General features: G+C 43.3%; 6 protein-coding genes across 11 annotated transcripts in view; 4 read left to right on the forward strand and 2 right to left on the reverse strand.

Moving 5' to 3' along the window:
* The first annotated feature begins 3,356 nt into the window (after positions 1-3,356).
* On the forward strand, positions 3,357-5,398 carry hwa (huluwa). The gene is made up of 3 exons (XM_014140794.2): positions 3,357-3,995; positions 4,087-4,279; positions 4,869-5,398. Exons 1-3 carry the CDS (start codon positions 3,393-3,395, stop codon positions 5,033-5,035), a joined length of 963 nt encoding a protein of 320 aa, XP_013996269.2. The 5' UTR covers positions 3,357-3,392; the 3' UTR covers positions 5,036-5,398.
* A 96-nt stretch (positions 5,399-5,494) lies between these two features.
* LOC106569430 (transitional endoplasmic reticulum ATPase) lies at positions 5,495-24,618 on the reverse strand. Its single transcript, XM_014140785.2, has 18 exons — positions 24,319-24,618; positions 19,630-19,741; positions 19,271-19,443; positions 19,010-19,152; positions 18,345-18,475; positions 17,951-18,082; positions 17,665-17,767; positions 17,269-17,402; positions 10,703-10,838; positions 10,349-10,461; positions 10,031-10,195; positions 9,675-9,797; positions 7,966-8,178; positions 7,577-7,755; positions 7,217-7,346; positions 6,791-6,946; positions 6,273-6,427; positions 5,495-6,011 (listed from the first exon to the last, which is right to left on the reverse strand). Exons 1-18 carry the CDS (start codon positions 24,333-24,335, stop codon positions 5,906-5,908), a joined length of 2,421 nt encoding a protein of 806 aa, XP_013996260.1. The 5' UTR covers positions 24,336-24,618; the 3' UTR covers positions 5,495-5,905.
* An 866-nt stretch (positions 24,619-25,484) lies between these two features.
* Positions 25,485-31,783, reverse strand: LOC106569424 (ATP synthase subunit alpha, mitochondrial). The gene is made up of 11 exons (XM_014140773.2): positions 31,507-31,783; positions 30,230-30,308; positions 29,812-29,981; positions 29,330-29,503; positions 28,495-28,661; positions 27,452-27,752; positions 27,029-27,253; positions 26,701-26,808; positions 26,217-26,361; positions 25,849-25,999; positions 25,485-25,717 (listed from the first exon to the last, which is right to left on the reverse strand). Exons 1-11 carry the CDS (start codon positions 31,564-31,566, stop codon positions 25,639-25,641), a joined length of 1,659 nt encoding a protein of 552 aa, XP_013996248.1. The 5' UTR covers positions 31,567-31,783; the 3' UTR covers positions 25,485-25,638.
* On the forward strand, positions 31,405-34,094 carry haus1 (HAUS augmin-like complex, subunit 1). Of its 4 annotated transcripts, none has more exons than XM_014140068.2 (9): positions 31,405-31,641; positions 32,193-32,367; positions 32,584-32,719; positions 32,843-32,977; positions 33,082-33,205; positions 33,466-33,531; positions 33,617-33,688; positions 33,785-33,832; positions 33,928-34,094. In XM_014140068.2, the coding sequence occupies exons 1-9, from the start codon at positions 31,630-31,632 to the stop codon at positions 34,003-34,005; spliced, it is 846 nt and encodes a 281-aa protein (XP_013995543.1). In that variant the 5' UTR covers positions 31,405-31,629; the 3' UTR covers positions 34,006-34,094.
* A 10,445-nt stretch (positions 34,095-44,539) lies between these two features.
* ark2n (arkadia (rnf111) N-terminal like PKA signaling regulator 2n) lies at positions 44,540-59,920 on the forward strand. Of its 3 annotated transcripts, XM_045692735.1 has the most exons (5): positions 44,645-44,899; positions 47,361-48,237; positions 58,420-58,611; positions 59,190-59,301; positions 59,660-59,920. In XM_045692735.1, the coding sequence occupies exons 2-5, from the start codon at positions 47,427-47,429 to the stop codon at positions 59,856-59,858; spliced, it is 1,314 nt and encodes a 437-aa protein (XP_045548691.1). In that variant the 5' UTR covers positions 44,645-44,899; positions 47,361-47,426; the 3' UTR covers positions 59,859-59,920. The 3 variants fall into 3 exon arrangements, with proteins under 3 accessions (XP_045548692.1, XP_045548693.1, XP_045548691.1); XM_045692737.1 differs by lacking the exon at positions 58,420-58,611 and having other exon boundaries at positions 44,559-44,899; XM_045692736.1 differs by lacking the exons at positions 58,420-58,611; positions 59,190-59,301; positions 59,660-59,920 and adding an exon at positions 54,037-57,800 and having other exon boundaries at positions 44,540-44,899.
* A 4,660-nt stretch (positions 59,921-64,580) lies between these two features.
* LOC106569393 (E3 ubiquitin-protein ligase RNF165) overlaps positions 64,581-70,253 on the forward strand; it is a 16,967-nt gene continuing 11,294 nt past the window's right edge. Inside the window, 1 exon segment of the mRNA XM_014140726.2 lies at positions 64,581-64,771. Within this exon segment, the coding sequence (XP_013996201.2) occupies positions 64,711-64,771 (61 nt within the window). The 5' untranslated portion in view covers positions 64,581-64,710.

Here is a 70,253-nt window from a genome sequence, read left to right on the forward strand (position 1 = left end):
TGGGAAAAATAAGTATTGAAAGGCAGGACTCAAGAGCTCCACTCCTCCATGGTCAATGCAGGGTCTTACACAACAGAGACCAGAGGGTTTATCGCACGCAGCCATTATCGAGTCTCACCCTAGAACACACACACACCACAGGTTTGAGATGGGTAGGGTGGGGGGGGGGGCAAAACATCAATGTTTAATTAATCAAATTTAGTCAAATGTATTTTTTAGGAACTCAGTCACGGTGTCAACTTATTGAGAGTAAGAATAGTAAAATACAACCTGTTTTAGAAATGTGGATGTGCATCAGCAGTTCCTCTCTTGTTATGGCAGTCACTCAATAGCTAACAATTAACCATATCTTTTTTTAATGGTAGTTACTCTAGCTATCGTGGCTGAATACCGACCAGGCACGCAGGTCACATGCCCAGGGGCCCTGACCTCTACGGGGTCCCCCAATGACTTTGTTTGTCATTTGCAATCAAATATCATATTAAGAATAGGTCATGGAAAAATGTGAAGAATTGTAGGAATTTAGTTTTAAAAAAGGCCCCCACCAGAGGCCAATGCCACCCTTATTTCAACACAATTCCTTTCCTAGAGCAGAAATTCTCATTTTGGGTCCACATTCGAAGAATGACACAGTTAAAAGTTTGGACACAGGGGCCTCCCGAGTGGTGCAGTGGTCTAAGACACTGCATCGCTGTAATAGCTGTGCCACTAGAGATCCTGGTTCGAGTCCAGGCTCTGTCGCAGATAGCCGTGACCCGGAGACCCATGGGGCGGCTCACAATTGGCCCAGCATCGTCCGGGTTAGGCCGGCAGGGAGGTCCTTGTCCCATTAAAAAATAAAATAAACTATTGTACACACCACATTTTTACTATTTTCTAAATTGTAGAATAATGAAGACATGAAAACTAATAAATAACACATGGAATCATGTAATAAACAAAAGTGTTAAACAAATCAAATTATATTTTAGATTCTTCAAAGTAGCCACCCTTTGCCTTGATGGCAGCTTTGCACACCCTTGGCATTCTCTCAACCAGCTTCACCTGGAATCAATCAATTTATTTATAAAGCCCTTCTTACATCAGCCGATGTCACAAAGTGCTGTACAGAAACCGAGCCTAAAACCCCCAAACAGCACAGTGGCTAGGAAAAACTCCCTAGAAAGTCTGGAACCTAGGAAGAAACCTAGAGAGGAACCAGGCTCTGAGGGATGGCCAGTCCTCTTCTGGCTGTGCCAGGTGGAGATTATAACAGTACATGGCAAAGATGTTCAAACGTTCAAAGACAACCAGCAGGGTCAGATAATAATAACCACAGTGGTTGTAGAAGGTGCAACAGGTCAGCACCTCAGAAGTAAATGTCAGTTGGCTTTTCATAGCCAATCATTCAGAGTTAGAGACAGCAGGTGCGGTAGAGAGAGAGTCCAAAACAGCAGGTCCGGGACAGGTAGCACGTCCAGTGAACAGGTCAGGGTTCCATAGCCGCAGGCAGAACAGTTGAAACTGGAGCAGCAGCACGACCAGGTGGACTGAGGACAGCAAGGAGTCATCAGGCCAGGTAGTCTTGAGGCATGGTCCTAGGGCTTAGGTCCTCCAAGAGAAAGAGAAAAAAAAGAGAGAATTAGAGGGAGCATACTTAAAATTCACACAGGACACCGGATAAGACAGGATAAACACTCCATATATAACAGACTGACCCTAGCCCCCTGACACAAACTATTGCAGCATAAATACTGGAGGCTGAGACAGGAGGGGTTGGGAGACACTGTGGCCCCATCCGAAGATACCCCCGGACAGGGACAAACAGGCAGGATATAACCCCACCCACTTTGCCAAAGCACATCCCCCACACCACTAGAGGGATATCTTCAACCACCAACTTACTACCCTGACAAAAGGCCGAGTATAGCCCACAAAGATCTCCCCCATGGCATGAACCCGAGGGGGGTTCCAACCCGGACAGGAAGATCACATCAGTGACTCAACCCACTCAAGTGACGCACCCCTCCTAGGGACGGCATGGAAGAGCACCAGTAAGCCAGTGACTCAGCCCCCGTAATAGGGTTAGCGGCAATTCCAACAGTCTTGAAGGAGTTCCCACATATGCTGAGCACTTGTTGGCTGCTTTTCCTTCACTCTGCTGTCCAACTCATCCCAAATCATCTCAATTGGGTTGAGGTCGGGTGATTGTGGAGGCCAGGTCATCTGATGCAGCACCATCCCTCTCCTTGGTCAAATAGCCCTTAGACAGCCTGGAGGTGTGTTGGGTCATTGTCCTGTTCAAAAACAAATGATAGTCCCACTAAGCGCAAATGAGATGGGATGGCGTATTGCTGCGGAATGCTGTGGTAGTCATGCTGGTTAAGTGTGCCTTGAATTTTAAATAAAATCACTGGCAGTGTTACCACACCTCCTCCCCCATGCTTCACAGTGCAAACCACACATGCGAATATCATCCAGTAACCTACTCTGCGTCTCAGAAAGACACGGCGGTTGGAACCAAAAATCTCAAATTTGGACTCATCAGGCCAAAGGACAGATTTCCGCTGGTCTAATGTCCATTGTTCATATTTCTTGGCCCAAGCAAGTCCCTTCTTATTGGTGTCCTTTAGTAGTGGTTTCTTTGCAGCAATTCGACCATGAAGGCCTGATTCGCACAGTCTCCTCTGAACAGTTGATGGTGAGATGTGTCTGTTACTTGAACTCTGTGAAGCTTTTATTTGGGCTGCAATTTCTCAGGCTGGTAACTAATGAATTTAACCTCTGTAGCAGAGGTAACTCTGGGTCTTCTTTTCCTGTGGCGGTCCTCATGAGAGCCATAGTGCTTGGTTTCTGCAACTGCACTTGAAGAAACTTTAAAAGTTATTTCAATTTTCCAAATTGACTGACCTTCATGTCTTAAAGTAATGATGGACTGTCGTTTCTCTTTGCTTATTTGAGCTGTTCTTTCCATAATATGGACTTGGTCTTTTACCAAATGGGCTATCTTCTGTATACCACCTCTACCTTGTCACAACACAACTGATTGTCTCAAACATTTTCGAGTAGGCCTCAGTTCAGTTGTCTATATGTAAAAGTGAATTTTGACTGTGGGCAAATGGTTAATTTTGGGAGTAGTATATGCTCATTTAAATACAGATATGTATTGTGGTGACACAAACAAATTGGATAGATCTTGAAGCAGAAAATCTAAGATACCATGGACACAGGGTTCGCCAAGCACAAAATCCAAGCACTCACTGTGCAGAGTTCAATCACAAACGCAGGATAGTGAAATTGATTGGTGCCACAAAACACCTGCTCGCTCACATAAAATAACCAATTAGGATAAGCAATTGTGAACAAAATCACAAATCTTGTGTGTTCTGGAATTGGATCCTATTTGTGATGAAATGTCGCAAATAGGCCCATCAATACCACCCTCAAATCGGAGTGATGGTTTGCCAATTACCAGTTTAACGCTACTTATCATCCTACTCTTACCGTGTGTGGTTCTTCTGTTGCTGTTGAACTGTTTGTTTCTGGGTTACAAGTTACACATTTGTTCAAAGAAGAACAGAAAAATACAAGAGGACTACAAGAGTATGTTACAGTCTACTCTGTCGACGGGCCAGAGAATGACCAGAATATCCGAGACGCCATTGTTGCCAAATCAAGATGGGAAAAGGGCTTACATCTCGGTTTCAGAGACTATGCTGGCACAGCCCTCGAACTCTTCAAGAAATTCGTCAAAGGAGAGGGCAGCAGTGGACCAGAGAATCCGATTCATCCGGCCGGACGGGGCCTCGGGCGGTGGCTTGGACTCCCTGAGGACGCAGAGCACCATATTGGCCACCTCCAGGGTCGACCAGAAGCGTAGGTCACGAATGTACAGCAGGAACAAAATGATCTGGCGCAGAAGCGCCCCTGTCCTACCGCAGTCAAGTGATTCAGAGGCAGAACGGCCTAACCTTGTACCACCCAACTCGCCTGCGCTAAATAATCCACACTCAACGGTTAGTTCGTGGTTTCTAGCCTAAAATGAGTTTGTAACCCTTCAAGTCTGTCTTGGATACATGTGATGAATGACTGTTTTTACGCACGCAGGTAACATCTGACCAGAGGCCCATGCGTCGGTGTAGCACCATGGAGCTATTGAACAACATAGGAGAACACCAGTTTGGTATGGTTGAATGTGAATATTCCAGTAACATACCTCCAGAGATGTTATGCTTTGTTGTATCTGACAACTCTTCCACCATGGGCCCTGGATTGGACAGCGACTTTGGAGCAAGCGCAGGTGAGTTATCATAGCGGTTTTACATTAAGTATGAATATCACATTTTCTCCACCATTAGAAAGCGATGGCCTCGCACAGCCTACCTACAGTGGTGTAAAAATACTTTAAAGTAGTACTTAAGTCGTTTTTTGGGCTATTTGACTTTAACTAAACTACATTCCTAAACAAGTGTACTTTTTACTCCATACATTTTCCCTGACACCCAAAAGTAGGCTAGTCCTTACATTTTGAACGCTTAACACGACAGGAAGATGATCCAATTCACGCACTTAATGCATCAAGAGAACATCCCTGCCTCAGACGGACTCGCTAAACACGTTTCGTTTGTAAATTATGTCTGAGTGTTGGAATTGTCTGAGTGTTGGTGTGCCCCTTGCTATCCCCGTAATAAGGAAAAAGTGCCATTCGGTTTGCATAATTTAAAATGTATACTTTTACTTTTGACGCTTAAGTATATTTAAAACCAAATACTTTCACTCAAGTATTTTACTAGTAATTTTCTATTAAGGTGTCATTACTTTTTACTCAAGTATGACAATTGGATACTTTTTCCATCACTGCCAAGCTAATTACGCAAGCGCTTCTCCAGGTGTCTCGCTCCGGATTTTATCCGCGGACAGCGACGGTCTCAACAACGGTGTGTGGGACTCCGGAATGGAATGGGACTATTATGACCCGTGCTATGTGAGGGAGAAAAACATACCCAAACAGAAACATCACATGCCTGCATTGCATACCAAGCATTATTGGGTATAATGCCAGAGAACATGAAATATTTTAATATTTATTTATTATTAGGCTACATATTTTTCTCCAAATATTTAATTCTAAAAAGCACACTAACACAGATTATCACTTTTTCCATTTAGCCAAATGTAACGCCCCCCACACCAGTTTTGCAAAGAACTGCACTCACTTTTGTAAATCACATTTATTCTCATTAAACTATGTATATTCATTGTCCAAGACAGTTCTACTATTCACATTGTTGCACTTGAATAAGCACATTTATTATATGCACTTGAATAAGCACATTTATTATATGCACTAAAATTGCTTTAACATTTGATTTCATCCACTACTAAAGTTGTCAATAAAGATTGTATTGCAAGCAATACATATTTCCCAAAAAGAATTGATTGGTTTCATGGTTGAAGTTCATTCCCTTTTTCAAAGATCTATCCAAAAATGTACAAATTGCAAACTGACACCCACTATTCACCAGTTAATTTATTGTTTTAATTTCATACAATTTAAATGTTTTAAACCCTATATATTCATACATTACAAGTCATAAGCAATTCCCCTCCTAACAGGCTAGTTTTATATCCTTCATTAGTTGCGCAAATGAAGCCAGATGTACTCACAAGCTTCTGCCCCCCCTTAAATCCATACAAGGTTTGAAAAAGTCCTGCAATGCCAGAACACAGACAAGCTGCAACATGCTGTCTAACTATTAAAGGGGGATGAGAAATGTTTGTAAATAATGGGATTTTTTTTTTGTCTTAGGTAATGGAATTATTTGTGTATATTGTGCGGCATTGTACAGATTTGCCAGAATGTATATGAGGAAACTTTGGTCCACGGAGTGGTTGTGTTTTGGTCCACTGTGGGTCATGGTGTGGTTTAACCATAGAGGTCGTCATCGTTGTCCTCGTTGAAGACTGTACCACCGCTGCCACCAGCAGAGCTCTGGCTGGGCCCGGCCCCTGGCGCAGAGTTAGTGGGGAACCTGAGACGAGGACAGGAGAGGAATTGTTTAGCTCATTACAGTACATATCAGGGAGAGCCAGCTTGGTATTGCCAGTACATTCCTTATGTAAAACACATGGCTTGTTAGCTGTACATAGAATAGATCTATTTTGTAAGAAAAGGTGAATTAACATTCCCAATGTGGTGTATATAGACTATAAATGATCTAGGACATATGGGAGCGGAGGTAACAGTATTATTCAACACCATCATCCGCTATGTATTATGTGCGTGTTCTTACCGGAAACTGCCGAAGCCTCTACTCTGCTGTAACGTCTGGGCGAACATCTCGTATTTGCGGATGTCGTTGTCGCTGACGGAGCGGCGGGCGAAACGCATGGCCTCCTCAAAGTGGTCCTTACGGATCTCTGGGACAGGGTCGTCCTCCTCCACCTCCTGTGGGGGCAAGAGGGATAGAAAGAGGTGAAGGGGGGGTTAAAGAATTTATCTATAAAATACAATCACGCCTTCTCTTCCTCCGGTATGTGTGTAAATCAGTTTAAGGTTAAATGCATCATCCCTTCTCCCTTGCAAAATAAATACTTCCTGTGTATACATAATGAATAGAAATCAAAGAAGTGTCCCAGTTGATTTACTCAGTCATTTAATATTGAATACAGAAATGTTGTGTCTTCCTGAAATTAAATCTGCTGGCGATTTGCCCAGATCCTACATTATCCAGGCTTCACACACACAAAGTTAGCTATAGTCTAGACTGCGTCATTGAACAAATACAGATTCATTAGTGACTAAACTCACCATGGCTGAGGGGTTGGTCTGCCTCTCCCTCTCCCTCCTGATCTCGTTCTCGATGGACTCCCTGATGGCCATCTTACAAGCCCTCTGGCAGATCTCTGTCAGGTCAGCTCCAGAGAAACCATTGGTCATCTTGGCCAAGAAATCCAGGTCCACATCCTTTAATCATACAGGGGTAGAGGGAGTATTAAAACAACTTCCAGACAAAGATCAAACAGTAAATGGGATTATAAAATACATTTGTTTCACACACAGTAATTTCCATATCAACAACTTTTCCCATAAAAACCCATTTTCGAACCATTACATGTAGCCCAGCCTGGAATGAAGACCTTTAATGAGCCCCAACCCCCTCAAATCAGAACATGCTGACCGAGGTGGGAAAAACAGTTCTGCATGGCCAGATACACATATAAATAGATAGCTTGCCTTGGCGATGGGTGACTTCCTGAGGTTGGCTCCGAGGATGTTGATGCGGGACTTCTCATCTGGCAGGGGGATGTAGATGAGCTGGTCCAGTCTGCCGGGCCTCAGGATGGCCGGGTCGATGATATCAGGCCTAGTACGGCACACAGTTTAGTCATTTAGCTTAACCTACATTTCTACCTCATTTTACAGTACCTTATTGTCCACCTAAGAACAAAGTGCAATCAACTGAGGTCGGGAAGACAACCACATATCATTGCAAGTAAAACCATAAAATATTGCATAGAGCAGCAAGCCTAGTGCTAGAAATGTTTTTTTAAACTCATTAACAGTGAAGCAGAGTAAGGGACGAAGATGGCCAACCTGTTGGTGGCGCCGATGATGAAGACGTTCTTCTTGCTGGACATGCCGTCCATCTCCGTCAGGATCTGGTTGATTACGCGGTCGGCTGCTCCACCACCATCACCCGCGTTGCCACCACGCGCCTTGGCGATGGAGTCCAGCTCGTCAAAGAAGAGCACGCAGGGGGCGGCCTGGCGAGCCTGGAAGATCGAGGGTTTAGGAGGGTACGATATTGGTTCATTGGGGCACACAACAAAACGTTTTGCAATGGAAAAGGAGAATAAGCATTTCACATTTATTAACCATCTTTTGTGCATGTGTAACACACAAATTAAAAAAAATACAACTACAACACAAAATACAAGTAAATATGAGGTTAGAGGGATCTTGATAAATCGGTTTAGCCTTACCTTGTCGAAGATCTCTCGGACATTGGCCTCGGACTCGCCGAACCACATGGTGAGCAACTCGGGCCCTTTGATGGAGATGAAGTTGGCCTGGCACTCGTTGGCGATGGCCTTGGCCAGCAGGGTCTTACCGCAACCTGGGGGTCCGTAGAACAGCACGCCCTTGGACGGGGTCATGCCGAACTTCAAGAACTTGTCTGGGTGCTCCACTGGGTACTGAAAAGAAGAAAAGATGATCGTGAAGGTTAGACAAACCATTAATTAAGCTTTTCACATGTGAGTTCCAAATATCTCTAACGGTCACCCCAGCAGGAGTTGTTTTATGCACGTGATGTCAGAATGCACTCACTGTTCCAAAATGTGATTTTTAAGGCAACTGGACAGTTAACACGCGCTGCCTGCTAATTATCTATAGGCTATTTTTCCACTTCACAATTTGAAATTATTTTCTAACAAGTAGTATTTTTTTAAACAACTGTTTGAATTGAGGTCTGTTCCGCCTCATTAATTCACATAGAAGTAACCCATTTCAGTGTTGAGGACAATTTATGTCTGAGGCTTTACTGACCAAGACAAACTTCTCTCTTCGAGGAGAGCCCAAGCACTTCACCAATGTTTCCGCAGATCAAGTATGCAGACATTTGTGCAGTCCTGCACAAATTGGAAAATTCTGTTTGGTGCTTGCATTGCCTTGCTTGTTGTTTTACTTACAAATAATAACTTTGGACATGTGTGCGTTCCAATCAAAGTTAGTGCCTTATTTCCTGTATATCGTGTTGTCGTTTCTACTGTAGCATACAGTAGGTAGGTATGGAGCATAATGTATTTACAGTTTTATTCACATGTTTTCAAGTACTGGTGACATAATGCTTTCTGATTATTGCATAGATTGTAATGGACACCTATGATGTGTAAAATACTTTTTTGAATGTTCTACTGATTATAATGAGCTAATGCTAAGCTATTTACCAGCAATGTGTGGCGCCATGTTTGTTGACATCATACAATGCATTCTGGGTGTCACGTAAACGTCTCAGACAAAAGATGAGGTGAAGGGTAAACTTCCGGAAGTGAATGAAGGGAAGTGAATTATCGTAGACGACACACCCTCTTCAACATGCATACTTGCAAACAGACCAAACTCCTCGTATCTTTGGTTGACATGAAAAAACAAACATGGTCTGATTACTTACGATTTCTAGAAAGTGATTCACTCAATTATTTAGATCAATCGTGAGCTCACCCGTGATGTGATGAATAGTAATGGCTATTAGCTAATTCATATTGTGGTTTGACAGCTGAGAGTTATCTAAATACGCCAATCTTTCCTCAGTTAGCGCTTAGGATTAATTTAGGCTACATTTTCTAGTTTGGATGATTGTGTATGCTATCGCTACTTCTGTGAATGTCAAATTACAATAAACTGGTCACGTTCAGGACATCACTTTTTAAGGACTGTTTGTGCCAAATGTTTCTCTGAGGAATAAAAAGCATCTCAAATGCTGACTGTTGTGTCAATCAAAACAAGCGTTCTAATCACACCGGTTTGAACGTACGCTGCAGGGGACCATTGTAGAATGATAACACCTGTAAAGGGATTCATCATTCAGACTCATCACTCTTTCAATGAATGATACAAATGACATTAGTTTTCATGGTATATAAATCTGCATCTCATCAGTAACATACCCCACGACTAGAACATGGCCTACCTGTACAAGCTCCTGGAGTTCCCTCTTGACGTCCTCCAGACCACCGATGTCCTCCCAGCTGATGTTGGGCACCTCCACCACAGTCTCTCTCAGGGCAGATGGGTTGCTCTGGCTCAGAGCCCACTGAAACACAACCCACATACAACTGGTTAGTCCAGCTGGCTTAACGATTCTCTGCTACGACTGGTTCTAATGCTCAATAGTTACGGCTGTCCTCAGACCATTAGCAAAAAGACAAATACTGGATGCTGCAGATTTGCATAGTGATGAAAAACCGAAGGGTGAATAAAGTTCTCAGTGCAGTAGAAGCTACTTTGAGTGCTGTGTGTGTTGGAGAAAATAATCCAGTTCATTACTCTGAAGTCGTCCATGGTGACGGCAAGGGAGTTCATGACCTCTGCGTCGATGGTCTCGTCCTCAAGGTCGATGAGATCCATCTTCTTCCTGATGGCCTGCAGGGCGGCTTCAGAGCACAGAGCAGCCAGGTCAGCACCCACGTGGCCGTGAGTCTGATTGGCAACCTGGAGGACACAGACAGACATGGTCACACATACAGTATCAACATGGCAGGGACTTCACTTAAACCCACTCACAACTTTTCATTCTACCTTACATACACAATGTTTCATTGACAACTGCACTCTGTAAATTACAGTAATGTTATACACACAGACCTGCTCGAGGTCGACGTCGTCGGACAGTTTCATGTTCTTGGTATGGATCTGGAGGATCTCCAGTCTGCCTGTTGCATCAGGAATGCCAATGTCCACCTCCCTGTCAAAACGCCCTGAGGAGAAACATCACACAGTTAAGGTCAGCCTCACTAACCAGCATATAAATAGATTCATTTCCATTTTATTTCTATGTTACCATCAACCCTGCTGATTCACAAGCAGTAATGACAAAATAATTTTGAAAAAGGATATATATTAGTCAAAAAAAAAGGAGACCTCTGGCAAAACTAAGAACTTGATTTAAGAAGTGAAACTATTACATTCTAGGTCTACAAGTGCACTGAGGGATCTTACCAAATCGCCTGAGGGCGGCGTCAATGCTGTTGGGTCTGTTGGTGGCTGCCATGACAATGACGTGAGCACGCTGCTTAAGGCCGTCCATGAGCGTGAGGAGCTGGGACACAATGCGCCTCTCCACCTCACCGTGTGTCTACACAGGACAAAAGAGGGTTAATTACTTTTTCTGTTGACCCCAAGGAGGTCAAGTTTATGGTAGAGTGTATAAGAGTTTCATCTTATAGTGAATTTACTGTAGTGTCATTCAACCCTGGTCCTAGAGACCCAAGTTTTAAGTTGTATTAGTAGTATGTACAGGACACACACGATGTACACCATCCAACAAAATGCTTACTTGCAGGTAGGGCTGGGAATTGATAGGGACCTTATGATACAATATCACGATACTTATGTGCCGATACGATATGTACTGCGATTCCCGCGATTTCTATATGTATTACAATTCGATGTTACAAACCAGTGCATTCAGAAAGTATTCAGACCCCTTTTACGTTACAGCCTTATTCTAAAATAGATTAAACAGTTTTCCCCCTCAATCGAGACAATACCCCATAATGACAAAGCAAAAACAGGTTAATTTTAATTTACTAAAAAATGAAGTAAACTGATCACATTTACATAAGTATTCAGACCATTAACTCAGTACTTTGTTGAAGTACCTTTGGCAGCGATTACAACCTAAAGTCTTCTTAGGTATGACGCTACAAGCTTGGCACACCTGTATTTGGGGGAGTGTCTCTCATTCTTCTCTGCAGATCCTCTCAAGCTCTGTCAGGTTGGCTGGGGAGCTTCGCTGCACAGCTATTTTCAGGTCTCTTCAGAGATGTTTATGTCCGGGCTCTGGCTGGGCCACTAAAGGACATTCAGACTCCTGCGTTGTCTTGGCTGTGTGCTTAGGGTCGTTGTCCTGTTGGAAGGTGAATCTTTTGTCCCAGTCTGAGGACCTGAGCACCCTGGAGCAGGTTTTCATCAAGGATCTCTCTGTACTTTGCTCCGTTCATCTTTGCCACGATCTTGACTAGTCTCCCAATCCCTGCCGCTGAAAAACATCCTCACAACATGATGCTGCCACCACCATGCTTCACCGTAGGGATGGTGCCAGGTTTCCTCTAGACGTGACGTTTGGCATTCAGGCCAAAGAGTTCAATCTTGGTTTCATCAGACGAGAGAATCTTGTTTCTCATGTCCTTTTAGGTGCTTTTTGGCAAACTCAAAGCGGGCTGTCATGTGCCTTTGACTGAAGAGTGTCTTTCCATCTGGCCACTCTACCATAAAGGCCTGCTTGGTGGAGTGCAGCAGAGATGGTTGTCTTTCTGGAAGGTTCTCCCATCCCCACAGAGGAACTCTGGAGCTCTGTCAGTGTGACCGAGTTCCTGACCAAGGCCCTTGTCCCCTGATTTCTAAGTTTCGCCTGGCGGCCAGCTCTTGGAAATCTTGGTGGTTCCAAACTTCTTCCATGTAAGAATGATGGAGGCCACTGTGTTCTTGGGGACCTTCAATGCTGTAGACATTTTTTTGCTACCCTTCCCCAGATCTGTGCCTCGACACAATCCTGTCTCGGAGCACTACGAACAACTCTTTCGACCTCATGGCTTGGTTTTTGCTCTGACATTCACTGTCAACTGTGGGACCTTATTTAGACAGCCGTTCCAAATCATGTCCAATCAATTGAATTTACCACAGGTGGATTCCAATCCAGTTGTAGAAACATCAAGGATGACCAATGGAAACAGGATGCACCGGAGTTCAATTTCGAGTCTCGTAGCAAAGAGTCTCAATATTAGAATGTGTTGTCAACTTAAGCATCCTACGTTTAATATTTTTTGTGGTCCATCAGTAATTTTCCTATTTCATTTTCCGTTTTTTTCCCACGTAAATTTTATATCCTGAAATCTTAGAATATTCTGAGAATATTTTTAACAAGGAGGCATTGAGTTTAATATTATACAGGTCTATCAGAAGATTGTCGTCAAATAAGTTTAGTTTATACTCATGTTTACTAATACCTGTTCCGTTTAGGTCCTGTTTAATTATTTTTGCAAGCAGTTCCATTGCCAGTCCAAAACAGGAGGGTGGAGACTACTGTCTCATACCCCTTTCTAAAGCAATTTCATCAGATAATGTATCATTTGTATATATTTTTGCGAAATGTATTATCAGCTGGAAAGTTGAATGCTTCAAAAAGTTAATAGAAAAGGCCATTCAAGATGGTCGAAAGCCTTTTCGGCATCAATAGTCATTATTGATGAATCAACATCTTGTTTCTTAGCACATTGTATTATACTAAAACATGATTTTGTATTTGTTTAAAGTGTCTATTTTTAACAAACCCTGTTTGATTGTGTGTCAAGTCTGGTAATACTTCTGCCATACCGTTGTTTAAGAATTTTGTTATTTTACAGACAAGATTTTCCTGGTTTTAATATAACTGAAATAACAGTTTGATACATGGAACTCAGCACTGAATTTAGTGATGCGTGTTGTCATTTGAATAAATCGGGGTGCTACTTTGTCCCAGAATATCAAATAAAATGTTATGGGAAAGCCATCCATCCCTGGTACTTTTCTCCGTGAATGTTTTAATTGTCTAATATATTTATTGTTGGGTGATTTCCATTTTTAGTATTTTTTTCTGCTGATAGTTGCGTGAAGGTTGTTGAGTCTAAGGCGGCTAGGATCAGTCCAACGGTTATTTTAATAAAGCTTTTAAAATTATTAATAGCATTGTTTCTGATTTAAAGCGGTTGTATCCTTATCCTTTTGAAAATAACTGGTTTGGCGTATTCATTTTGCGAGTGCTGCGAGGTGTTTACCAGGTTTGTTTGCCATTAAATAGTATGCTACGGTCAAAAACCTGTAGTTTTTGGCTCTCTTCAAGGAGTCAATTCCTGCTTAAAATTCAGAAATTGTATTTCCTTCTTTACCTTGTAAATATATATATATTTTTTTAAATGGGCTTCTTCAAAGATTTATTTATTTAATTTACATTTCTAACTCTAGATTTTACTTTTGCAGAGTATGAGATTAGGAGATTGATAATGTACGCCTTAAACATCCCAAATGATGTTGGGGGTCTGCTTTTCTTTGTCCACATTTGTAAAGGTTTTCATTTTTTGTTTACATATTTAATAAAATGTAGGGTCTTGAAGATGCGCTGTTCATTCTCCATATTCTGTCACTAAGTGTATTTTCTGTTGGTGTAAAAGCATGATACAGGAGAATGATCCGATATCACTATATTATCGATTTTAGCTCCCAGTATAATGTTGAGTGCATTTCGGGAAAAAGCTATTCTTGTTTTTGTTGTCTTTTGTAGTTGGGAATAATAATCTCCAGGTGTCCTGTAGAGATTGTTTTTCAGCCTCTTTTGAGGTTCCTTGAATCCCTTTATTTTTTTTAAATTGCCTAGCTGAATGCATGATTTAGGTTACCTGTTAAAATAGTTCCTGTGAGTTTGATTATTACAGAACAAAAAAATAAACGCAACATGCAATAATTTCAAAGATTTTACTGAGTTACAATTCATGTACAGGAAATCAGTCAATTGAAATTCATTAGGCCCTAATCTATGGATTTCACATGACTGGGAATATAGATATGCATCTGTTGGTCACAGATACCACAAAAAACAGGTAGGGGCGTGGATCAGAAAACCAGTCAGTATCTGGTGTGACCACCATTTGCTTCATGCAGCGTGACACATCTCCTTCGCATAGAGTTGATCAGGCTTTTGATTGTGACCTGTGGAATGTTGTCCCACTCCTCTTCAATGGCTGTGCGAAGTTGCTGGATATTGGCGGGAACTGGAACACGCTGTCAGGCACATCGATCCAGAGCATCCCAAACATGCTTAACGGGTGCCATGTCTGGTGAGTATGCAGGGGGCCTCAGGATCTCATCATTGTATCTCTGGGCATTCAAATTACCATCGATAAAAAACAATTGTGTTCGTTGCTTGTAGCTTATGCCTGCCCATACCATAACACCACCGCGGTGCACTCTTCACAACGTTGACATCAGCAAACCGCTTGCCCACACGACGCCATACTGCGGTTGTGAAGCCGGTTGGACATACTGCCAAATGTTCTAAAATGATGTTTGGAGACCGCTTATGGTAAAGAAATGAACATTCAATTCTCTGGCAACCGCTCTGGAGGTCATACCTGCAGTCAGCATGCCAATTGCATGCTCCCTCAAAATATAATGATATCTGTGGCATTGTGTTGTGTGAGAACTTCACATTTTAGTGGGATTTTATTGTCCCCAGTACAAGGTGTACCTGTGTAATGATCATGGTTTATCTTGGCAAAGAAGAAATGCTCACTAACAGGGATATAAACAAATTTGTGGACCAAATTTGAGAAGCTTTTTGTGCGTATGGAACATGAGACCAACACTTTACATGTTGCGTTGATGTTTTTGTTCAGTGTACATTGGAGAAAGACTGCCACTTAAATACTGTGGTCAGTTCGTAATAACCTTTGTGAATTAAATTAAAGTATAGTGGCTGGTGGGGCTCTACCTGGGGAAAGTGGGTCCACCGAGAGACCGAAGTGAGATGAGTGGAGGCAACACATACTTCATGTCTGATGCCCTCCCAGCTCCCCCGTCCCAATCCCTCAGGGCCTATCTCCACTCTCACCAATAACCACCATTGGTTGGCAAACAAGAAATAATCACTTGACCTTCTCTACTAATTTGGCCTGGACTCTTATTTTACAGCAAGTCACAAAAATAAATACAATTACATTACACTATAGATAAATTCATCCTCCCCTATTTACCAAGCCAATCTTGTCCCTCTCCACCCTCCCTTCTTCTGACACATTTACACCCATACATGGACTTACTCATCCATTCACATACAACATATACCCTTATGCATCCATACCCATTCTCTCCCCCCCTCCTACACATATCCACCCTCCTTCACACTCCCATTTATATGCATAGGCAAACATCCACCCACAGAATAGTTGACATACATGCTATATTTCCTTTTTTGTATTTTCTTTTCAGTGTCCATGTAACCCATTGGCATCAGCTACTTCTATCGTTACTTCCTAGAGAAGAACAGTTACTTGGGGAAAGTATAATATGGTATTGGGGGAGGGGGAAAGAATATTGTATGTGACGCCCAAGACCAGGTTATTGTATGTAGCCTAGTGTCTCACTTTTTCCCAATCCTTCCTCTCCTCAGGGCAGGTGGCTCTCCTTCAACAGGAAAGGTTTCTTGTAGCTTGTTTAGGGCTTCATCAGTGCTTGTGAATTCCATCCTTTGCGTTCTCTTCCATACCCACAGCACTGCCGGGAAGCTGAGTTGAGATTTGATTCCTATTTCTTCCAGTGATTGATGGGAATGTAATCCTTGCAGGTTTTTTCTCAGCCTAGCAGACAGGTCCTGGATGAATGGAATGGACTGGCCATGGATTTTGATCTCCTTTCCCCCCTGTGCAGTCAGCATGTTGACTTTGGTCTGATAGTTCCACAGCTTGACGATTACCATGCGAGGGTATTTAGCTTTCTTCTGTTTCACGCCATCCTATCGTTACAGATCCTCTGGTGATATATTCACGTCAAGTTCCTTTTATCAATTCGACCACGTAGCTGGAAACATCTCCCTTTTCCTCATCTTCCGGCAGGACAATATTCTCCTATTGTTTCGTCTCATTCTGATTTCTTGCTGATCCAATTAAATCTAAAGTTTGCAACTTTGTTTCCAGAAGGCTAATTTTGTGGTCTTGTTCATTCACGCACACACCTTGTATGTGCATGTATGAAACGATAGACTACTTTCCTTTAACAGCTTGTAGCAGTTTGTTTGTTTTGATGGGCATTGAGAGCATTTTAGCTATGTTTTCCTGGATATCCTTTAGCTGTTCATTATCGTTTGCATTTCCAAGTTGCTCCTTGTCTTTTCCTCTGGGGGAAACCATGGCTTGTTTAATTAGTGTCGTCGCGTTCGCTTAACCAACTGATTGTGTCGCTGTTGTACATAACTGACCTCTCACTCTCTCCCAGTTGCTTTGGGATATATTGATCTATCAATTTTTAGAGGCTTGATTTAAAAACTTTGTTGTCTGGCTTCTACATATAACCAGTTTTATCGGTACAAAACGGAGCTACTCACACCCCATGCATCCTATCGCTACACGCATGCGCCTCTCCACTACTACTTGCAGGTTCCTTCTCGACAATGCAACATTAAGAAATAATAAAAGATAAGAATACGAACACAGTAAATGGTTCAGGAGAATAAACATTTTAGCATAAGTATCACGAACATTCAACTGGGCGTGCAGGCTTTTGTTCTAGCCCTGTGCTACCACACCTGATTCAACTAACAAAAGTGTTTGAGCTGGGCTTGAAAAAAAGCCTGCACACCCTGTGGGCCTCCAGGGTTGTGTTCAGTAGGACACATTGTAGCAAAACTTGTTCAGGTAGTACCTTCCCATTTCACTCAGTTTCAAAACTTTCTCCCTAACGAACATGACTTGGGACAGGATGGAAGAACATTGGTCTATTGGATGAAAAGGAAACTGTATCAGAAGATGTGAACCCACCTTTTCTCTTTTTGGTGCAATGGCGTCCAGTTCATCAATGAAGATGATGGCAGGGGCATTCTTCTCAGCCTCCTCGAAGGCCTTCCTCAGGTTACTCTCAGACTCTCCGGCCAGTTTACTCATGATCTCAGGTCCTGAAACATTTAGCAGGCACAAGTTCAACTATTAGGAAACGTCCTGACAACAAACACACTGAATGTGTAATTCTGACCATCAATGAACAACAGATTTAGGGTCAATCAATTTACAATTCAGTCAGTTGCATTGAAATCCCAACTAAAAACATTTAAGTATTTTTAATGAAATTTCAACCCACTTCATGCATTGACTGAATTGAAATGGAATTTAACGAAATGCTGATGAAAAATAACAAAAGCTTTTGTCCTTCAGTCTCACCATTGATAAGGAAAAAGAAGGCTCCAGTCTCATTGGCCACAGCACGGGCGATCAGAGTCTTTCCTGTTCCAGGGGGTCCGTACAGCAGGATTCCCCTTGGAGGCTGAATGAAAATTAGAAGTGATAAAAAATGTTTTACATAAATGTAATTCAACAGCAATTCATTCACCTGCATAAACAAACCAAATCAAAATGTATGGTTAAAACAAGAAACCAGTTTTAGGCATTTATCTAATAATTTGTACACAAGGTCTGATGTGAAGGATGAGAGGTGTATTTAGCCCACCTTGACACCGATGGCCTTGAACAGTGCTGGGTGTCTCAGGGGCAGCTCCACCATCTCCTTAATCTGGGCCAGCTGCTTCCTCACACCACCAATGTCATCATAGCCAACCTCATTCAGAGACTCCTCTTCATCCTGAACACAGAAAGAGATGTGGTTAGTAAAGCATAAGAAACTAGGGCAAAAGGCTACAGATAGCATACAAATGTAAGAGATAGTTTTCTACAATCAGAAAAATCAGTAATTCCTGAATAATCAAGAAAATCCCATCTCTGAAAACTCCAGCTTTGATGTTAACCTGCTCTCATGCACAAGACCCAACTGAAGATGTAGAAATAGAGCAGACTTGCTGCTCTATAGAAAACTGCAGCAGTGCTGGTACTGAATATAGCCGTACCTCTCGTTTGATGGGCTCCCCCTCACAGTGGATGACTGTGTCTGGGGCCACGATGCAGTAGGGGTTGGGGTCCGTCTCCACTACCTTGAACTCCACAGCTCGCATGCCTCCCCTCACCAGGAAGATGTCCCCTACAAACAGAGATTAAGCATTGATCCACATGCCTAATCCTCTGGCCTTGGCGTTTTTCATAATCATATTGTGAGACACACTGGCTGTGCCAGCAAACAAGGGTTGTTCAGTACACACAAATCGGAAGAAAACTCAATCGAAGTGAAACAGGGAGGGACCATCTGTACTTATCAAATAAAAAAAATACTTGTTTTACATTAAGAAATCATGCCTTAATGAACATGACCCTGAACATATTCTGGAGTACAGGGTCATGTTCAAGTGGAGGAAGTACCTCCTCAGTTTCAAAACGTTTTATCCCATATGGTGCCTTACATAACACACCCCAGGTTGTCCTTTGGATCACAGTTTCCCAAACTCGGTCCTGGGCCCATCCTGGTTGTATGTTTTGGTTTTTGCCCTAGCACTACATAGCTGATTAAAATAACCAACTGATCATCAAGCTTTGATTATTTAAATTAGCTGTGTGGTGCTAGGACAAAAAACAAAACATGCAGGGTGGGGGCACAGGACCGAGTTTGGATCACTGTTACCTTTCCTGATGGGCCTATAGGCCTCCAGGAAGTAGGGCTTGAGGTAGACCTCAAACAGGTTCCCTGTGATCCCCTCCACAGTGTCATCAATAGGCAGAACGTGGATCCGCTTTCCGTACTTCACGTCTGGGCATGGCTGAATACTGTGGGACCACCAAAATAATTAATTATTAGGGCTTTACTGTACATTGAAGGAGGAGCAGAGGTCTGGTTTTACACATGATGCTGCATTGATGCCAAAGTTCTCCAGTTCCATCTCACCTGATAACATCTCCCAGGCGGACTCTTAGGTTGTTGCGGACCACTCTGTTCATGCGGACCTTCTCGTCGGAGCAGGTGTCATCAGAGAGCACGATGCAGACCGTCTCCCGTCTCTTCTTTCCTTTCATCAGCACTGTGTCTCCCCTGAACAACTGCAACTCGTCCATCTTGGCCTAGGGCGGGACAGAGGAATCAGTCAGACACTAAATCCTACTGATTTAACATCCCACAGTGAAGATGTAACAGTCTAACAGAGCCCGCACAACTGGAACGAGTGAGTTACTGGTGAAATAAATATGTATCACTCAGTGCAGACTGGGGGTTCACTAAAATGTCCCAGCCCCATTCATTCGCCTCACCTGAGACAGCGAGACAACACTGTTGTCCTCATTGAGAGATTCATCCACAACCAACCGGTTAGGCCTGGTCTTTTGCTTTAAAATCGCTGTGGATAGATCATCATTTTTCGATCTGTGGGAAAATCAAAGAGATGCTAAATATATCAGCTGGCAAGATGTAACATACTTGATCATTAAACCTGGGAGTACATACTGACAAGCTAGTTGCCTGTTGGAAAGTTTTGCAAAGCGATAAAAGGGTTTCCTTTTAATCCTTAGTGTGATGTAATGAGCTTATTATATCAAATCAACTGTAGTCTCTTTGGGTGAAAAGTAAAGTGTGCCTACTGACTAGAGATAGAATAACTATTGGCCAATTGCTTTCAGTTTCTAATTATACAGTAGTGAAACTAACTACTAGAATGGGCAGCCATTCTATTTTGATGGGTTTTGAAATGTAATCTGCCACACTGTTAGCTAGTTAGCAGAGTTAACAGGAAAGTAGAGTTATTTTTATGAACAATAAAACAAATAGAAAAACAGATACAGACAGGGGTATTAAATGTCGAGATATATTTTCAATTTGTCAAAAAGTATTATGGTACGTATTGCTTTTTTGATTTTAAACTTACTGATCATTTCAAACTAATGTTTCAATTATATCTTAAACAATGTGAAGACGGGTTTGTTATCCGCCCACTTCATTTTATGGATGAAGAATCTTCCATGAAAAATAAACAAATTAACAATGAAAGTTCAAATCGGGGTCCATATCATTTGGATCAAAATAAGTCTTTCAAATTTACATTAATAGTAGTTTATTTTAAAAGAAAATCTAACTCACTACAATCTTCTGAAATAAGAACAGTCCCAAAATAAATGGTCAAGAGTCTTTGGGACAACTACAAAATGCAAATTTGTTATCAATATCCATTTTTAATCTGTGTACAATAAAAGGTCTTAACGGGGTAGATTCGATGAATGAGTTTGTATGATACTTCTTTCACCTTATTAGATATTCAATATTTGCCAGACAACAAGACTTTGTTCCAGTTCCCTTGTCCTAGAACTACATTCCAGTATATTCCAGCAGAGGGAATAGTAACATCTTGACAGAGATTTCATTACACAGTGCATTCGGAAAGTATTCAGACCCTTTGACATTTTGTTATCTTAAAAAAATGTTTTCCCTCATCAACACACAATACCCCATAATGACAAAGCAAAAATAGGTTTGGACATTTTTGGAAATGTATTAAAAATAAAACATACCTTATTTAAATAAGTATTCAAACCCTTTGCTATGAGACTCGAAATTGAACTCGGGTACATCCTGTTTCCATTGATCATCCTTGAGATGTTTCTACAACTTGATTGGAGTCCACCTGTGGTAAATTCAATTGACTGGATATGATTTGGAAAGGCATACCTGTCTAAATAAAAGGTCCCACAGTTGACAATGCAGGTCAGAGCAAAAACCAAGCCGTGAGGTTGAAGGAATTGTCCGTAGCGCTCAAAGACAGGATTGTGTCGAGGCACAAATCTGGGGAAGGGTACCAAACTATTTCTGCAGCATTGAAGGTCACCAAGAACACAGTGGCCTCCATCATTCTTAAATGGAAGAAGTTTGGAACCACCAAGACTCTTCCTAGAGCTGGCCGCCAGGCCAAACTGAGCAATCGGGGGATAAGGGCCTTGGTCAGGGAGGAGACCAAGAAACCAATGGTCACTGACAGAGCTCCAGAATTCCTCTGTGGAGATGGGCGAAGCTTCCAGAAGGACAACCATCTCTGCAGCATTCCACCAATCAGGCCTTTATGGTAGAGTGGCCAGATGGAAGACACTCCTCAGTAAAAGGCACATGACAGCCTGCTTGAAGTTTGCCAAAAGGCACCTAAAGGACTCTCAGAAACAAGATTCTCTGGTCTGATGAAACCAATATGTAACTATTTGGCCTGAATGCTAAGCGTCACATCTGGAGGAAACCGGGCACCATCCCTACAGTGAAGAATGGTTGTGGCAGCATCATCCTGTGGAGATGTTTTTCAGCAGCAGGGACTGGGAGACTAGGCAGGATTGAGGGAAAGATGAACAGAGCAAAGTACAGAGAGATCCTTGATGAATACTTGCACCAGAGCCCTCAGGACCTCAGACTGGGGAGAAGGTTCACCTTCCAACAGGACAACGACCCTAAGCACACAGCCTAGACAACGCAGGAGTGGCTTCGGAACAAGTCTCTGAATGTCCTTGAGTGGCCCTGCCAGAGCCCGGACTTGAACCCGATCTAACATCTCTGGAGAGACCTGAAAATAGCTGTGCAGCGATGCTCCCCATCCAACCGGATAGAGCTTGAGAGGATCTGCACAGAAGAATGGGAGAAACTCCCCAAATACAGGTGTGCCAATCTTGTAGCGTCATACCCAACAAGACTTGAGGCAGTAATCGCTGCCAATGGTGCTTCAGCAAAGTACTGAGTAAAGTGTCTGAATACTTATGTAAATGTTTTTTTATTTTCAATACATTTACAAACATTTCTAAAAACCTGTTTTTGCTTTGTCATTATGGGGTATTGTGTGTAGATTGAGGGAGAAAACAATTCAATCCATTTTAGAATAAGGCTGTAATGTAACAATGTGGAAAAAGTGAGGTGGCTGAATACTTTCCGAATGCAGTGTGTGTGTGTGTTGAAAATGTAAATTCCTTCTAGCTGAATTGAGGCAACAAAATCCTCAGCAGTTGCACTTGGAGTATTTAGCACCTTTAACTATTTGAAACTCCTCAGGAGTGAATGTAACATTGTGTGTTCTCATGAATTCTGGATAATCATATGGTTGGCCATCATTATTTGATAACTGTTTAACCCAGATAATGCTGTTGTCAAACTAGTTCTGGAAAAACCCTCCCTCACTTCGGGTACTACATATTACAGATTTTCTTAAATAATAAGGTTAATTCCTCCATATGAAAGTTAAAGAATTTAGGATCAACCATTTTAGTTGCTGACAGACGAACATCCAAGGCAAGGGAGGAATCTGGACAGACCTTCAGATTTTGACGAAAGTACACATCCAGATAAAGATCACTTAATAACCAGGAGTTAAATATTTTTCCAATTTTCTCTACAATAGGAGAGAAATTTAAGTTGGCCCTTTCTGATCTTTGCTAACTTTAATACCAAGATATGTGATCACATCTTTTACATGGATATTACATAGAGTTTAAGTCACATCTTTTCAACGCAAATAATTCACATTTCCTAATATTCAGAGATAAACCAAATACATGTGAGAAGGCATTAATACACTCAATCACTGTCCTGACTTCATTATGATTTTACAAAAAAATAAAAGTGGTGTCCTCAACCAATTGTTAACATTCTCTTTATCTTGTATCTGAATACCCCTAAAACTATCCTTATTGATATTTACGTGCCATAACTTGTGACCAATACACATAAGAAAGGAGAAATTGGGCATCCTTATTTAATTCTGCATCTAATATCGAATCTCAGAGGTTCCATGGGATAATTTAAGAGCTGTTGCTATTACTATAATAAAGTGTCACATTAAAAATATTGACCAAAACCCCCAAAAATTGTCTCAAAAATATGTGTTTAACTGTATCAAAAGCCTTGTACAATTCTACAAATAAAATAAAGCCATCTTCCATAATGTGCTCATTGTAATCTATCAAGTCCAACACTAGTAGGATATTATTACATATGTCTGCCCTTCATAAAAGCAGACTGGGTATCATCAATAATTTGGTCAATACCCTTAAGTCTTTCTGCAAAGATGGATGCAATTAGTTTTCCATCATTGTTCATTAATGTGATTGGTCTCCAATGTTCTATCATCATGGGATCTTTGTTTGGTTTGTGGATTACAGAAAGTAGGCCTCGTCATAGAAATAAGTAGGACCCCTAAATCAATTGCCTCCTTAAAGACATCAAATATAAATTCAACAATACCCTAAATGAGAGTAGTAGTAGCTATTAGGGGCCATATAACTAACTACATAAGATGTATATTTTCTCTTCAACGGAAAAAAAGGGAGCATCACTGGTGTTTAGCAAAACATTAGCATTTTGTACAGTAAACGTTTACATCAAATTCAGCTGTGCATCTGTGGCTAGCTAACAGTGTTGTGCAGGCCCCACATGACACAGCAAGAAAAACTGCGAGAACTAGTGGACAGTCATTAGCACGAGTTTGCTAATTTAGGTAGCTTGTTGACTACCCAATTGTAGCAAATTCACTGTCAAATTAGCAAACGTTAGTTAGATACATACACATCACTTAGCAAATGTTAGCACAACATGAAAAACACATGCATGTCGCTGTCAGTTAGCTAGCTAACGTTAACTACCTAAGCTGCTAGCTAACAGTTTGGTAGATGGCTGGCTTTTATCTTTGACATAGCAAGCTAAAGTTAGCTTGCTAACCGGCACTGGTATAATCTTGCGGCCATATAACTCTGTGGAACAGTATTATTTGTATGTGTTCTCTTTTACTAGTTATATGTCTAGCTACATCCATAGAAAACACATACCGATCTTAGCTAAAAGGTAGTGTTAGTAGCTAGCTAGTTATTTGTACTAGAAACCGAAAGCTAGCTAACTTTAGCCAGCTAACAAAGCGAACGTTATTGGTTACCGGACTCTATCTAGGTAAAGTTAAAACCAACATTTAGTTAGCAACGCCAACTTACTCTCCTCCTGAAGCCATGGTGCTCCGCTTGGTATGTCCAACAAATAAAACCTGATTTCTTCCTCTTCTCGTGTGTTTCTCTTCAGTGAGTGCAACACCAACAGCTAACTCTGGGTGCGTTCGTAAATTCACTCTGGAGGGCCAGCGAGCGCTAAGTGCGTTCGTAAATTCATCAGTTATTCTGCACTCTGGCACACACAGACGAGAGTGCTCTGAAATGGGTGTAGATAGCCAGAGTGGATTTACGAACACACCCTCTGATCGGCGCTGCGGTTGACAGGGCAGTGATCCTGTATGTCAATGATCCAATCTGACTAAAACGTCATTTTCTACTTAACATTGGCCTTATTTCAATTTTGTTTTTCCCCCATGACAAAACGTGTCTATGTACTATTACCACAAAATGGAAAAAAAGGGGAAACAGTTAAAACCATTTGCTATTACTATACAAATTCACAATACCATGTTTTTTAAAGCGCTGTAGAAATGCACTGTTATTAACAATGTGAATGTGTAGGCAGCATGTCTATGGTTGTCACGCCTAGGAACTGTCAAATTGTCTCCTTCAGAAATCTGCAGCAGTCAGCAAGACCTATTATGCCATAGGTGACATGGTTCCAAATTCAGATGAGACGTCAAAGTTCTTGTTGATAATGCTTTGATTGTGAAGCATAACCTAGACAGAGATTCTTATTAAAAACACTTATATGATTATCCATCATTAATGTCTGGGAAACAAACATTTGCTTTTTCTGGCCAAAGGTTGTTTTTTTGTTAAATAATGCTTTTGGAGGGCCTTTCAGTGAGTAGGCCAACTAAATATGGCTTCTGAGGATAATTGAGACACTTAAATTGCTATATTTTAACATTACTTCAAATCACTTGGGAAAAAGTGAGTCAGTGAGATATCCAGCATTTTGCAGTAAAAAGTGAACACTTCATTTGTGCTTAACTCATTTGAAGAAGTGTTTACTGGATTATCTTAGTACGTGACCCTCATCTAGTCTGGCTGACACCAACTCTGTGTAGTCCCGTGGGTCACATCAGCCAGGCTACTCTGCATCACCTTTCCAGGTTGAATGCACCGATTGTAAGTCACTTTGGACACGGTAAGTCTGCTAAATGGCCAAAATGTACTTCTGGAAGAGAGAGGACGAGAGCCAGTCGAAAAAAGCTCCATGGGTCCTGGAGTAGAAAGACTTTATTCTCTGTTAGGAGACATCTGTACAGTAATATCAAATGCCACTTTATTTTCAGATTTGTTTTTAAAGTTTAACATCCGCACTATGCAAACATTGACAATAGTTGACCAAAAATAAGACTAGTCAAAGCTTGCCAGGAAGGTCAAGACGATCTGCTTAAGCTGGGCATCCGCGGTTTCTGAGATTTTGCCATCAGCTCTGCAAGCAGAAACAAAAGGGGTTAAAATATGTTCACGCCATGGTACAATAACGTACAAAAGGAGTCCAATAACAATACCGAACATAAAGCTAAAGCTGGCAAAAACGTGGTGGTAGTTGATTTGATTTACCTAATTTGTGCTAGGAGGTCCTGGTGCTGGCTGAGAACATGTTGAAGAAAAGCCTTCTCAAACTTTGTGATCTTGGTTGGGTCCATTTTGTCCAAGTGTCCCCTCACACCAGCATAGATGACTGTAACCTGCTCCTCAATGGCCATGGGGCCTGCAGGTCAAAAATAATGCAGTCAGTCACATAGGCAAGGGAATAAATAAAGCACAGCAGTGAACAGAGAACTTTACCAAGGACGACCAGCTGGAAATACAGAGCTCAGTTTCATCTACACAAGCAATTTATTTAACAGGGCACACGTTAATCAACATTTTAGTTGATTAAAATCATACAAATGTGACTAGAACATCGCATCCTAGGAGATACTCACAGTACTGTCCCTGCTTGAGGAGCTCAGTAAGGCGAACACCACGGTTCAGCAGCTGCTGGGTGGCAGCGTCCAAGTCGGAACCAAACTGTGCGAAGGCAGCCACCTCACGGTACTGGGCCAGCTCCAGCTTCATGGTACCTGCCACCTTACCAGGGAGGAAACAGGATCAGTAATTTTTTTGATTTAACTAGGCAAGTCAGTAAAGAACAAATTCTTATTTACAATGACGGCCTACCCCGGCCAAACCTGGACGACGCTGGGCCAATTGTGCGCCGCACTATGGGACTCCCAATCACAGCCGGATATGATACAGCCTGGATTCGAACCAGGGACTGTAGTGACGCCTCTTGCACTGAGATGCAGTGCCTTAGACTGCTGCGCCACTCGGGAGTCAAAAGTGGGACGCTTTCCCCTTCGTGTGAGTTTCTAAGGCAGGTGCCTAAAGCCAGATGACAAATACTGGCAAAAGAAATTAGTGGCCCACCTGCTTCATGGCTTTGGTCTGGGCGGCAGAGCCGACACGTGACACAGACAGACCTACGTTGATGGCTGGTCGAATACCTTTGTAGAACAACTCAGTCTCCAAGAATATCTGAGAGAGAAAAGAAGCATGAGTGGAGTCATGGGTTCAGTGTTTCAATAGAGTAAACACCGAAACAGTCAATCAATCCTAAAATGACAAGTGCCATTACCAAAAATGGCAAAATCAGGAATAAATGCGAGGATAGGTTTGAGGTAGCTCCATTTAAATCAGATCGTTACAATTATATTTTCAGCTCCTGGTTAATTATGAAATCCATATTTTAGCACACCTGTCCGTCTGTGATGGAGATGACATTGGTTGGAATGTAGGCGGAAACATCACCGGCCTGGGTCTCAATGACGGGCAGGGCAGTGAGGGAGCCGCCTCCGAAGTTTTCGTTCATCTTGGCTGCTCTCTCTAGCAAACGAGAATGGAGGTAGAACACATCCCCGGGGTAGGCCTCACGACCGGGGGGACGACGTAGCAGCAGGGACATCTGACGGTAAGCCACAGCCTGTGACAGGTGGGAAGCAAGGTTTGCGTCACATGAAGGTTGAGCATAGAATAAGTGCCACCCTATACCCCATAGTGTTTTACTGCATTGTCAGAGCCGCATAGGGCTGGTGGAAGTAGTATATTAACTGAAGAATAGCGTTATTTAAGATCATCCTTAATCACATATCGACTTCCAAGCCCCATCGCTTGAACTGACCTGCTTGGACAAATCGTCGTAGATGATGAGGGCGTGCTTGCCGTTGTCTCTGAAGAACTCTCCCATGGAACACCCAGAGTAAGGGGCCAGATACTGCAGGGGAGCGGCATCGGAGGCTGTGGCGGACACCACAATGGTGTACTTCATGGCGTCGGCGTCAGTCAGCCTCTTCACTAGCTGGGCCACAGTGGATCTCTTCTGACCAATGGCGACGTAGATGCAGTACAGCTTCTTCTTCTCATCAGTGCCGTCGTTGAAGCGCTTCTGGTTGATGATGGTGTCGATGGCAATGGCGGTTTTGCTACAAAGGAAAGACACTGGAATTGTATAATTTATAAAAACCCAAGTGAATGACAAAACATGCATGTGTAACAGCAGTGCATTCTGTTCTGCTCCAAGCGGGGAACGAACAAGCAACCTTCTGCACAACACACACAACTCAAAGCCAACCGTCTTAGCCAACACACCAAGTGACTAGTCCGTCACTCTGTGAGCGACACTTGCCTTTAGATCTTAGGGAAGGTGTGAGGTCACCGATTTACTTCAGCCAATTTGCTACAGGTGATTTCCACATCCACTACACACGTATGACCATAAGTCGACATATGACATGTCTACCATGAAAAACACAAGGAGCTGATTAACAGGCCTTTACTTGACCATTGTCCTCAATAACAAGATGAACTGCTGGTTTAGGAATAAGACATAAGTGGATAAGACAGACATTACTTAATTTTCCCCTCCAATTTCCCCAGGCATTAGCAACTACTACAACTCAAGTTCACATGGTATAGGAATTGAATACCGAGCCTAGCCAGGGCAGCAGGTAGCCTAGTGGTTAGAGCGTTGGACTAGTAACCGAAAGGTTGCAAGATCGAATCCCCGAGCTGACAAGGTAAAAATCTGTCATTCTGCCCCTGAACAAGGGTGTTAACCCACTGTTCCTAGGCCGTCATTGAAAATAAGAATTTGTTAACTGACTTTCCTAGTTAAATAAAGGTAAACAAACTAAAATATTCACACCTGTAGGGCTATAGTCTTACCCAGTCTGCCTGTCACCGATGATCAGCTCACGCTGACCTCGGCCAATGGGCACCAGGCTGTCCACGGCCTTGATGCCAGTCTGCATGGGCTCTCTCACAGAAATACGGGGGATGATGCCAGGGGCCTTAAGACCCACACGCCTACGGATGCTGGACCCAAGGGGACCCTACAAAGAAGCAGTAGCAAAGAAAATATTACTTTACACCCATCACTATCAGTTATCTAGGCCAGCGGTAGCTTTTCCTTTCCGGGGACCACTGTCAAAAGTTTGAGGACCACCATTTGCGGAGGTGCAGATATCTTTTTTTACATAAAATATCTTAGATTTGGAATACATTTCATCAGCAACTAACAGATTAAAGGCCTATTATTACATATGGATTTTTGCTAAACAATTTGCATTGTGATAAGTAATATAAAATTGTTTAACATTATAGTCCCAACTTATTAAAAAAAAAAAAAAAACATTCGAACCACCTGCAGTACCCCCGCGGAGCACCAGATGTCAGCAGACAATAGGTTGAAAAACACTGATCAAGGCCCAGAATATTCTCAAAAGTAGATGCACAACATAAACAGCAGTATAGTGCTGACATCAACAAAGAGCAAGAAGCGAGAGGCTAATCTTCTCTGCAGTCATCACACAGCGTAGGAGTGAGAAGCATACGCATGTGCAGATCCTATGCGAGTGCATCATCATGCATTGCACTCGTCTGCAATGCCTTTGGTTCACCCTGCTGGTCGTGGCAACCTCATAACACTGAGGCTCAGGATTTACAGCGTTAAACTATTGCTTATCATAACCTACGAGTAAACCTCAGGGTAAGTCCTGACCTTGCCGTCGATGGCATTTCCCAGAGCGTCCACCACACGACCCAGCAGTTGCTCACCGACGGGCACGTCCACGATGGCTCCGGTTCTCTTGACGATATCGCCCTCCTTGATGAGCTTGTCATTACCGAACACCACAACACCGACATTGTCGGGCTCCAAGTTCAGAGACATGCCCTGGATGAGATTAGAGAACACTGTTACTCAAGAGTTCAGAGTTTTGGTGGAATAGACCAGCAGACAACACGTCGCTGGATAGCGTTATGCGAGAATAGTAGAAATAAATAAACAGAATGGCAAACTCTCAGCTATCCACCTCATTTAGTGATTTACTTTTCATTCAATAATCTACTAGGCATGTTGACAGACAACACTGTTGAGCATGGCACTTGCTCAATGGTACAACTGCAGTATATATCACCCCCCCACAAAGATGTGTTATGTCATCATCAGCTTGCAAGTCATCACCCCACTGACATCCTCACCTTAAGCCCGGAGGAGAACTCCACCATTTCCTCAGCCTGCACGTTCCTGAGACCGTACACTCTGGCAATACCATCCCCGATGGACAGCACACGACCAGTCTCCTCCAGGTCAGCGCTAGTGTCAGCCCCCAGGATCTTCTCCTCCAGAATGGATGAGACCTCTGCTGTTCCTGCAGTACACATGCATGGCATTTGAGAGTTAACCAAGTAATCAGACTTCGAGGAAACTGAGAAGATGCCATGAAGATAAAGATGCTACTTCTACCGAGAATACGTTTTGAATGGCAACATGGGCTGCTCAAGACAATACGGGTTGTTCCTACCCCCAAGCTATAGAACATGTCTTAGTACAATCCACTTTCTCAAGGGACTTTGCTACTACAAAGTTTGGCAACATGTATCAGTCAAGAACTCTGACCCGTCTTGGCCATCCATGGCTTTGTGGTGTGCAGGTGCCTGGCTCCTACACATGCAGCAGCAGAAACATTTTTGGAAACCTGCAAGGAGAGTGGTTGAGATCATGTTACAATTGAAATCCTTTAAATGCAAAATAGTGACCCTCAAATCTGCATCATATTTTGAATAGCGTAATGATAGCGTTACTAGTTTACCATACAAGTTTAAAATTACCCTGCCATTAAACTGTGCCTCCTATTTCTCTTGCTTCTTCTCACTGTCAACTGTCAGAGGATGAGCTGCCATGTTGATAGTCATCATTAATTGGCAAACGATCAACAAAATGCACTGAGCATGTATAACAAACAAATAAAAGTTGTGCAACTTGGCTGACAAGATACATTACATTACAACATTGACTATAGTGTAACGCCGTTGGGTGAACTACTGTCATTTTGATCTGGTCATCGGAGGTAAAACTTTGGGGTGCTTTCAAGAAAACTGGGAACTCCAGAAAAGGGTAAAAACATGACATCAGTGATCTTAGGCCGGAGCTCTAGAAAGTTGCCCGAGATACCGACTTGGAATTCCGAGTTGAATGACTATTCAAAAATATTTTTCCCAGTTAGAGCTCGTTTACTAACACCACCGCCACTCCCTCTTCATACTGAATGACGTGTGTAACCTTTATTTAATTAGACAAGTCAGTTCAGAACAAATTCTTATTTACAATTACGGCCAAAACCGGACGACGCTGGGACAACTGTGCGCCGCCCTATGAGACATCCATACAGTCACTTGACTGGTTAATTGATCACACAGCTATATCAATGTGTCAAAACTACAAATACCACTACCGGTATAGACTTTCACAATTATGTATCTAACGTTAGGTGGAGATAGCGTGTGTAAACAGTCCGAGATGGTCGTCTGCATGCACGGACTCGTAATTTCCCAATATTTGAACACACAGACGAGGTGTTCACTTTCTAGTCGGAACTAGGAAACTCGGGTATGTCCGACTTGTTAATTTGTCCATGCAATCCGGGATCCTTGGGACGTCCATACCCCATTGAAGTTACCATTTAAAAAAAGGGTAAGGTTTACGATTAATTAAGGTTAGGGTAGGATCCCGGATAGAACTAACCCTTGCTGATTCGTTGAACGCGGCATGTATATAACTACATCCGGTTAAGTCTGACATTTCAGAGTTTCATAGTTTCCGACTAGCACGTGAACGCGGCAATAACTCTTTCAAAAAGTAGAAAAACACAACTCAGACAACACAAAAAAACTTACAAATCCAGCCCGTCGGGGAAGGGTGCGAACAAGGGCCGCGGCAACGCGAACTGACAGCATAGCTATTGATGTTTCTACGCGGATTTGTCCAACTACACGTACTGGTTAAATCACGTAAAGAAGATGGCGGACAGGGTAAAAAAGGATAGTGTGAACCGGAAATATTTGCAAAATCATATGAAATAATTGTTTAATTAATGCTATCGACTGCATTTATTATTATATTAGATTATTGGATATGAATATTGTCATCATAAAGTTGGATACAATGTTGTTTATGTCAATCATCTATTTGAACACTCTTGGGCAGACCAAACACTACTTCCGTTTTAAATAAAGAGTTTTCTCATTGGCTGGTCTATTTCAAACATCCAATCAAATACATCTCAAACCGGAAGCTGTAGAATGAACGGTGGGCGGGAAACGTTTCGGTTCACAGTAAGGATTCCCATTACTTTCAGAAAGCCACTCTCAGCCGAGAGTCAGTCTTTAACTGTATTGTTTGTCTGGGCTGCCCGTTGATATGTGTGAAAAGAACAAGAAGGTAGTGTTAATAGCAGATATGTTGATTGTGCTCTTATTTTGATCGATTTCGTTTTTTTTTTAAACCATCTCCCAGGGCTGTAAATATATGCTAACAAGCTAGTGAGTCAGCTGTAAACTTGGTGTTTGTTTACACTTTTCAGGTGAGCAAGTGGCTCAGCGCAGTCTTTGGAGATCAAACTATTCCAGAATATGAAGTTAACACACGGACTGTCGACATACTGTACCAGCTTGCAGAAGCAAGTGAAGTTCGATGCAATGAGACTTCCCTGCTCATTGAGGATCAGAAACAGAAAACGTCTGAGTATCAGGCTGATGGTAAAGTGAACATTGCATGTACTGTTAAATTAAGCTTAAGCGGTAACCTGAATGATTGAGACACTTGGGGAATATTATGTGTCACTGGTTCAACTTCAAGCCCCACTCTGGCTGACATGTCAATACAGTAATGCTGTCTAGACACACAACTGTGCACAGGGTCTTTCTTTTTTGCACTGTAATGTTGTTCCTTTGATTTTAAATCAATTTTTCTAGGTGTTCATCTCCAGAATGTTGTTTTACAAGGAGTGGGCTTATCCTCTGGAAGCTTGTCAAAACCTGCATCGGACTACCTGTCAGCATTGGTGGCAAACGCTAAGGTACTTGGTGTCCGAGACACATCTCTGAGCAGGTAATTCACTAATGCTGCCTATTTAAAGAAGTACACACAATGGCACTCACAGAAAGCCATACAAGATGGATTCTCATGATAAACTTGCAAGAAAATAATCTTACATCCATGCTGTTTGTTTAGCTTTGTGCCAGCGCTGAATAACTTGACCAATGAGCTTCTGGAATCTGAAAAGACGGACAGGAGACTTGATAGGGAACTTAATGCCCTCAGAAATAAACTTGGGGCCGTTCTTGTTCTACGGAAAACCTTCCAAGAGTAAGAGGATCACACGGTCATGAACCTGAAATGTTACATTATTTTAAATGCTCACATCTGTAAAGCTCTAGAGTTCATTAGTTTACGTAATCATCTGATTACAGGGACATCAAGAAAACAATGAAAGCTCAAGAGGTGGAGAGTGCCAAAGCAGAAGAAAGACTGCTGAATATGGACTTTGTCAAAGCAAAATCCAAAGACCTCTCGTACCGAAACAAGAAGGCAGAGGTCAGTGCCTTTGACTTCTGTCATCTTATGTGCTGTTAATGTTTACTCTCTTTTTCTTCACAGGTCAAGATATCCTTTCTGGTTCGCTTCTGGTTTTGAGATGTTGGATTGGGGTAGCTTTTGATTTATTGAGCTGGGAAGTCAAAAGTCAACCTTGGAAACATTGTCAGGTGTTTAGGGCTTTTGACTGGTAGAAATGCATTTATGTTAAACTTTTGGCTTTTGTCATAAGCAATGCATTTTCATTCTCTCACCCTCAGGACCAGCTAACATCCAGACACATGGAGAATCGAATCTCCCACCAAGCTCTGATGGAGCTATGTGAGGTATCCTCATGTTATGATGGAAGTGTTGGCTGTTCTGTTTTGCTGTGAAATGTATTGCAATGAGTTTCTGTTCTTCCCTTTGCAGCAAGTTTACACGTTGAAACAAGAAATTCTACCTTTGTCAAAGAAACTCGAACCCTACAGAGATTTGAGCCCAGTTAAGAAATGTTTATTTTTTAACTGACATTTCATTTTAATTTTCCTTTTTTTATTTTGGTGATATGCTCTGCTTAATGATATCGTTGTTCCCTAGAGTCCATCTCTTGCTCAAGTGAAAATTGAAGAGGCAAAGCGAGAATTGGTGAGTTTTGCCATTCTACAATACAACAGGAATATTGTGATGTTACTGTACATTGTCAGTTATATTTGAATTGAACTGTTTTCTCCTTGTTTAAGGCTGCAGTTGATGCTGAACTGGAGATGAAGGTGGACTTCATGAATTCCTCCTTGCCTAAAGGGCGGCCTTTAAAATGACACATGAATTTGGGGGATTGTAATTGTAGAAAGTATATGTAATGATAATAAATGTCAATGGAAATCGTAATGTTTTTCATCCAACTTGTCATGGGCTGCTTGGGCTATATATTTTTTCAAAATGTGTTAACTAAACGGAGAACTTATTTGTCTTACGAGATCTATAATGTGGTCGGGGGCTCTGTTTGGAGGGTGTGACGCAATCACGGAGCTTCCGGAGGCATGCAGGGTCCAAATTGAGCTCCGCATTGCTGTGCGCATCCCAAATGTAACAATGCGGAGAGCTCCATATATCTCTGCATTTACATGATTGTTTGACGGTAGGTGGGGGCAGGAGGTCCTGTATAAACGAAAACTCAATTCCTTGACAACGGCTCTACTCCACTGCTCTGTGAAGTGCAAGATGTATGAATGCCATGACGTCTGCAAAGGCCGTATCGCCGTAAATGCTGCACGGCAAATGCAGATGCCGGATTGACCATACGGTGCCATTTCCACTGTACAAAACATTAGGTGCACAGTGCCTTTTACACTGAGTTTGCTAAACATTAGGTGCACCCATTTTTGCCCTCAGAATAGCCTTAATTAGTGAGGGCATGGACTCTACAAGGTGTTGAAAGCGTTCCACAGGGATGCTGGTCCATGTTGACTCCATTGCTTCCCACAGGTGTTTCAAGTTGTCTGGATGACCTTTGGGCGGTGGACCATTCTTGATACACACAGGAAACTAATAAGTGTGAAAAACTCAGCAGTGTTGCAGTTCTTGACACACTCAAACAGGTGCGCCTGGCACCTACTACCATACCCCGCTTTTTATTTAACCTTTATTTAACTGCAAGTCATTTAAGAACAAATTCTTATTTACAATGCCCATTCACCATCTGAATGGCATACACATGTCACAAGGCTTAAAAATTATTATTTAACCTTTCATCTACACTGAATGAAGTGGATTTAACAGAGTTACCATCATAAGGGATCATAGCTTTCACCTGCATTTACCTGGTCAGTTTATGTTATGGAAAGAGCAGGTATTCTTAATGTTTTGTACACTCAGTGTAGTTTTCTTAAATTAGTGATATGTTACAATGTGTGCATCATAGATGGTGTTAGCTATACACAAACGGAAATAGTGAATTCTTCCATTGTAGCCGTTATACCTTCAGTTGCAGATTGTTCGCCAAAAAAACAGAATATTCATAAAGATAGTGAGAAATGCCTCTTGCATGTGTGCAGACCTTTGTTTTGGTCGCACTGTGTGATGCGCTGGCCTGGTAGCGCATCACACAGTCCGACCAAAAAAAAAGACCTACCACAGGAGGTTGGTGGCACCTTAATTGGGGAGGACGGAGTTCGTTGTAATGGCTGGAGCAGAGTTGGTGGAATGAGTTGGTCCTCCCCTCAGCAGCTTTCTGTGAGATCTACACACATGCAAGAGGCATATTCTCTGGTTTTTGGAGAACCATATGAAACTGAACATAGACATAAGATACTTTTTTTGCCCTCCATTCGGAAGAAAACATGTATTTGCAAGAACAGCTTAGTTGAAAAATTACTTTTGACCCTTTCTATTAGCCAAGGTATAACGGCTACTATGGTAGAATTCACATATCGCTGTTTTAATGTAAAGCCAAGATTGTGTGCACCTACAACAAGTAGTACTGATTATGTTATGTTTCACTATATTGGATCACTCCAATATATTGGTATCACTCCGCAGCGGAAGGATACATCCGAGGTTAGGATGTACAGATTTACTCCCATGTACACCTGAGTCACGGCTGGGGTCTGCCCCCATATATAGACCCCATGGCTGCGACACACGTTCTCTTTCATTTTCTTGGAGAACGTCTGTATGGTTTGAGGTACAGACTTTCTGAAGTTCACTTGGTAAGTCACTGGTAAGTGTAATATCTTGCGTGGAAGTATACTCACTGGCTGTTTTGCAGCCTGGAGCAGTTGGCCACACGGCCAGCCCCTCTTGAGTGCTCCACCTGCTGCGCGTGGTTGATCTGTATCTTCCGCCCGTGGTTTGTCATACTTGTGTTTCGTTAGCGTTACACTACGACTCCGTGTGCATCCATTAGTATGGTGGCTCTTGCTGCCACAAACTGTAATTTACCTTACACAACTTGCCGACTGGCTTGTTCTATGTGTGTGTTGTGAATTGCTTTAACATGCTGCATGTGGGTTTTTTTCTTGTTCTTTCCCATGCATAATGTAAGAGTATCTTGGTGGGCTTCCACTACGTTGAGACATTAACTTTGGAGTTCCTTAACGGAGTTACTCCATCATATGGTGCTGTTTTTACTGCTTGGATATTAAACCGGCTAGGTAATATTGCAGTTGGTGTAAAACAAATAAATCAAATCCATTACCTGGTTGCTGTTTTTTTGTCTGCCTGCTTTTCCCACACGGGTCTTCTCCATTTTTTGCAGAGGTACTGGGTAATTTTTCCCTCACCGGGTTCCTACTCCTCCAATCGGGTCACGACATAAGCTCCCCCAGGGCATCGGACACCTGCTCCGTGGCATTGTTGGCTTGGCTGAGCTTATGGCTTCCCTTTGTGACAGGTGTGAGGGAGGCTTCCACCCTAGGGATCCGCATACCTCGTGTATGCACTGCCTAGGTTTGAGCCACCATAGAGGGCGGTGGAGCTGGGCCTCTGCCAGGGGGCACTTCCGACTCACAGCAGAGACTGGACCATAGAGTTATGTTGCGGGCGCAGAGTCAATCGGCTTCTGGGAATACCCTACCATGGACACCATGATAGCTGCCATGGCCCTCATGACCGTGAGATTATAGGGCGGAACACGCGACTAAAGCCAGGACCCCCCCAGAGTCTTTGATGTGGACTTGAAAGCCACATATGGGTCCCTCTGCTCTCTTGGCCGCCTTACCAATGCGACCATGCTGCTGCAGGCCTACCTGCAGACTCTGTTGCCCCGGCTGCAGGAGGGTACAGAGGAGCTCCTCCAGGAAGTGATGGAGGTGTCTCGCCTGCTTTCCCTGCTCCAGAGGGATGTGGCCCACGCCAACGGATGGGCCATGGCACAGGTGGTTACCTCCCAGCTCCATCTCTGTCTGGCCCAATCCCGTCTGCCAGCTGCTGTCCAGAGCACATTTGCCACTCTCCCCATCACCCCAGGGCTGATGTTTGGCCCAGGGGTTGATGACTTGATGAACAGGGCTCCGGGCAGCCGAGCGGAAATTGAGGAAAACTCGCCTCCCTGCGGACCTGGCATCCTTTCACTCCCTCCTCTCTACATTTTCCTCTTCTGTCTCTGCTGCTAAAGCCACTTTCTACCACTCTAAACTCCAAGCATCTGCCTCTAACCCTAGGAAGCTCTTTGCTACCTTCTCCTCCCTCCTGAATCCTCCTCCCCCTCCCCCCCCTCCTCCCTCTCTGCGGATGACTTCGTCAACCATTTTGAAAAGAAGGTTGACGACATCCGATCCTCGTTTGCTAAGTCAAACGACACTGCTGGTCCTGCTCACACTGCCCTACCCTGTGCTTTGACCTCTTTCTCCCCTCTCTCTCCAGATGAAATCTCGCATCTTGTGACGGCCGGCCGCCCAACAACCTGCCCACTTGACCCTATCCCCTCCTCTCTTCTCCAGACCATTTCCGGAGACCTTCTCACCTCGCTCATCAACTCATCCTTGACCGCTGGCTACGTCCCTTCCGTCTTCAAGAGAGCGAGAGTTGCACCCCTTCTGAAAAAAACCTACACTCGATCCCTCCGATGTCAACAACTACAGACCAGTATCCCTTCTTTCCTTTCTCTCCAAAACTCTTGAACGCGCCATCCTTGGCCAGCTCTCTTGCTATCTCTCTCAGAATGACCTTCTTGATCCTAATCAGTCAGGTTTCAAGACTGGGCATTCAACTGAGACTGCTCTTCTCTGTGTCACGGAGGCTCTCCGCACTGCTAAAGCTAACTCTCTCTCCTCTGCTCTCATCCTTCTAGACCTATCTGCTGCCTTTGATACCGTGAACCATCAGATCCTCCTCTCCACCCTCTCCGAGCTGGGCATCTCCGGCACCGCGCACGCTTGGATTGCGTCCTACCTGACAGGTCGCTCCTACCAGGTGGCGTGGCGAGAATCTGTCTCCGCACCACGTGCTCTCACCACTGGTGTCCCCCAGGGCTCTGTTCTTGGCCCACTCCTATTCTCGCTATACACCAAGTCACTTGGCTCTGTCATATCCTCACATGGTCTCTCATATCATTGCTATGCAGATGACACACAATTAATCTTCTCCTTTCCCCCTTCTGACAACCAGGTGGCGAATCGCATCTCTGCATGTCTGGCAGACATATCAGTGTGGATGACGGATCACCACCTCAAGCTGAACCTCGGCAAGACGGAGCTGCTCTTCCTCCCGGGGAAGGACTGCCCGTTCCATGATCTCGCCATCACGGTTGACAACTCCATTGTGTCCTCCTCCCAGAGTGCTAAGAGCCTTGGCGTGACCCTGGACATCACCCTGTCGTTCTCCACCAACATCAAGGCGGTGACCCGATCCTGTAGGTTCATGCTCTACAACATTCGCAGAGTACGACCCTGCCTCACACAGGAAGCGGCACAGGTCCTAATCCAGGCACTTGTCATCTCCCGTCTGGATTATTGCAACTCGCTGTTGGCTGGGCTCCCTGCCTGTGCCATTAAACCCCTACAACTCATCCAGAACGCCGCAGCCCGTCTGGTGTTCAACCTTCCCAAGTTCTCTCACGTCACCCCGCTCCTCCGCTCTCTCCACTGGCTTCCAGTCGAAGCTCGCATCCGCTACAAGACCATGGTGCTTGCCTACGGAGCTGTGAGGGGAACGGCACCTCCGTACCTTCAGGCTCTGATCAGGCCCTACACCCAAACGAGGGCACTCCGTTCATCCACCTCTGGCCTGCTCGCCTCCCTACCTCTGAGGAAGCACAGTTCCCGCTCAGCCCAGTCAAAACTGTTCGCTGCTCTGGCACCCCAATGGTGGAACAAGCTCCCTCACGACGCCAGGACAGCGGAGTCAATCACCACCTTCCGGAGACACCTGAAACCCCACCTCTTCAAGGAATACCTGGGATAGGATAAAGTAATCCTTCTAACCCCCCCCTTAAAAGATTTAGATGCACTATTGTAAAGTGGTTGTTCCACTGGATATTATAAGGTGAATGCACCAATTTGTAAGTCGCTCTGGATAAGAGCGTCTGCTAAATGACTCAAATGTAAATGTAAAAATGTAATGACTTTCTGGAGCAGACCGATAAGGTTCGTAGGGACCGGGAGACCCTGAGACAGTTCGTGCCCCCTCCTCAGGCCCCGGGTCCAAGGCAGACAGACCGTTGCCACCCACCTGCACCCGAACAACAGTGGGGTCCCTCTCCTGCCCCATCGCCTCGTGCTGAGGGACGACAGCGGGGAGGGGCACAGCGTGTGCGGTGGAGCAACAACCTGTCAACCATCACCGCCTTAGGGAGGTGCCTGGGAGACCCAGGCGCTTGGGGTGCCAGAGGAGAGGCGGGCCCCGGCAGGACCCCTGACACACTCTTCACCGGCCTCAGCCGCTTCTCCCGGTTTCAAAGGGCAAAGTGGGAGGAGGGTGTGGAGTCCCCCTGGGTGTTGTCCACAATGCTCGAGGGGTACCGACTCCAATTCCGGTGCTGGTCCCCATCCTTCAGGGGTCTTCGGGTCACCACGGTGGCCTACCCCCTGAAGAAAACCCTGCGGCTGGAGATCTCCTCACTCCTGGACAAGGGTGCCATCTGCAGGATCGAGACATCAGAAAGGCTAGGTGGGTTCTACTCCACTTATTTTGTGGTCCCAAAAGGAGACGGAGGGTTTTGACCAATTCTGGACCTCCGCAACCTCAATGGGTACTAGAAGGTACTGAGGTTCTACATGCTGTCCCCAGCCCGCGTGTTGCAAGCCATGTCCAGGAACCAGTGGTTTGTGATGCTGGACCTGAGGGATGCGTACTTCCATGTTCCTGTTCACCCAGTTCATTGGCAGTACCTCCGATTCGCTTCCCTTTGGCCTCTCCTTGGCACCCCACACTTTCACAAAGTGCATGGACGCTGTCCTGGTACCTCTCACGTCCCGAGGATTGTTGATCCTCAATTACCTGGACAATTGGCTGATTTGTGCCCCGACCAGGACCCAGGTCCTTTCAGACAGAGACATGCTCCTGACCCACATCGGCAGACTGGGCATTACTGTAATGACAAGAAAGTCATCTGACGCCCACCCAGAGGGTGGATTTTATTGGCATGGAACTGGACTCAGTCCTCATCTGAGCTCACCAGAAGGGTTTAGGCGATCTTATCTTGCCTCGACCACTTTTGTTAGGGGCGGGTCGTATCTGCCCTGACCTGCCAACGCCTGTTGGGCTTGCTGGGGGCGGCCGCGTTGCTGATTCCCCTGGGCCTGCTCCATCTCCAGCCTCTTCAACGGTAGTTCAACTCCCTCCGGCTGCACCCGAAGCACCACCGTCACCGACAGCTGCGGGTGACCGCACAGGGCCTCAGGGCGTTGTTGAGGTGGCGCTGTCGCTCCTTTCTCTCAGATGGGGTGGAGATGCTGAGGATGTGCCACTGGGAGCTGGTCAGCACAGACGCCTCCCTGATCGGCTGGAGGGGTGAGCAAGGGTAGGTCGGCCAGCGGCTGTTGGCCATCCCCTTGGAGCGGCAGTCAAATCAATACACGAGTTCTGAGCTGTACTGCTGACTCTGTGGTCTTTCCTTCCACATCTGAAGGGAAGACCTGTCCTGGTGAGAATGGACAACACCACAGTGGTGGCTTACATCAACCATCAGGGTCGACTGAGGTCCCACCGCCATCATCTTATGGCACGGGAGCTCCTTCTCTGGATTCAGGGACGTCTAGCATCTCTACGCACAGCACACGTACCTGGCATCTTGAATGTGGCAGCGGATATGCTCTCGAGGGACGGCCCGCCACTTTGGAACTGGAGCTTACATCGCCAGGTGGTGCAGCACCTGTGGGACAAGTTCGGGAGGGGACAGCTGGACCTATTTGCTTGGACAGTGCACACTGCCCCCTGTGATACTCCATGTCAGAGCCACCAGGGCCTCTGGGCTTGGATGTTCTGGCTCATGATTGGCCAGGGATGGAGCTTTACGCATTCCCCCCTTTTCCCCTGATCCAGGCTGTGCTGGACAGGACGAGGATGGCGGAGCATCGTCTGCTGCTGGTGGCCCCATAGTGGCCCAGACGACCCTTGTTCAGCCTTCTCCTGTCTCTGTTGTCTGGGACACTCTGTTGTCTGGGACACCTTGGCAACTGCCCCTGAGACCTGACCTGCTGTCTCAGGCCGGGGAAACTCTGTGGCATCCGAGACTGCACCGCCTCAGTCTATGGGCTTGGCTGCTGAACGGCACCAATGGTCCATGTTAGGACTACAGGAGGGCGTAATGTACACCATGCAGAGCGCAAGGGCACCGGCTACAACTGTGGCATACCAGTTGCACTGGTGGTTGTTCTACTCTTGGTGCACTGTTATTGAGGTTGTGCCCGAGTCGTGCGGGGTGCAGTATGTCCTCCAATACCTGCAGTCTCGCTTGGATGAGGGCTTGGCAGCCACTACACTGAGAGGGTATTTGGCCACTATATCTGCCCATGTGGGGTGGATGGACAGGCCAGTGGGGCGACATCCCTTGATCTCCAGGTTTATGAAGGGGGTTTGTCCCCTGCATCCACCTAGGACCCGCTCAATAGCGATCTGGATGTGGTCTTGGCAGCTTTGGCAAAGCCGCTTTTCGAACCGTTGGAGTCTGTCTCTCTGAAACACCTCTCTATGAAGGTGGCTTTCTTGGTAGCGATTACTTCCATGAAGAGGGTGGGTGAGCACCATGCTCTTTCGGGAAGTTCTGAGTGCTGCCGGATGGACCCCTGGTGGGAGGAATATATCTCTCCGCCCCAACCCTTCATTCCTCCCGAAGGTTCTGTCAGACAGGCATGTGAACATCCCTTTTATCCTGTCTGCTTACGACCCCCCAGCAGTGTTGGGGGAGTCTGGGCCTTCCTCCGGCATGCTGTGCCCTGTGCGGGCACTGGCTGCCTATGTGGAGCGGACACGGTCAGGGAGAACAACAGACTAGCTCTTTGTCTGCTATGGTGAGAGAGTCCTGGTGGCTGGGATATCAAAGCAGAGGCTCTCTCACTGGATCATGGACACGATTATGAAAGCATACTGCCTGGCAGGCCAGTGCTGGGATCTGTGGTGGCACATTCAACACAAGGTGTGGCTGCATCCTGGGCTCTACTGAGAGGAGTGCCCCTCGCTGATATCTGTACTGCGGCCAGCTGGGCTTCCTCTTGCGCCTTTGCTAGGTACTGTCGGGTAAATGTGGCACCTCCCTCTGCGGTTGGTCACCTCCCCTTCCGGGGACTGTGCCGGGACCCCCCCTTCCACATTGACGGCCACTGCGTCTCGGTCCCGCACTGGGACTTCACCGCTGGCTGGCCAGGTCCCTGTAGCACCGACTAAATCTGGTACGGGTATACCAATATATTTTAGTGATCCAATATAGTGAAACATAACGAAGGTTATGTACTGTAACCACGGTTATGTGAGCTATGTGGATCACTCCAATCCTCTACGGTGCTAGAGGTGCCTCAGAAATGATGTAGAGAACATGTGTAGCGGCCATGGGGTTTATATATAGAGGCAGACCCCAGCCGTGACACAGGTCTACACTGGAGTAAATCTGTAAATCCTCACCTCGGATGTATCCGTCTGCCGCGGAGTGATACCAATATATTGGAGCGATCCATATAGCTCACATAACCATGGTTACATACTTAACCTTGGGTTTATTTATTTATTTCAACTTTATTTAATCAGGTAGGCCAGTTGAGAACAAGTTCTCATTTACAACTGCGACCTGGCTAAGATAAAGCAAAGCAGTGCGACAAAAACAACAACACAGAGTTACACATAAACAAATGTACAGTCAATAACACAATAGAATAATCTATGTACAGTGTGTGCAAATGTAGAAGAGTAGGTCGGTAAGGCAATAAATAGGCCATAGAGGCAGAAAAATTTAAATTTAGCATTAACACTGGAGTGATAGATGTGCAGATAATGATGTGCAAGTAGAGATACTGGGGTGCAAAAGAGCAAGAGGATAAATAACAATATGGGGATGAGGTAGTTGGGTGTGCTATTTACAGATTGGCTGCTCTGAAAGCTGATGCTTAAAGTTAGTGAGGGAGATATTAGACTCCAGCTTCAGTGATTTTTTGCAATTTGTTCCAGTCATTGGCAGCAGAGAACTGGAAGGAAAGGCGGCCAAAGGAAGTGTTGGCTTTGGGGATGACCAGTGCAATATACCTGCTGGAGCGTGTGCTACAGGTGGGTGTTGCTATGGTTAGCAGTGAGCTGAGATAACCCAGCAAAGACTTATATAGCCAGGTGGAAAGCATGGCCAGCTGTAGAAAAATGCTTATTGAAATGATCGATTATCGTAGATTTATCGGTGGTGACAGTATTTCCTATCCTCAATGCAATGGGCAGCTGGGAGGAGGTGCTCTTATTCTCGATAGACTTTAGTGTCCCAAAACTTTTTGAAATTAGTGCTACAGGATGCAGATTTCTGTTTGAAAAAGCTAGCCTTAGCTTTCCTAACTGACTGAGTATATTGGTTCCTGACTTCCCTGAAAAGTTGCATATCACGGGGGCTATTCGATGCTAATGCAGAACGCCACAGGATGTTTTTGTGCTGGTCAAGGGCAGTCAAGTCTGGGGTGAACCAAGGGCTATATCTGTTCTTAGTTCTACATTTTTTGAATGGGGCATGCTTATTTAAGATGGTGAGGAAAGCACTTTTAAACAGCAACCAGGCATCCTCTACTGACGAGATGAGGTCAATATCCTTCCAGGATACCCGGGCCAGGTCGATTAGAAAGTCCTGCTCAAGTGTTTTAGGGAGCGTTTGACAGTGATGAGGGGTGGTCGTTTGACCGCGGACCCATTACGCACACAGGCAATGAGGCAGTGATCGCTGAGATCCTGGTTGAAGACAGCAGAGGTGTATTTAGAGGGCAAGTTGGTCAGGATGATATCTAAGAGGGTGCCCATGGTTACAGATTTAGGGTTGTACCTGGTAGGTTCCTTGATAATTTGTGTTAGATTGAGGGCATCTAGCTTAGATTGTAGGATGGCCGGGGTGTTAAGCATGTCCCGTTTTAGGTCACCTAACAGTACGAACTCTGAAGATAGATGGGGGGCAATCCGTTCACATATGGTGTCCAGGGCACAGCTGGGGGCTGAAGGGGGTCTATAACAAGCTGCAACCGTGAGAGACTTGTTTCTGGAAAGGTGGATTTTTAAAAGAAGAAGTATAATTATTGGGGCACATACCTGGATAGTATGACAGAACTCTGCAGGCTATCTCTGCAGTAGATTGCAACTGCGCCCCCTTTGGCAGTTCTATCTGGTCGGAAAATGTTATAAAAACTAGTTGTAATAATGACACACGTGATTTTCAAGTCGGAGCTTTGGAAAGATGCCAGAGTTTCCGATTTGGAATTCGGAGTGACCGTTAAACGATTTTCCCCAGTCGGAGTTAGTTTTTTTCCCCCTATTCCCAGTTGTCCTAAACGCGGCATACCTCTCCCAAGACTCACGGAGGCGCTAATTATTTTTCTATGTCACTCACGCATGGAAGTGACGCACACATTTGTATGTGAACAACGGCTGATGGGGACATTTTGAAATAAGTAGCTAACTGGTATTCGTTAGTGGACCAAGGTTCACTTTACAAGCCAAATTTACTTTATTAGTTGTATGTCTCGCATGCGTGATACGTTCAAATTAATGAAGATGTCACAGAAGTCGGACACTGAAGAAACAAGCGTATAACGTAATACACAAGTAAGTTGCTAGTTTAGCTAGCAATTTAGCTACGCCGTCAGTGCGAACTGGCTGGCTAGCTGCTGGGCTGCGTTAAAATGGAATCGTCGTTAGCATACGTCGCTTCCATTTTAGGTAGCTAACTAGCTGCCTATCGAGTTCGTGCGAGCGGTATCACAAATGCATGCATGGATGGTGGACTATGTTTAGAAATCCCCCTAGCAACTCCAACTCGTTTTATGGAAAACTTGCTTAGCAAACTAGCTAACGTCGTTAGTCATAGCTAGCTCGATGGCCAACGAAGCCCTCACCATATATTGCCTAAATATTTTCCCTGTTAGCTAGCTACCTAGCCAGACTGATAAGCTACCATCAAGCTAGATAGCTAACGCTAGTAAAGGATGAAGGAAGCCAGCTTCCGCGATACTGGTCTGTTTTATGTTTAGCGTAGTTGACGTTAGCTTCAATATGTTTTGCTTGCTAGCCAGCCAGTTGATAGTGCCGTTTAATTGTTTGATAGTTATGTTGTCGAGCTAGCAATCCAGGTAGCTACGTAGGTTAACATTTCGTTTTTTGTTTTAAAACGGTCAGTGATGTTTTTCATACTTGATAGATGAGGCTCTGTCTGAGCTTGCTCTTTTCCTGGGCTACTGGAAGGTGTGGCGCAAAGATCCCCGGACTTGAGTTTCGTTGTTGCCCACACAGTGGTGTTATGACACCATTATATGAAGCCACATAACTACTGTTATAATGCCACGTTCAAAACAACTGGGGTACTCTGAAATATCCGACTTCAGTGCATTGAAATTAACTGGGAATTCAGACAAAAACGAGCTCCAACTGGGAATTCCAAGTCGGAAACTCGGGCATCTTTCTAGAGCTCCAACCTGAATATATCTGACGTCATGATTAGACTGTTTCCCCCCCAAGTTCCCAGTTGTCTTGAAAGCACCATAGCACAACTTTGGGTAATATATTCAACGACAGTCTACCAGCTGGGCCACATCTATCTTAAGTTTAGGTGTATTTTGGTGGAATGCTGTGAATTTGAGCAATGAAGAGTTCATGATTCATGATACCGCAGCCCGTCTGGTGTTAAACCTTCCCAAGTTCTCTCACGTCACCCCGCTCCTCCGCTCTCTCCACTGGCTTCCAGTTGAAGCTCGCATCCGCTACAAGACCATGGTGATTGCCTACGGAACTGTGAAGGGAACGGCACCTCCATACCTTCAGGCTCTGATCAGGCCCTACACCCAAACAAGGGCACTGCGTTCATCCACCTCTGGCCTGCTGGCCCCCCTACCTCTGAGGAAGCACAGTTCCCGCTCAGCCCAGTCAAAACTGTTCGCTGCTCTGGCACCTCAATGGTGGAACAAGCTCCCTCACGACGCCAGGACAGCGGAGTCAATCACCACCTTCCGGAGACACCTGAAACCCCACCTCTTTAAGGAATACCTAGGATAGGATAAAGTAATCCTTCTAACCCCCCCCCCTTAAAAGATTTAGATGCACTATTGTAAAGTGGTTGTTCCACTGGATATCATAAGGTGAATGCACCATTTTGTAAGTCGCTCTGGATAAGAGCGTCTGCTAAATGACTTAAATGTAAATGTAATGATACAGTTTGAAAGAAGCTCACTATTTGTAGGTGTCTTCTCCCTACAGGTATGTGACCAACATTCCACACGATGGTAACATATGTTTGGAACCAGCTGATATTTGTAAGCTGACCACATGTGGGGGTTCAAAGTTAAACCAGTAGAACAGATGTTGCCAGCATCTAGGTGATAACCTTCCTTATGTGAGAATGCTACCAAATACCCATATGTTACCCTTTTGATTCATTATTGGTTTTTGGGCGGCAGATAACCTAGCGGTTAAGAGCATTAGTCCAGTAACCGAAAGGTTGCTTGTTCAAATCCCAGAGCCGACTATGTGAAAAATCGGTCTGTCCCTGTGAGTAAACTTAACCCTAATAGCTCATGTAAGTTGCTCTGTGCAAGAACGTATGCTGAATGACTAAAATGTAAACACACCCCCACTACAGCTGTAAATGCAGCCAGATTAATTAGTGCTAAATCGCCTTTTGGTACTGTTGAAACGTTTTCGGTGTTTCCCATCTCCTGTCCTCATGTACCTCCAAAAGGTACACCTTTTTATTGTTGACCCTGTCAAACATGCCTGATTCAACTTGTCAACTAATCATCAGGCCCTCAATAAGTTGAATCAGGTATGTTTGTTTAGGGCTACAAGACAAATGTGTGCTGTTGGGGGGGGGGTACTTGAAGATCAGAGTTGGGAAACACTGAGCTACACCTTTCATAAATCGGTCTGTTGTACTGCGTCATTTTAAAGATCCTGCAAGTGGATGATTCATTTCTAATGTGTTCAGTCTTAAAGATATATCAATATTATAGTGGGTGCAAGAGTAGGTCTTTTTGAACCAAAGTTAAATCTCTGATATCGTGTATTGTTGTTCCAGGTGAGTTCCTGTCCTGGCCCACCTGTTTTAAAACAGTCAGACCACGGGGCCCTACGCTCAACTAGCATGAAGATGGCAGACACTGAGAAGACAGAGGAGTTTGTGGATGCTGAGATCTTCCCAGAGTGCCCTGTGCAGGGGGGGTCAGCTGCTGCTGTCAGGGGGGAGCAGGAGGAGCCCCTTAAAACAGAGACCACCAGCTCTCCTCCAGGAGAAAAGGAGGGGGACAGCCCCCTGCAGACTGAGGGTGAGCCCAGCCTTCTCTCCATGCCCTGCCTCATGATGGAGCTGAGAAGGAACTCCCCTGAGTCTCCGCACGCCTCCACCTGCAGCGACAAGCCCACCTCGGGCCGTGCCTACGAGAGCGACTCCTCCAACCCCTGCATGCTCTCGCCCTCCTCCAGCGGCCACCTGGCCGACTCAGACACACTCTCCTCTGGTGAGGAGAGATCCGCCTCACGTGCGACAGTGGAGGGGGGCTCCACAGAGCCCGGGGCCGACACCAGGCTTGCAGCAGGGGGTCAAACATCTGCATCAAGTGGGCGAAAGTCCCGTCGTTCACGTTCTGAAAGCGAGATGTCCACCAACACAATGGCAGCCAAGAAAAACCGCTGCCAGCCCGCTGTGGTGGGAGGAGCAGGCGTCGAGAAGCAGACCAACGGCCGGCTGGCTAAAGTCAAAGGTCACCGGAGCCAAAAGCACAAGGAGCGTATTCGGCTGCTTAGGCAGAAGCGTGAGGCGGCGGCAAGGAAGAAATACAACCTGCTGCAGGACAGTAGTACGAGCGACAGCGACCTCACCTGTGACTCCAGCACCAGCTCCTCTGAAGACGACGACGAGACATCAGGCGGCAAGACAATCACCACAGACATCCCAGGTAACAATCACCACAGACATCCCAGGTAACAATCACCACAGACATCCCAGGTAACAATCACCACAGACATCCCAGGTAACAATCACCACAGACATCCCAGGTAACAATCACCACAGACATCCCAGGTAACAATCACCACCAGACACATTTAACCGAACCCAACCCACACGGGGTAATATTCACCACACATACGGTGCATTCAGAAAGTATTCAGACCCCTTCCCTTTTTCCATATTTTGTTACGTTACAGCCTTATTCTAAAATGGATTAAAAAATGTATATATATCCTCATCTACACACACTACCCCATAATGACAAAGCGAAAGCAGTTTTTTTTTTTAAAGTGTTTGCAAATGTATTCAAAAACAAACAAATACCTTATGTCCATAAGTATTCAGACCATTTGCTATGAGACTCGAGATTGTGCTCAGGTGCATCCTGTTTCCATTGATCATCCTTAAGATGTTTCTAGGACTTGATTGGAGTCCACCTGTGGTCAATTCAATTGATTGGACATGATTTGAGAAGGCACACACGTCTATATAAGGTCCCACAGTTGACAGTGCATGTCAAAGCAAAAACCAAGCCAAAAGGTCAAAGGAATTGTTTGTTAAGCTCTAAGACAGGATTGTGTCGAGGCACAGATCTGGGGAAGTGTACCAAAAAATGTCTGCAGCATTGAAGGTCCCCAACAACACAGTGGCCTCTGTCATTCTTAAATGGAAGAAGTTTGAAACCACCAAGACTTCAAAGATCTGGCCAAGCTGAACAACCAGGGGAGAAGGGCTTTGGTCAGAGAGGTGACAAAGAACCCGATGGTCACTGACAGAACTTGAGTCCTTCTGTGGGTGTGGGAGAACCTTCTGGAAGGACAACAATCTCTGCAGCACTCCACCAATTAGGCCTTTATGGTAGAGTGGCCAGACGGAAGCCATGAACAACAAGATTATCTGGCCTGATGAAACCAATATTGAACTCTTTGGTCTGAATGCCAAGTGTCACGTCTGGAGGAAACCTAGCACCATCCCTATGCTGAAGCATGGTGGTGGCAGCATCATGCTATGGGAATATATATATTTTTTTCAGCGGCAGAGACTTGGAGACTAGGCAGGATCGAGGGAAAGATGAACGGCGCAAAGTACAGAGAGATCCTTGAAGAAAGCCTGCTCCAGAGCGCTCAGGACTTCAGACTGGGGCAAAGGTTTACCTTCCAACAGGACAACAACCCTACACACACAGCCAAGACAACGCAGGAGTGGCTTCGGGACAAGTCTCTGAATGTCCTTGAGTGTCCCAACCAGGGCCCGGACTTGAACCAGATCGAACATCTCTGGAGAGACCTGAAAATAGCTGTGCAGCAACGCTCCCCATCCAACTTCACAGCGCTTAAGAGGATCTGCGGAGAAGAATAGGAGAAATTCCCCAAATACAGGTGTGCCAAGCTGGTAGCATCATACCCAAGAAGACTCAATGCTGTAATCGCTGCCAAAGGTGCTTCAACAAAGCACTGAGTAAAGGGTCTGAATACTTTGTGATATTTCAGTTTTTATTCTTAGTTTATTTTTTTATTTTTGAAAATGCATTGTCTTTGCTCTGTCATTATGGGATATTGTGTGTAGATTGAGGGGGGTGGCAATTTTAATCATTTTTATAATAAGGCTGTAACAACAAAATGTAGAAAAAGTAAAGGGGTCTGACTACTTACCGGAGACACTGTATATCCCATGTTTAATGCATTTGGGTCTTTCTATAAATAATGGGGCCAATGTGTGACGTTGGGATAAACATTTCAATATGGGTTGAAATAAAAATAAGTTTTATGCAGTTCCACATGTGTACTTGGATGAATATGCCAATTGCCCCATAACTCTACATATATACTACAACAGGACTATACATCCTTAAAGCAGGGTTTATGCAGACATTGGCAAGTCATATTCAAGGTCTTTCAGAGACTTTTTCAAGCACTTTATTGTACTTTTCAAGGATCTGTGTTATACAATTGTATAATTTATATAATTGAACATATAGGGCATAATATAGAACTGTCAAACTAGGCCATTACCACTTTAAGAATAATGCATTTTTTTTAGGCATTGATATTAAAATGATATTCTAAAATGTGAGAATACTGTGGACTTGCCTGACTATTTAAAAAAAGAAAAAATAATGTAGCCTTTATTTAACTAGGCAAATGAAGTGGATGAATGCATGATTTTTCTGTGTCCTATGTGGCCGACGCAGGCGCACACAATAAAGCCAGGCTGTTTTTATCATGAGAAAGTGGCTAAAACCCCAGTTCCTTTTATAATGGAAGGATTTGTATGGAAAGCCAAGTTGATGCCAGCATTCGATCTTGTCGTCTTCATAGTCACTGCACGTGGTTTTACCGCAACAGAGTAGCGCAACACCCATCAATTGAAGTGGTTGGAAAGAAACAGAAGTGGCCACGTCTCTCACAAAATGGATCCAAAAGGAAATCACAGATAATTATCAGGGAGCAGGAGAAGTTATAAATTGGCTACAATTTACAAGGACTTTTCAAGCACCAAATTCTAGTAAATGTCTGATTTTTTAAGGTAGGCATATTCCAATACTTGAATATCTGTTCTTCAGGTTTAGGTAGGCTGCTTCAAGCCCATTGTATTGCTTAACATTGCAGGTGTATCATGGAAACTAACATGTATTTGTCATGTTATTTCATTACCAGATCATGTAATTTGTTGTCATTATATCCAGAATAATGAACAGGAATAGAGTTAGACAACTGTGCAACACCCATCTTATGCAATTGCAAACAGTAGACTCGTCCAATCCAAGGCACTAAAACATACTCATTACTCTGTTAAATCTAATGAGACCCTTCTCTAAATCTAGCAGACAACAGATTATCAACATCAATTCTCCATTAGATCCAATGTAGATCCAGGCTCAACGGTCTTCACCAGCGTAAGGAATGAGAGACCCTAAATATTTTGGCCATTTCTTGCGTAAACCTTTTTTTCCAGCACTTGGGCTGTTTCATCACATACACTATCACAACAGCTGTTCATCATTTGACTGTCATTCAGAAAATTCCTTCCTGGATCAGATGTGTGAAAATATCTCAGCATAATTAAACAGCTGGACACCAAATGTGCATCCAACATGTATTATGCATAATTATTGAAGAACAACGTTAATGACTCTCGCTTTAGATTTTCAGTATCAAGGTAAGGTGACTCTTTCTGTTAGAAGCATTCGATTTTTCAATCGCATACATTTTTGGGAGATTTGTGTGCCCATAAACTGGTTTCACCCCATTACACAAGGAGACACAACATTTTTAAGTAGTTACATTGCAGTTCTGAAATCTCTATACAGAACAACTACAGGTTTTAATGTCTAATTGAACTAATTAATGAAAAATATATGATTTATGGACAACTTACACTGCCATAAATGCGAGGACAGAAAAGTAATGTTTTGTCACATGATTTTTAGACAAATCCGTCAAGATGCCAATCATGGGAAAGGGATAAACGGGTTTAAAATCAACTTGTGAATTTTATGTAAAATGGCTACTGTATTTTCCCCCCTTAATGCAATGACATGAAAAAAATGGCTTATCAATTACTTAACAGCTGTAACAAGTTTTCCAGCATAGGAAATCCTGGTACCCTAGTCTATAGAAAGACCCATGTACTAAAGGGATTCCAAGTAACCCACATTTAGTGTACCATAAGGTAATAATCACAATTTACTACAGACATCACAGGTAATTTAGACAATTTCTTATAAACAGTTGCCACGGACATCTCACATGAATCATTTCACATACGTTTACCAGAGATGTCGAGTAACCATAGCATCCCCGGCCAATGCAAACACGCTGACGCTTCTGTTTATGAATGTTTGCTAATCTTCAATGGCTTCTAGCACAGGCATCACTGAATGTTAATTGTTTTAATAACTGATTTGTCTCCATTCACCATGCATTTTGAAGGTTACAACCCATCATGTCTTCACCACGTAATCCACCCGTAGGAAGTGTTCTTTTTAAACTCTGTCATTGTTTGCATGTTGTGTGGAATGTAGATACCATTTACTGATTGTTACAATTGGGTCATTGTTTTACTTCTACTTTTCAAGTCTGTGCTGCCATAGCGAGCTGTTTTTTACAACAGTGTATGACCTTACTGTGTGGTAGTAACCTTGTGATAAACATACAGTAGGAGTATCTCAAAGCTGTGACATAAACATAGTAGTAAATGTGTCATTCACATCGAAGGCTCCACTGTCCATTGTAATGTGATTGACTTCTTCCTATCCTTGGGCAAAATAGAGATTGAGGATTAATGGAATGAGATTTCTCCATCCCCAGAGCCTTCCATTAATTCATCATACCCGTGCCACGTAGCACCTTATCGTGCTGGTTCGGTTGAGAACTTCTGTTGAATTATTTGAATGTGGCCCTTTTGAGATTCCCCTAGGCTCCAGTCCAGTGTCTTCGACTGAAGCTGTGCCTGTTTTCAGCACAGTAGGTTTCGTTGTAGTTGTTTGTCAAGGCTCTGGATTTCTGTTAAACAGATGCTTCAAGTGTAATAGGCACCTGATTCACCTGCTGTGTTTGGGAATGCGGTGTCCATTTTATGATGTCCTCATTTCAAAATGCATTAGTTAACCACAGCATCTTCTCGAAGTTAGCAAAAAAATCTATCATAGGCTAGGATGTATTTAACAACACACTTAAGATTAATTATCTTATGTTTTTGTGTTAATTGTACATTGTTTTATTGGTGGCCCTTGTGTTTGACTTCCCTGTGACTTGATTTCCTGATAATTGGAGGGAAAGATTTGTTTTACATTAAGGATATGTTGCTCAACTTCAATTAGTACAATGGATCAAATACAGTAAAACTAGTACTGTAGATCAAATGAAGATCTATATTGCTTTAAACTCATGACTTTATATTGAGTTATTTCCTCTGTTTCTAAGACTTGGTATTCCATTGGTATGTCAGTGATGTTGCTATCTGGTTTGATAAAGTGGGTTTTGACATTGCATCTTGGCATTGGGGTGACAACATTGATATTAGTTTGAGGTAGCGCTGTTGTTGTTCTAATTTAGACTGGGTTAAATCACTTCCATAACATGGAGATGGTGGTGCAATGCTCTGCCTGCACTCAAGCAGGGCTATTGTAGTTTGTAAGATAATTTGTAGAGAACATGGCAATAGTCAGCTGTAACTGACATTTTCCCCCTTCACGCTTTCCTTGATTACCACAACTGCATAACTCTTCTAGATGTGCGTAGGTAGACATCTTTTATGTGAATCGCATTTTGAAATTGTTGCTAGTTCAAATAAGTCATATCTAGCTTGTTTAAGTACATTTGATGTCCAAGGAGAAATGTCAAAACCATGGTGCCTGGTGCTGTGTCTGTCTGGGTTATTTCTTACGCTGTAGGTGCGTACATAGTTAAACAACCACAAAGTTTATCTTATCACAAACTATGCACGGTTAATCTTCAGTAAACACTTGCTACAATGAGTTACAGCAACTAAATCTCTTAACACCAAGTTCTGTCTATAGTGGATCTATAGGACTCCATTTTATCAACCATTACTGCATTCCGTACACAGACCTGACTGCTACAACTGCATGAACGTAGTCCATCAGCATGAAAAAGTCGATCTGCACGTCAACAAAACTTGTCATTTTTCTATTTTTTTAATAATTATAAATAAAACAAACAGTCCACCAGCGAACATGAAGTGCTACTGTGTTTCTTATGGCTTGGCCTCAATGTCTTTAAAGCTGCGGAGGGATCCGGAGTGAGCGCTCAGATGCAGGGCCTGCTGGACGGCGGCGGCTCGTGGGACAGGAACAGCATTGGCAGCGTGCTGGAGGAGGCCATGACTCGCTTCGCTGTGATGCAGCGGCAGACAGAAGAGCGCTTCCGCGTCTGGATGGAGAAGCTGACGCGCCTCGACTCGGACGACAGCGTCGACTCATCCATCCACTCGAGCGACGCCCCCGGGCGGCACCATCGGCACCGCCACAGGGCGCCGCGCCCGTCCAGCTCCTTCCTGCCCTCCTCTGAGTCGCAGGAGACAATGGCGGCGTACATGTTGGCCCGGGAGAACGCCAACGTCACCATGAGCAGCATGGCCCCCGACCCCCTCAACAACAACACCCTGCCTGATGTAGTGCCTGTGGCTACCCAAAATGGAAATCTGGATGTTCCAGACCCCAGCCTCTTGAACGTATAGATTCACTTGTTGGACTTGTGGAGTGGTTTAGTGCTGTATTTTCCAAATGGATAAAGTTCCAGTACCATCACACATATGGTGATGATGGCAAATGTGCTTATCTGATTTCTACTTTCTTTGGGGGGGGTTTAAATCACCCACCCTCCAATTCTACTGGAAGTCCCTAATATGTGTGTTATTACATAATTAACATGATAAGCATGGCCTTGACTGTGACACTCAAGTCCTCCATGAGCTTTGTGGCTCATGGCAGCTGTGGGTGCTGAATCACTGTGAGATCTAAGTCTTTTGAATGCGTTTTTTAAAAATCTAATTGGTTCCTGGAGCCAATTTACTATAACTGCAACTTATAGAAAAAAATGCATCATGGACAATGCATATTTTATCGACCGACTGTCAAGTCAGGGCTCTCATTGTATTGCTTTCAGTATGCCTATTCCAAGAGTATACATGTTTACCAGCTAACATACTGTGTCAGTTCATACAATACCGTTCGTTACAGAACCCCAGACAGTCACTTGTGCAGGGGGCTGCTTCATGGCATGTGCCTTGTCATACGGAATGCTGGGAATAAGAACGTTGTCATAGTGCCATTTTACTTAAAGCCACATCCTCTGGGCACTGGGTTAGTAATTGATTTAAATACTTAATATTTTCACAGCCTTTTATTTTAGTGGCATAGCTTTACAAACATTAAACATTCTAGGGAGCATTACATTCTTAACGCAATATATTCAGCCCCATATGATTCTTTGAAATTGGATGTCCAAATCAGAACATTTGTTAAACTTTTACATGTAGGTAGAGAAGTATAATTTTTTTATTTGACCTAAACTTCTGTTGTGGTAGCACTGAGACTGTGAAAGATTAGGCCTAATACTATGATGGCAGTGGAGAGAGACTTTTTTTTTTTTGTGTGTGTGGATATCGTGGTTGTGGGATCTTTTGTGCTGAATAGGAGCTAACACATCAAGAGCCTCATGTCTGTCCATATCCGTAAAATGGTTTGTCTGCCAATCTGGCCTGTGCTTAAAGCAAATTTGGCCTTTTTGAAAACATTTTTTTTGAATAGTAGTTGTGTTGATATGACTTTTATCAAACTGAAACCAGGTTTCACACTATCAATATACAGTTAGGGCTCCAGAGAAATATAGCGCATGTTAATGATTACTGGTTTCTACATAGGCCTGCATAACATACAGGTGACAATGTAGCCTTTTCTAGTTCAGATCCTGTGATTGCTTGAGTCTGAATAACCTTCTCCAGCTACTTATAAAATCAAGAATAACTTCTTCAAACACTACCTACACATCCAGGACATAGCTAAAGGAACATAGCTGGAAGCATATTCAATAGGGCAGTGGTCTTTTGGAGCATTGTAATTTGCACATGAAAATGTACTGCATATACAATATAGCTACACAGTTCTCAATTCCACACTGTTTAATCTGCTTAAAGTTTTACTGTTTGCATGTGAACTTCCCTTCATGTGTATGTGCAAATGTCAAAGAATAATTTATTAGCCTGTGTGTGCAAGGTTAACCTTTGCTCGTATGCTCATGAATTGTAGTGAGTGACAACTTCCTTTTGGTTTTATGTTAACAGGACTTGGTCCAGCTCTCGTCTCCTGCCTTCAAATTCATGACGCACAGTTCATCTGACATATTTAGTTTGCCGCCTTGTCCTGTTTGGATCCCAGTACTGTAAATGGTCTTCCATTTGTTTACCACAGTATTGTATCATGTCAGCAGCTCACTGAAAAGAGCCTGATTTTTACAAGTGCATCAAATGGTCATTTTCCATTGGGGACCGGTATTAAAATCAAATTGTATTTGTCACATGCGCCGAGTACAACAGGTGTAGTAGCCCTTATAGTGAAATGTTTACTTACAAGCTCTTTTCCAATGATGCAGAGTTTAAATGAAGCTATACAACACACAAGATTGTTTACCAAAGAGAGAATCTTGGTTTACAGTGAGCTCCAAAAGTATTGGGACAGTGACACTTTTTCTTTTGGTGGTGGGGCTCTGTACTCCAGCACTGGATTTACAATGACTGAGGGGAAACTGCAGACTGTCAGCTTTCATTTGTGTATTTTCATCCACATTGGGTCAACTGTTTAGAAATTACAGCACTTTTTGTCATTAATTGTAGACATGTTTAGAAACTATTCTTATTTCCAATAAAAGTGACTCCAGAATAACACAATACATTATTTACTATTTTCTATTGGGCACAAAATAATTTGTAACCCAAACAATCAGCAAATGCATCCAAGTTTGTGTTGTCACAAGCTTAATGTAATTGTGTGCTCGGAATGTGACCAAATACTAAACCTTTGACTACTTTATATAAGTGAATTGTCCAAATACATTTGGTCCCCTAAAATTGGGTGACTATGTACAAAAAGGTGATGTGATTCTGTAAACGGTTCACCCGATACAGATGAAAATGCCCTCAAACTAAAGCTGGACAGTCTGTACTTTAACCTGCATAGGCATCATTTCAAATCCAAAGTGCTGGAGTACAGAAGCAAAAACATGTCACTGTCCCCAATACTTTGAAGCTCCTTTTATCTTCACTGGTTATGAGGACCAGGAGTTGTTCCTAATCCTGACCAGCCTGGAAAAGGTTAGCAGTGTGGTTAAAGTTGGTTAAGGTTAGGTTTAAAATCAGATTTTTAAGAAGATACATTTTAGAAATGGGTGTTTAGTCAGTATGACTTTGTGGCTGTATTAGACTTGAGTGCCTGGCATCCACTGTAACACTGGTGCCCATTTTGCTCTTGACTTGACTCCCATACTGCACTGTCTGTGCTCTCAAAGTATGCTGTCTAGATCAGAGTTTCCCAAACCTGGTCCTGGGCCTCCCTCTTGTTGCAGGTTTTTGCCCTAGCACTACACAGGAAGGTGCCCAGGACCGAGGTTGCGAAACCCTGGTCTAGATGACCCTCGGGCATGTGGCTTAGGCTATGTGTAACTGACTTCTCTTACAGGGTAGAACAGAGCAGACACTCGACCGACGCATGTCCCCCAATACTCTACCAGGGTTTTTCTACAACATAACTAAGTTAACCCTTTGTTACATTTTATCTTATTTTTTTGGAGCGTTTTTTTTGTTTTTGATAACTGGTCAAACTGCTGCTTAATTGTTTACTTGCTTTATTGCATACACATGATAATTAAACGTTTTGAACTGTATAAAGAACATTTCGGATTTTTAGTTGTTTGTAATGATTGCATCCGTTGGTATTTTTTTTTTGTGAATGGCTGTTATTTGAAAAGCATTAAAAAGGATACCCAAAATAAATTATGTAATCTGTTTATGAGTTAATTGCAGACTATATATCAGTAGGTCATGCATAAAACACACATTAGAATAGGCTATAGTTGCACATCAGATGTGCCAATTACACATTTAACTCTGGGCACAGATTATACACATTCTATGAATTCTGAACATCTTCAGTTTGACATCAGTCATTTTGACATTTTGAATAAGGCTCATAGCCTAGATATTGTATGCAAGCATTTACAGTTGAGCAAAACAAAGCAGTTATGTAGGCATATTTGCTATATGCTAATGATTTATTACGAGTCAATTAGTTAAATTATTACTATTCAACCTAACTTGTTAATTGTCTGGCAACAAATATATTTACAGCTGAAATGTTTTATTTCATTCATCATGCATGGCAGGTGGCATTTAGCAGTCGGGAATATCAAATAAGATATTGGAAGTTGTAGGGTGAGGGTATGTATGTCTCTGATCTACTCAGATACCAAGGCTGAAATCCTATCATGAGCTGCTATACTAGCAATGCAATTATTGTGCTAATGGAGGTAGCTACTTTCTACTGTGAGCACTGAAGTTCACTAACCCGAGAGTCGACATGGTTTGAATAATGAAGTGTTTTCTGTTTCTACAGACGGGACTCCCGTAGTGTGCCACTATGATATTTCAGACACTGATTCTAACCAGGAGAACTTAAGTGTGACTGCGGAGCGAGTGCGCCGGACCACCGTGATAACACATGAAAGGCTAAAAACACACAGGGACCAGGATATGGCAGCAAACTCTGGGGCAGTAAGAGTACAGCATCTGTGCTCTCTCTCAGCAGGTCAGTTACAAACCCAGTGTATCACACTGAAAATGTCTACTTTCTCTGGGAAGACTTACTGTATAATCCGCTAACAGTTTGACAGGTGCAAGGAGATTGTTTAGCAGGGATAATGTTAGTGCAGCCAGTAGCCTAGGTACTAGGAACCAACATCTCAGAGATGAAAACATGGTGGAAGATCAGTTGAATAAAACATAAGTTTTGTACTGTGCTCCACGGTTGAAAAGGGGGATCTTAGGAGTTCGACGCAGAAATGATACAGGCTGTCTACAGTACAGGTGTTTTCCTTTCAGGTGCTGCAAATGCGTTTTTTCTGTTTGCCTTTTATTTTTTGTCTTGCTGTATACATATTTCATAGAAATTCAGTTGGTCAATTGACATAGATGTAAATGTACATAGATATCTGCTGCAATGAAGAGTAAACCTGATATTTGTGTCCATAAAACTTCCAGAAGATGTGTGGATTGCATCATTTTTCAACGACTTTTGTTTTTGTTAATGTCTGTGTCCGTGAGGTGTACTGCTATTCTACATGTCCCTATACGTTCTAAAATGTCTTGTGTGTTGTTGTGTTGCAGGTCACATGGAGGCAGAGCTGGCCCACAGGGAACCCCCTCAGCACAAGGGCCACATCAACATCCCCTCCACAGACAGTGAGGTAGAAATAGTAGGAGTGCAAGAAAACACAAGGTGAGTTCAGAAAGCATAACTTGCAACACACGTCGAGGGCAGATTTGCCTGCACTACAACCACTACAAAACTGTAATCCTTATATGGTGTTGCTCTACAACATGTTACTTTAAGAGTTATGGTCATGCAGTCATGTTTTATTGCCGCAACAAAACAGTCAATATAGTTTTACTGTGTAACACCAACACCGTCAACAGCTCATAAAGGCAATGGCTGCTTGGGACTGTCATGGAACTGGTGCACTGCAATGAACAAACATTTTTCATTACTAAGTCGTCAGTACAATGTTGTTCCCCTAATGTTTCTCTAACATTGCTCTAATGTCCTTGTTGTGTTATTGTGCCTTTTCTCTTAACAGATGTGCCCATCCTCGGGGCGGGGTAATTCAGAGCCTGTCCTCTGCCTGGAAGCCCAACTCACTGGAGCAGCTCAACAACAGCACGAGGCAATCCTCCCAGCTCTGGACTACTGTTTCCCCCCAGCCCAACTGGGTGTCCCCTCCAGAGGTAGTGGACCTCACTTTGGACGAGGACACTAGACACAAATACCTACTCTGAGCAACTCGTGCACTGAAGACTTCCTTACTCCCCTCTCCTCTTCCTCCAGCCTCTCCCCACCATGGCAAAGGCCCTTCCTGAGTGGTACAGCCACCACCTGTGACTCATGGGCTGCATCTCAAATGACACCCTATTCCCTATATAGCGCACTATTCTCTATACCTCATAGGGCTCTGGTGAAATGGAGTGAGCTATATAGGGAGTATGGTGTAATTAGAGACGCAGCCTCATGGACTTCCTCTGATGTTATTAACCTACTGTAGAACCTTATATCAAAGCCATTTTAACAAAGATGATTCCCTGATCATGGATTTAAAATACATAATCAAGAGGGCAAGACACTAGTGCAGATTGAACCATACAGAGGTGTTAGAGTAAAACACATAGCAATATTCTCCCTGTCCTGGACCTCATTGATCCTGAGGACTGTTGTCCGTACGTAGGTAGGCACTGTGTTCTGTCTGTCCGCTAGCTGTAACATAAGACTTGAAGCTGCTGCATGAGGGTAGGGCAGTATCAGTAGCTCAAATCTGCTGCACTACAGACTGGTGTCCTGTTCTCCAACTGACTGGATTGGGCTTACAGTCGATACTTAACGGCAGCTGGTACACTGTCTGCAGCATGATACGCCGGCATGTGACGGAGCTTTGGTGGCTTGACCTGGCCTGCTCCGTACTCCAGTAGAGATGTCACTTTTAGGTATATGTTAAGATTTTAACACTGGCTCGAACCCTCACTGGTCAAACTACATTGATTATGTTGAGTTTACCCTATTGTGCTTAAAAAAGGTGATTAGTAAAAAAAAATGATATATATATATATATATCATTTGTACTATTGATAATTTTGCTTTCAATGATTGGAGCATATGTGTTTAAGATAGTAACTGAATCAAGTTCTAAGCTAGCTAGATCAACTCTTTTTTTTGGGGGGGGGGTTTATTCAAGGAAACAAACCACAACACTGGTCTGTTCAGTTCTCTTCTTTTTCCTCTCTGGGTAGCAAGTGGTCAGACACACAGTACTCAGGCAGTTGCTGCAGTCCTCTGGCAGTGCAGGCTATGTACGGTACTATTACTGTAAGACAGGTCCACTGTCTGTCTGTTGAGCCAAGCTGTTGCTATGGAGAACAGTCTGATAGTGTCCCAGTTGTCGTTCTGGTAGTCTGTGAATGTATGACCATGCAGGGCTGACTGGTTGCATTTATATGGATTGTGTGCATATCAGTGTGAATGAGATATCTTTCCTCCTAACCTCTCGGGACCCCCTTTTTACAACTGAGGAAATGTGTCTTCCATTGAACATTGCAAAGCAAAGATGGCCTGAATGCCTTGGAATGTGCACTATTTTCTTTCAGAATCATGTATATTCTTTTATCTTAAAGCATGGCAGATTTTTGCTGTCTCTACAAAAAAAGATATTTTAATAATAGATGTGAATTTACTACATAGATATTAAAAAGCAAAGTACAGGTGAGTTTGTGTCCATTTGGGGGCTTTATAGAGAGACCTATTTAATGTATGAATGGTTTTGACCCTGATTCCTCAGGACTCTCCCTGTGGTTCTCGTGTTTATTGTACTCATGCAGTACTGCAGGCCTGGTGAGACTGCAACCAGGCCTGGTTAGTTTTTACCAATGGTCCAATATGACACATCAGATCCATTTGAACTGCATGAACCTCCCTGGTCTCTCTCTCTCTCCCTCATGAGAGGGTTATATTGGAAGCATTTTATTCACTCCTGCTGGTCACAGAAAGGGGAAAAGTCCTACTCGACACCAGGAACTGAACCAAAGTCTAATGGAACGTTTGTCAACAAAAGACTTAACCTTAGAGACTTGTGATATTTAAGCTTTTGACAACTTATTTTCCTTTGCACCTATGAAATTATTTTGAGCTCTGAATTTATTCTTGATGAGTTGAGTTCAACTTGAACGACATCACTCTCCTCCCAGAGCAAAACGCTGTGTAAATTAGATGAAGTCATAATTATATCAACATTTCAGTATCACCTTGACTCTTAACTGGCCAGTTTTCTCCACTGTATGCAGATAGCACTGAAAAATACGATTTTATTCCAGACCTCTTGCATGCAGCACTTCTAAGCCCATTCTTGTCGTGTAGCTAGCTCTTCGTTATGATTTCTGTTAAACGTCAGTAAAGTAAGACATTGCTCATGCCTTTAGGCTTAGTGGATTGCTTTCTGTATGAAACTAGGGCAGCGATGCTCAAGTAGGGTTGCACATACCATTTCTTTTTTTGTCAAGTAAAACATTGTTTCAACCCGTTCTCAGTAATTTAACTATTTTATTCTGTTTATTTTTGTTTATTTTACTGTCAGTATTTTAAATTAACAAGAAATTAGTGTTACTATTTTGTTGCGTCTGCAAGTCCCTGACTTCCTTGAAATGATATGTCTGTAGAACTAAAAGGAAACTATTTTAAAACTAAATAAATGGAGTATTATTTAAGTACTTTGTTGATTGATTTTTTCTTTACCCAATTGGTTTGCTCCCTTATCACGTTCACTTAACCCAGTTTGACTAGATGATTTGTTTGTTGGGGGAAAATTGATAAATGTCTTATTAGTGACTACCGATATTCATACTAAAATGTATGTATCCTGACCCATCTCTCTCTTTGACACTCATTTGTGCCATACATGACAGGTGCCTGTGAAGTCATTGGCATGAGCTTGGGCTTGTGAGCATGTCAATACCAACTTTGTGCATATGGAAAAGGTGTTAATCTATCAATGTGCAACACGTGTGTAGAAGGATATGCATGATAATGTGTGTGCGTGTCTGTTACCATGAGAAGTTATGGGGGTTGAGGTTCCGCTGATCACTCATTGTTCCTTTCTGGCCTTTGGCCAGGCTGTCTAGACAAATCCCTCTCTTCATGAACAATACGACCCCTCACCCACAAAGGGACAGGGTCAAAGGTAAGGCAAAGAGGCACCGGCTGCTAGGGGGACATGTGGAGAGACCGGAGCTGTGCAATCTGCCTGTCGTAACCTCAACCCTGGAGCCCTTCTGCTCATCCTGAGGGCACCACCACAGCTGTATGCTAATTTCCACGGCTAGTCCTCTTGTCATTGGTGAGCAGAAGAAGAATTGCTAATATTTTACTAGCCTACAAAATACATTAAATTGTTCTGTGCTGGTATTTTATGCACTTCTGAAGGAGGTGTTTGCATATTTGAGTAGCCTTTAGTTTGTGCAGTTGAAATCACATCTGTGATTGTAGAGTACACACCTGACCACCAGAGGGCCCTCTCCCAGCAGAAATCACGAAGGAATGTTCATGGAGGTAAGTACCATTGGTAAGGACCAATAAGTAGTCCTTGAAATGAATGGTAAAATACTAGGTTATTCAATGTTGTTTATTGTCCACAAGTCTATAAGGTTATATCACACCTTTGCAATGCCATTCAGGAACATGTAAGTTTTCACTTTGTTAGACTATTGAAAGGGACATGTGTGTGTGTGTATGTGTACCGCAATCAATTTAAAGCCATACAGTATATAACATAGGTATGGAAATAGGGTTGAGTTCACTTCTGGTAGCTGCTGCCTGCTGGAGGACTACTGAGATGTCACTGCATAACATCGTAGCCTACACACAGTATTCTACGAATATGTCATGGCTTGACTCTGTGTGCAGGTCTACCCTTTTTTATATATAGATGATAGCTATGTGATGGGGATTTTATTACAATCAGAATTTGGAGATCAGTGTAAGTGATATTTGTGTGTCTGAATATTCATATTTTGTACCAAGAATACACAATCAACCAAACCTCTCATTGGGGAACAATGCATAGGAAGGGTTAACCCTTTTTTTGCTGATTTGATCCATATGACCTGTGTGACTACTGGTGTCACACTAAATGAAGGGTCAGTTTGATAGCGGGAATGTGAAAGTGTTGTTCAGTCAATATGATATGAATTTTACGTGTAAATGAGATCCAACGCTGGAGCATGACCTCCATAAAGGCCTAGAGAGACAATGGACAGCTGGGGGTGCAGTAGCAGAGCTTAGGATCCTTTGTGTAAGACCAGAGGTGATTATATAGGGATCGTGGTAGGCTAGGCGGCCTAAGGGTTGCCACTGAGTAGAGAGTGACATATGGGGCTGAGTTTAATGACCCCTCCACCTCCCGTCTCCATCTGTTCCCATGTCAGACCTGAGGGGTATACTACAAAGCAGCTAACTTGCCTAAATATTCTGATATAGGATGGAAATGGGCATGGTCTGATTGATTTAAAAAACAAAAATACATATCTAAATGTAGCTTTTTTTATGTACCATAAAATCAATTGTTATTTCTGGTTGCTTAATCAAAGTTATCTCGCTAACTCATTGATCCTGCATTGCAGTATACACCTCTGCTCAGCTCCTGTCTTAATTCTGGTGGTGCAGACTTGAGTCTAGCCAGGATGCCATGGCATGACATTTTATCCTTCTGTCATAGCCTTGCTTACAATATACCTACAACAAAGAAGTCCTGGGGTATAGGAACATGGCAAAATCTGTACATTTTTCACAGTAAGGTGTATTGGTATGAAATAAATGCAATGATATTCAACACTGGATCTGAGTTTGATAGACTAGAGTGGGCGTCGATAAAACGTTCTCCTTATTTGCGAAAGACTGGTCGCTAATCTGATTGGCTGTCCCGGGTGCCACATGAAGAGGCTTCCGAACAGAGGTGTTCATTGATTGGTTCATTCTGTCTTTGTCTGCGATGCAGCTAAGAAGGCTATCCGGTTTGAATGTGCAGGGATTGGAAGGGACCATTTCCATGGACCATCTGTCTCACAGGCTAGTGATACAACAAAGGGAGCCAGGATGGTGTTAGTACATGTCGGATATTTGGTTCTTCCCGTATTTGGCTCTGTAAGAAATAGAGGTAAAGTTATTTATTTATTCTATCCATTTTTGTCTCTTCTCGTTCCTATATATATATATATGTAAATATTAAAGCTAACTAGCTGTCATCTGCAATGGCCAAGCTAATAATGCTAGCTGGCCAGAAAGCTAGCTGCTGAGCAAGCCAGACAGCTGCGCTCGAGCGAATAAAATCCAGGTTTGCAGTGAAGGTTGTAATCGAACCATGTCAAACGACATGCAAAATAGCTAGCTATGTAGCTAATACAGTTATAACGAATTAGTAACGTTGTTTTGCCATCCGTTCTAGATTGCACTTATTGTCAAACGTTATCCTCTCAAGCCAACTAAACAAAATGGTAACTAGTTAAACAAGACAGCTAGCTAGTTTATCTGGACAGGCTAATATTTTGGTTATAGACGCGCGAGTAGTCAGTAGAATACCGTCATTTTGGATGTAACATTAGCTAACTAGCTAGTGGCGTCGTTTCTCCCAATTTGTCCCACTCTAACGGTTAATTATATTTTGCACCCTCTACTAATACTGTAACAACTGTGTGTTTTTAATCTGACCAAACATCTGGTTAGCGAACATGACATCAATTGTTTATCCATTTTGGTGTAGGCGAGCCTCGACAACATGGTGTGTGGGGTTAGCTAATTATCTTCAACGAATCTGTTGTGTAGCTAGATGTGTTATTGGCTGAAGCTGTAATTTTTTAATATCGGCTTTCTAAATCCCTCATTTATATACATTTGTAATTATGCGATTAACGCCCTAAAATGACTAATTGAACGTGGAAATAGGAGCTGGTCAGGTGGGTTAAAATATGATGCCGCCTACGACGCGTTTTCTTATTAGGAACATATAGTACGGTCAAAAACACTATCCCGTAGGTTTGGAAAATTGTTTTTTTTCTTGTCTCAAACTCGAAACCAAACCCCATCTCTATTTTGAGACTATCTAGCAATATGTTCAATGAAAAACATGAGCACAACTGACCGCCTTTTGTTTTGCTCGATTGCAAACCATACTACCCAAATTGACCAAAATAACATCCTCCATATGCAGCAAAAAACTATCTGTGCTGATTATATAATGATACTAATATGAACGTGCATTTTAAAATACATGCAGTAGCACCAATGATTTCATTGTGCTTTTATTTGTGTTCTTTTTTCCTGTTCCATAGTATCGAGGCTGGCGCTACATTCCGCATTTCTCAGACCTTTGTCCCCCTTCATTGTGTAGCTAACGATCATCTGCTGCTGTCTGCCGTAGCCTCTGCCTGTTCTCTGCATCTAGCTGTATTGTGAACCCCTTCTTCTTCATTTCCTCTTTCCATCTGAAGACGACATTGGCATTAAAACCCGAGTTCTCCCACTCATACCGTATCCTTCTGTGTAACAGACTAAAGAATAACACCTTCTCTAAAAAACAGTTTGTCTTTATTTAAACTGTCATGTTGCTCTTTAGTACATAATCCATTGTAGCATTAGGCCTATTACTACAAAATGTCGTTGTGATTTTCCCATTCAGTGTGGATAGACTACATTCTGCTGTAAATTTCTGTAAAGTGGATACATTTTGACTCCTTGGCCCCGATTCGATTATAGCCAGGCTTGATAGAACTTGTGGATAGCTGTCTCCAGTCATCCCCCTTCAATCAAAGGTGCATTGTACCACTTCCATATCTGATAGCCTGTTTGAAACATAAATCACATTCATTCCCCCTCCCAAATGCTATCATCCTAATCACATTTAAACCAATTGGACAGTAACTGGCTGCAATATATCTGCATTCTAATTTGCGTGTCTTTATTTCTCAAACGATCTGAAATTGCCACCTTTGATGGTCCACTGCACCTGTTCTAGTGGCTAAACGGCTAGTCGTAATCCTAACCATGTGTACGAGCCATTGTTTCTTGTTATTTAATTAACCCATTTAGTTTGTCACTGCGAATCTACGAGACTTAACTCGACTCGCCGTTTAAAATTTGCTTTGTGATTCACTATCATGCCAAACTCCCCAGTATCTTACACACCTCCACATAATGCTATCCATTTTACAGGGATGTGTATATCCTGCACTGCTGTAGAACTCCTTTTAGAATCAAAGTGTCTTTATTCTTTGGTTGTGCTTTCTCTCTACCTTATGTTCTTGTATTAGAACCTAATGCATGATCATTTTTTAAATTCTGTTTATGTTTTCACATTGAACAGCAGATTCCAATGTAATCTTTGTGTAGAGATGTCCCTGCTGTACTGAAATGTGCTGTAGCATACACATCTACTCATTGGATGCTGCTTCTGTTCTGTTAATCCTACAGAGCATGGTCAGGCCTTGCCTTTGGTCATTATTTGCATGTAGTTGCATTATTACTATTATCACACAGTGCCACACATACTAATATTTTCCAATAAAGACTTCTAGTATTTTTCCTAACCTTCAGTGTGCTTTTTGCTGATTTCCATGTGTGTTTCCACCCCACCGTGCTGTCACTGAGGCAGTCCCCCCTCTATCTCTCAGTGCTCTCATCTCTCTCTTTGCGGAGGCACTTTAAGGTGCTGCTCTCTCCCGAGTCCCAATCATAGGATATGGGACAGCCAAATCTCTTGTCCTGCTGTGAAAATTAATTTTGACTGAGCCATGGGAGGCAGTGATTAATGTAGGAACCATACAGTCAACCCCCCCCCCCCAATCAATACACATTCCATCTGTATTTAACGGTCTCTTGTCAACATTGCTTGTATACTATAGTAGTAGTGACCAAAACTTGCTCCTCTTTTCATCCTTTCCGCCTGTCTCGGTTTTAGTAGAGTTAACATTGTTGCTATCGGGTTACGAAAGTATTATTCCCTATTATGCATAGTGTCACACGCAACTGATGAATTTGGCTTTACGTTTTTTGTAAAATATTAGTCTTGAATTGGTGTCTTTCAGATACTGACCAGGATGGGAGATTTGGGGTTTTGTTATGAGGCTGAATACGCACCTTGAAGTCCCTCTACATAACACACAACATTAAACACTGATATAAATGCTATGTCAGTTCTGTTTACTATGTTGTTCTTGAAAAGTGTCTTGACAGAAGTGGCACCAGCCATTCAATAACTATACAGAGTGGGTAAACACAGGGCATTTGAATGTTACATTTAATTGCTTTATAAAACAATAAACTTATAGGCTAGCCTATATCTCAAAACTAGCAAGTAAAAGGTTTATATTGACAACAATACTTCGCCGCTTCTTTACCTTGACATATATGCATATTCTCCTTTGGTTCATTATGGAATGGCACCTAGCTGTTTAGATGACCTAGATCAATCAGCAGCAAACATAACTCAATTAGCAAAACAACTTTCTCTATGCCTGTATTTTGTTTTTTTTAAAGCACATTGAATCAAACTGTATTCCAAGTGGATTTGAACATATCAATACAATTTACAGTAAACTTTTCATGCATACTCAAGAACGCCTTCATTACATTTTACAGTCATTTAGCTGATGATCTTATCCAGAGCAACTTACGATTAGTGCATTCATCTTAAGATAGCTAGTTGGGACTACACATCACAGCTATCTCATGTTCTTGTGAGGAGAGGCTTTCTATGACAGTTGCTTGTACTAAGAGGTCCGGCTAAGGTTCATAGCTTCCTACCTAGAGCACGCAGGTAAAGGCTATTGTCAGCGCCTTATTCTTCAAAGACTTACAAGGTCATATTAGGCAGTCAATGGCATTCGTTATTCAACACTGCTGTAGTGTTCCATGCAAGCAGCTGCTTTATATTTTGTTTTACATTTGCATTCTAATCATGAGATGAAATAGTACACATACCACTGATTAATACGAGTGCCTTATTTTACTATACTTTACTAAGCACGGGACACCTATCCATAATGACTTGTGAATCTTTTGGGTTATTTATATGCATAAGGTTTTTTCTTAGCTACCCCCTCAAACCAATTTCATACTGCCGGATAGGCCGACATACTAAATCCTTCAGGATTGGTTGATAGCTACTGCACTGCTTAGCCTACACATTACCTCGCCCCCTCCCCTATTCATGCGTTGTAAAGTAATGGGATGCTCATGCTACCGATGGAATGGGGTGTGTAGTGTAGATGGGGATTATGTTGGGGAGAGTAGTAGCAGTGATTATAAAACTGCAGAGACAGCCGGGTCAGACTGCTGCAGTCATGGGTGGGCAGGGCTACATGCCTGTCAGTCAAACGGGGGAGACATGCCGCACTGTGGGGAGGGGCTGTATGTGTGCACATGCTGCTCTGGAGGGGCTGAAAGCTCAGATATGCACCAGTCAGGAGATTTTACAGCCCGAGCTCAGCGCTGAGAGAGTTATGTGCAGAGAGAGACTATGCTGCAGATGCTGTGAGAGGTGCAATGTGTGCCAAATAAGGCCTATTTGATATGCTATTTTATAGTCCTTCTATGGTCCATTTATGATTAGAATCATCATAGCACTGATAGTTTCCACCTTGTTCTTGTTCTTTAACATTTTTATTTAACTAGGTAAGTCAGTTAAGAACAAATTCTTATTTACAATGATGGCCTTCCGGGGAACAGTGGGTTAACTGCCTATATGGGGGGAAAAAGCGATATGATTATGTTTCTTCTTTGTTATTAGGGTCTGTTTAACCCATTTGTTATTGGGGTCCCTGTATCTTTGCACAACAGTGACGTAAAGCATTGCGACAGAACGGAGTGAAAATGCCTTGAAACGGCATCCTGTGGTCCACCAAATCCAGAAGCCAACATTTTTTTTTCTGCTCTACTTCCTCAGCCAGCAAACACAATTTCTCCTCTTACGGATCTGAGGTTCAGTGGGGTTCCTATGTCTCAAGGCAATATCTACTGTAGCAAAAGAATAACCAAGCAGAATCTGTCTCCTCGGTTTGTGACTTGGAACAGTCACACTGCCTTGAATTACGTAGGCTATGATGTGGAAAGGGAAAAAAGGAATGATGACCAAATTTAGAGTTGACCTGAAGTACCCTCCGGATTATAATTGAATAACCACTGTATCAAAGAAATGTATTTAAATAAGTGTAATTTCTTACAAAATATGTAATCATCAGCTAAACATGAACCCATAGAGCGTTTAGAACCTTTGCTTATCGTAATCATTACGTAGACATGTAATGCAGGTAGCCTAGTGGTTAGTGTTGGGCCAGTAACCAAAAGGTTGCTGGATCGAATCCCTGAGCTGACATGATAAAAATCTGTCGTTCTGCTCCTGAACAAGGCAGTTAACCCACTGTACCCCGGTAGCCGTCATTGTAAATAAGAATTTGTTCCTAACTGACTTGCCTAGTTAAATGAAGGTTACATACATTATTTTATATATTTTTTAAACATTACAAAGGCAGTGCTAGTGGAAATTCCCTTCCAAACAGTAAAGATGATGATTACGCTCTTGTCTCTGCATCAAATTAGAACAACATTGCATAGCTGTTTTACAAGCCACTTTTTATCATTATGGA

This window comes from Salmo salar, chromosome ssa01 (assembly GCF_905237065.1).
Source record: "Salmo salar chromosome ssa01, Ssal_v3.1, whole genome shotgun sequence".
NCBI classification, from domain to species: domain Eukaryota; kingdom Metazoa; phylum Chordata; class Actinopteri; order Salmoniformes; family Salmonidae; genus Salmo; species Salmo salar.

What these genes read in the sequence shown, in the direction of transcription:
- hwa (XM_014140794.2), top strand. Translation starts at nt 3,393, where the DNA reads ATGTCGCAAATAGGCCCATCAATACCACCCTCAAATCGGAGTGATGGT. An exon ending in TAAATAATCCACACTCAACG is followed by an intron (nt 3,996 to 4,086) that starts GTTAGTTCGTGG and finishes TTACGCACGCAG; the next exon opens with GTAACATCTGACCAGAGGCC. An exon ending in CGACTTTGGAGCAAGCGCAG is followed by an intron (nt 4,280 to 4,868) that starts GTGAGTTATCAT and finishes GCGCTTCTCCAG; the next exon opens with GTGTCTCGCTCCGGATTTTA.
- haus1 (XM_045722678.1), top strand. Translation starts at nt 31,912, where the DNA reads ATGAACGGTGGGCGGGAAACGTTTCGGTTCACA. An exon ending in GTCTGAGTATCAGGCTGATG is followed by an intron (nt 32,368 to 32,583) that starts GTAAAGTGAACA and finishes CAATTTTTCTAG; the next exon opens with GTGTTCATCTCCAGAATGTT. An exon ending in CTCTGATGGAGCTATGTGAG is followed by an intron (nt 33,532 to 33,616) that starts GTATCCTCATGT and finishes TTCCCTTTGCAG; the next exon opens with CAAGTTTACACGTTGAAACA.
- LOC106569430 (XM_014140785.2), bottom strand. An exon ending in GTGTTGTCTCGCTGTCTCAG is followed by an intron (nt 19,444 to 19,629) that starts GTGAGGCGAATG and finishes GTCCCGCCCTAG; the next exon opens with GCCAAGATGGACGAGTTGCA. An exon ending in CGCCTGGGAGATGTTATCAG is followed by an intron (nt 19,153 to 19,270) that starts GTGAGATGGAAC and finishes GTGGTCCCACAG; the next exon opens with TATTCAGCCATGCCCAGACG.
- LOC106569424 (XM_014140773.2), bottom strand. Translation starts at nt 31,566, where the DNA reads ATGCTGTCAGTTCGCGTTGCCGCGGCCCTTGTTCGCACCCTTCCCCGA. An exon ending in AGTTCTCCTCCGGGCTTAAG is followed by an intron (nt 29,504 to 29,811) that starts GTGAGGATGTCA and finishes AATCTCATCCAG; the next exon opens with GGCATGTCTCTGAACTTGGA. An exon ending in AGACCAAAGCCATGAAGCAG is followed by an intron (nt 26,362 to 26,700) that starts GTGGGCCACTAA and finishes CTCCCTGGTAAG; the next exon opens with GTGGCAGGTACCATGAAGCT.
- ark2n (XM_045692735.1), top strand. Translation starts at nt 47,427, where the DNA reads ATGAAGATGGCAGACACTGAGAAGACAGAGGAGTTTGTGGATGCTGAG. An exon ending in TCTGTGCTCTCTCTCAGCAG is followed by an intron (nt 58,612 to 59,189) that starts GTCAGTTACAAA and finishes GTTGTGTTGCAG; the next exon opens with GTCACATGGAGGCAGAGCTG. An exon ending in GGAGTGCAAGAAAACACAAG is followed by an intron (nt 59,302 to 59,659) that starts GTGAGTTCAGAA and finishes TTCTCTTAACAG; the next exon opens with ATGTGCCCATCCTCGGGGCG.